The sequence below is a fragment of the Astyanax mexicanus genome, chromosome 14 (genome assembly GCF_023375975.1).
Source record: "Astyanax mexicanus isolate ESR-SI-001 chromosome 14, AstMex3_surface, whole genome shotgun sequence".
Taxonomy (NCBI): domain Eukaryota; kingdom Metazoa; phylum Chordata; class Actinopteri; order Characiformes; family Acestrorhamphidae; genus Astyanax; species Astyanax mexicanus.
Window position 1 is genome coordinate 16,029,679 of NC_064421.1, and position 72,089 is coordinate 16,101,767.

Below are 72,089 nucleotides of genomic sequence, written 5' to 3' on the forward strand. Positions count from 1 at the left end.
GATGTAAGCAATTAACCAAAGGTTTTTAGATTTCAGCGTTTAACCAAATGTTTTTAGGTTTAAGCGTTTAACCAAACGTTTTTAGATTACAGCGTTTTTGGTATTTAGCTTTTAGCCAAAAGTTAACAGCATAGCAACGACTCTTCACACTCTTCAGACAGAAACAGCTTTTTAAGTTTCTGTCAACCATTTTAACTTTTCAACGTTATTAGCGCTCTTTTCCAAGCCAACTTAAAGTTCGTTCACGAACTTTGCCTTTTCTAGTTTTATGTTTAATGTTTTGCCTGACTCTCTGTCATGTGATCGCATTTCTGTAAAGCTGATTTGTGACAACATCAGTTGTAAAAAACGCTATAAAAAATAAATTTGATTTGATTTGATTTGATATTGTTCCTGGTAATCTTTATCTTTCTTCGAAATAGCACAACAATCTGACACTAATTTCTGGGAGTATGAATTTTATTACAGTTTACTTTCTTGATATGAGACTGCCTTTTTTAAATTGGTCGTGCTTAAAAACTAAATTGGAACAAGTGCAACACATATATGAAGATATATAGCCTGACCAGTGTGCTTTAGAGCCTCTTTGGGAGATGAATTAGAAGTATGTGATTGTAATCTGATATAACACTCAACACTGTGTCCTTCAAATTGCCTCCGTCTGAGATGTACTTACAGTAACAAAATGCTCTTAGGCCATTATTGCCATTATTGACCACAGAAATCTTCTGCGACCTTTTAGCTGTGTTTGTACTGTGTGCTTGTGTGCTGTATGTTGGGAAAGTGCACTACCATCTAATGTTTCCCAGAATTCATAGAATTCTGATTAAATGGGTTTTTGCCCCCTTTTCTCAGTTTGCTTTGAAGCGCACTCAGCAGTTACCGTATATATGTAGCTTTATTTTGAGAAACCCTCTGACCCACAATGGAATTGCTGTGACTTCCACATTTCACTCATACAGAGCAGAAACCCATGCTGTGGAATAGTGAGGATCTGTAGTATCAGCATGTTTCAGTTCTATTCAGATCTTTTTATTGCACATTTTGCTGAATGCTTGCCTGAATGCTTCTGGTTATGGAAGGCTGCCAATAAACATTTTCAGAATTTTCTTCATGCTTCATGTGGGTCACTGAGATTAAAATACTCTCAAAGCCTGATATAAAGCCTGAGATACACTAGCTAGTGGATCTGCTTGAATGAAAATTGTATTTGTCAGTGAAATGGATTCATTTACACTGTTATAACATGTGGCTTAAATGAATTCTGACTACCTCCTGAAGTTGTAAATATGTTTTGGGTTCATTTATAACTTATACTCTTAATATAGAATGTAAGAATATGTATACAGGGTTCATGTGGTCAGGAAAAACCTGGGAAGGTCATGGAATTTGAAAATAGCAATTTCCAGGCCTGGATGAGTTTTAGAAAAATAAAAATACCCAGAACGTTTTGGAAAAGTCATGGAAAATTGATGTACAAAACTTTGTGTTTCCATTTACTGATGGAGAAAAATCTATTTTGAGCTAACAAATACTTTAGCTCAGAGTTAGTTCGGAAATATAGCTTTACACAATGGAGCTCTCAATATGTGACACACATTTTATTAATACAAATTGTGTGTCAGATTAATTTTAGACCTACTATTATTAATTTCAATTTTTAAGTTTCAGTTGGTTTTTGGTTTAATTGTCCATGTCTGCACTGATGTTTTAAAGATTGTATGGTCATGAAAATTTTACTTGAAAATCCATGAAAAAAATCATGAAAATGTATTGGTTCAAATTTATGAACCCTGTGTATAATATGTGTGACAGACCGTGGCCAACATTCATATGATTTCACAGCATATTAAAAAGTTACCAATGCATTGAAAGGAGGGGTTTACAGTGGCCCAGTACCAATGAATGAGATTATTATGTGTTTTGGGCACGGTGAACTGGCTTCAGTTCAGAACGCTTACAGGAAAGCAGAGGAATGCGCACACATTAGTACACAAAAACCACAAGTGTGTGAATAAGTCACAAGGATTGTTGGCCTGTGTATCAGCTTTTACTCATACCTCAGTCATAAACTGACCACTTACTGTCCATTTGATTGATTTTAAAGACTGTGTTAAACTTAAAACATATATAGGAATACATGGTGAGTCAACAGTCGCAGGACACCCATTTATTTTAGAAACGAAAGGGAAAATTACATATCTGAATACTCCAAGTAGTCATTTTGACTGTGTAGAGCTACAAGCCATAACATTACAACTACCTGCCTGATGTTGTGTAGGTGCCCCCTGTACCACCACAACTGCTCTGATATTTCAAAGCACGGACTCCACAAGACCTCTGAAGATGCTCTGTGGTATCTGGCACTGAGTTGTCAGCAGCAAATTCCATAGTTTTGTAAGTTGAGAGGTGGGGCCTCCCTGGATCAGACTGTTTGTCTTTTTGTACAAAACCTCCCACATGCCGCAGATTCTTGATGATAATTGAAATTTGGGAAAGTCCAAGTCAAGGTCAAGTCTACAATTTGGCCTTGACAGTACAATTAGATGAATTGTCATGTTCCTCAACCTATTTTGCAGTGCGGTATCATTGGTACAGCATATCAGCCAGCTGAATAAGGTCTGCAACAATGTTTAGGTAGGTGGTACATGTTAAAGTAACATCCACATGAATGCCAGAACCCAAAGTTTCCCAGCACAACATTCCCCAATGCATCACAGTGCCTCTGCCAGCCTGTCTTTTTCCTATATTGCATCCTGGTGCCATCTCTTTGGTCAGCAGTTGGCACTCTGAGAGGTCTGACGCTTTGCAGTCCTTTTCACAGCAAGCACTGATGCTATTTGTGCTAATGTAGCTATTTTATGGAACCAGGCCACCAGGGCATCAATGACCCCCAAGGAGAATGTGCCAAAGTTTTACACACTGCTCTCAAGTTTTGAAGTTTGGGGGGGGGGTTTGGGGGCTTTGCCGACGTTCTCCTTCAGCTGTTTCAGAACTTTCAAACTGGACAGTTCTTCGCGCCTGACACTCTGGCTGAAACTCCACCCTCTTTGACTAGATCTGCCTAACAACAGAGCGATCTATATTCTGATTGGCTCAACGAGAGTACATTATAATATACAGCCGATGGATTGGCAAGCGTGAGAAAAACCATTTGTGGCGTGTGAGCGTGTGAACTCGCTGAGGTGCGTGTGTCACACGCTCAAAGCATGAGACTTGAGAACACTGCTGTTACACCTTAGCCTGCGTTCCCTTGTTTTGGTCCTCTCTGCCTCACCCTGCCCCACCCTGTCATCTGTAATCCCTCCTGTCTCGTTTTTAACCCCGCCCTCTTTATTCCTTCCCCAGGTATTCCTCACCCTCTTCGTGTGTATAAGCCCCTTTGTTTGAGTGTTTCTGGTCGAGTTTTTGTTTGCTTTGTTTGCCTGTGTGCGCCATGTCTGGTTAGTGTATGTTTATCTTTAAAACCTTAGTATATTCTTGTATCTTTGTGTGCTTTGTTTTATTTGTTTACTCCTAGTCAGGTTAGTGTTTTCTTGCACCTAGTCTGGCCTCTTAGTCTAGTTTTCTTTTGCCTTCTTATTTGGTTTTGCGTTTTTGTATTTATTGAGTTTTTTTTTTTTATTAATATTTATCTGCATTTACGTCCATCCTCTCATCCTTCTGTCTGCCTCAGTCTGTGACAGATACTGCCCACTTTCACACAGAGAACACTTGACAAGACCTGCCACTTTAGAGATGCTTGGATCAGATCATCTATCCATCACAATCTGCCTACTTATCTTATTACACATCATTTGCCTGCTTTAACCCATAAACTTCAAGAAATGACTGTTCACTTGTTGCCAAATATTCCACCTCTTGGTAGACACTTCTGTAATAAAATCAATCAATGTTATTCACTTTACCAGTCATAGTTTTTTTTTATGTTGATCAGCATCATATTTTATTATCCTTGGTGTCCGTGGTGGATCAGGCACTGCAGCAGTGCTGCTGGAGTTTTCAAACACTGTGTCCTCTCATTATCCACTCTATTAGAGACTCTAATCTGTAATCTGTTGTTACACAGCTTGTGTTGGTAGTCCTCTTGTCCTTCATCAGTGCTCACAGGATACTGTGCACACTATGCAGAGAATTCTGCTAACAGGACGCTGTCCACAGAATGTTGTTTACTGGATGTGTCTGGTTGGGGGACTATTCTCAGTCTACCAGTGACAGTGTTTGAGATGTTTAAAAACTCCAGCAGCACTGCTGTGTCTGATAATACCTCCTCTATGGTGGTCCTTTGGGGTCCTGACCATTAAAGAACAGGGTTAAAGGAGGATAATAAAGTATAAAAAGATACAAAGGGTATACAGTATGTAATTATAGAATGAAAATGTGCTCTTATACGCTTAGTGAAGCTGAGAAAACGGACAGTGAGTGCAGAAACAAGGTGCTGGACATAATAATAATAAATTGGACTGTGTATATTAAGTATATTTTTTTGTTGTCCCTATATGTACGCTTTGCTTTGTAGTATACTTTCCATTTTCCATTTTCCATTACATATGATACAATATAAAGCTAATGGTGCAAAAAGCATGAGTAAGGTAAACAGGATATAGAAGTGTTTGCACTCTGTTTGCCACCATATGGTGCTTTAGTTTGGAGTAGAGTGATCGCTAAACAAGTACCTGCGGTATGTGATGTAGCAATCATTAACAGGCTGCTGGTGAGTTTTGTTCTAGTGTGGTGACATATGCTCACAGTTTTTTATTTTAGCATCAAGTGGGAAGCAAACACTTGACACGGTGACTCTTAGTCATGCGACCAGAGCAAACAGAGAGAAATAATAACTCTCAAACAATGGAAACAGTCTGTTCCTCTTCAGTTTTGTTGCATTTTCTTTAGTGTTTGCCCTTTATTTCTGATAAATCTGGATATTTGCTATGGAGCTTACCAAGTCATGAATAAATTTCCACAGTTCTCAGGTTTTCCTGTTTTAAAAGTGTCTGTTCTGAGCAGACTAACAGCCTATTTTTCATCACGAATGTGTATTTTTAAAATCTGGGTCTGAAAGTATCTAGCGTATATTTGGTGTTTAGCTGTGGCAGACTTTATGGTACACCCGTACTTTCCAGTCCAAACAGTGAGCCATTCCCCATGTTTATACATGAAACCTCAGACAGCCACATTTGAAAAAAAATAAAATAAAAAGAAAATCTCCATGGTTAGGCCTACATTACTCACAGTGGTACACAAAGCTCTCATATTGCCATCTATATTGGAATATCAATTCTATTCCATTCATATTACTTATAAAAGGAAAACATATTGCAGTCCATGTATTTAAATTTGCTATTGAAATACACATTTCTGTTGTTTTAATGCATATCGCTAAAAGCAGAGAGTGTGTTTCGTGGTTAGGCTGGCTGGCAGTAACTAGTCTATATTATTGTCTTTCTTGCCCCAATGGTAAGAAGACAAAAATATGTTTTTTATATTTCCACAGTTTATGCACAGTTATTTCTGTATTAGGGATCTCTGTAATTATGCTCTGTGTTATTGTGTTTAGACTTAAATTACCCTACATTATACCCCCACTAATAAGCCTTTCAACTCTCTGCCCCACCACTGTGCTGAGTTATGATACTCTGGTGCCCACGACCACCACAGACACAGAAAGAAATTCAGCAAAATACTGATTTGCCCTGTAAAAAAGACATGAAAAAAGTACAATTGCTCTGGAAAACTCTTTTCAGCACTTAAGGGACATGCAATATGTTATCCCAAGTTTATCCACTCGCCCCCAGCCAGCACTAAAACAGGAGCACACCATCAAACTTCCCACTGCAGAGTTTCTCCACGGCAATAAATGGTCAATTTAGTGTTATTCTATTGAAGTTCTATTGTTTCATAAGAACTACTGCATATGCTTAACAATTTAATACAATTATTCTGACTTTTTCCCCTAACAATTTAACAATTGGTAGATGCAAATAGATTGTTCAACAGTTACATAAAAATATAAAACACCTAAACAGAAAATTTATTTCATTGCAGAAAATATTTCATGTTTTGTCTGATTAGATTAATTTCATTTGTTAATATTCATCGATTCCTGCAACACATTCCAAAAAAAGGTAACATTGCAAAGCTCATGCCTTCTAACAACAACTAAAAGATGTTTGGCACAGATGATACCAAGCGATAAAGTGTTTCAGGTGTTATTTTGTCCCAATCTTGCATCTAACACTTGTAACGTGTGCAGCATGTGTTTTTATATTGTCTTGCATGGATGCTCCTGGATCTTAGTGTAATTTTTTGTATCAATGCTGCCATCACAGAAGTGAATTATTGTTTCCTCATACATTTGTTCATCCAGAGATTTTCCCATTTCACTTCCTCAAAGACTTACTCTTCTTGACTCATATTGATTTTGAACCAAAACATGATTACAATCACCTGTTGAGATCACCAAAAAATCATATTACATTATTAATAGTAGTATTGTACCCCGTTATTATCCCTAGCCCTAAAAAGTCCAATCCCAACTTTATTTGAAATGTGTTGCAGGCCTGAAATGCCGAAATGTATTTTTATTAATAAATTAAATTAAGTTGATGAGATTAAACATAAAATATATTGGGTTCATACTGTTTGCAATAAAATAAAACTTTAATTACATGTTAAAAACAATGTGTTTGTTGTTTATTTGTATACTGTAAATATTTCTAATTTGAGGTTTAATTCACTACATCCTTCCTCCCAAATATTTGATCACTTGATGCTGTATACAAGATATTGATTTACCCACTCACACCTCTGGCAACATGAAAACAAAAACATATCCTCAAACTTTCCACTGACCAGTTTCTCCAAGGCGATATATGGTCAGTTCAGGAAGTTCTCTGGATGATGCAAGGGCGTAAGGTCAGCTGAGTTTATGAAGAAGCTGTCCTAATAGCTCAAACTGGACACTTAGAACTGTGTAAATAAGTGGATATAAACAAACAGCTGAGCCAGAATTCTTGTGGTGTGTTGTTTTGATAAAGCTGGGGGAGTTTTACACTGCTTGTGCACTGTTTCGTTTTCTATAGCAACTTGATTTGGGATGGAATTTGGGATGAGTTGGAGAGCAAGGCATGCGAGCACACCCTTGCTTTTGATTTATAGCCTCAGGTTTATCAGGAGTGCACTGTGTCACATTCTTTTGATTTCAGTGCCCTCTGCTGGCATTGAAGGGACTAAACAGTGGCATAACTGAAGTGAAAATGTCTAAAACTCTAAAACTAAAACAGTTTGTCCAAATAGTTTATGTTACATCTTTGTACATATTAATGTACATATGGTTTGTGTTCCACTTAGAGGGGTGCATTTAAGACCTTAAGGGTACTCACCTATTGAAAGAACTCTTTCAGTAGTTTTGGTTAATAATGTCTCTTAGCCATGTCTCAAGTGTTTTTCCATCCTTTTCTTGTACATTTTAGTGCTTTCCCTACGACCAACGATCCTGATTCACCTAATCGATTCATTAACTTCCCTAAGAAACACTGCTCTAGAGTTCACTGAGAGATACTAACAAGGGCAATTAACAAAATAACCTTAATAAGCAGTTAATAGCAGTCTAGAAAGTAGTTTCCTAATAATAACATTTAAAAAGCAATATAACATCATTTTTTCTTAGTTATTTAGTGTAACTTGTACATTCAGCATTGAAATGTTGTATAACCATAGTGTAAGTTAAGTGTATATTTTCTTTATCTATATTTTATTATTTTTATGTTGTATATATTTGTGTTTTTTTTACATACTAAGTAGGATCATTCACCTGTAGACCTATACTTGTGAGATGTGCCAATACACCTGATTTGATTTTGATTTAATAATGTTGCATGCAAAGCGGAGGAAGATGGATGGATGAATGTTGCATGCATCATTTATTATTTGAACACATGCTGCTGCATGTTTAGAATAAAAACCTGCAGCCACACTGGCTGTGTTTATATGATGCCATGTGTTAAAGTGTTTTCACACCAGCTCTTTTGGTCCGGGTAAAAATTACTCTGGTTTGTTTGAACCCTTGATATGGTTCGTTTTAGCAGGTGTGAAAGCAATATTCATATCTGAGAGAGCAAAGTTGACCTTGCTCTCTCTGGGTGGGTAGATGGCGCTCTCTCCCCACATCACTCCAAAGGGTGATGTCGATCATCACAAGGCGTCTGTGAGCTGATTTATCAGAACCGAGTCACTGCGCTTTCCTTCAAGCGCACTGTGATGCTACTCGGCAATGTTGCATCAACAGCAATTCAAAAAGAGGCAGTGGCTGACTTTACATATATCAGAGGAGGCATGTGTTAGTCTTCACCCTCCTGGTATTGGGGCATCACTAGTGATAGGGGGAGCCCTAATGAGTGGGTTTGGGTAATTGGCTTTGGAAATTAGGGAGAAAAATTGGATAAAAATGTGAAATTAAACGTATAACTGATTTCTAACATACAAAAAGATACATACAAAATAAATCAAACACTTTGAAAACACCTGCTGCTTGCTGTTAGATAAAAATGTCTATGTGGATTCAAATTAATTGACTTACATATCAAAAGCAAAGCAGATGTGAATAATGAAACAAGCTGTTCTCATATAGCATTTATGGCTCATGCCATTTGATGATGATTCCACATGATGGTAATTGATCAGTTTTTAGATTGAGAGGTGAAATAGGCAGAGGGTCATAAAAAGATTTCCAAACTCTTCACTCTTACTCACTCCCTCTTTTAGAAGTTTTTCAACGGGTAATTAGACCCGCAGGGTACTGACCGAAGTGAACTATTTCCTGCTCTGTCTTACTTAATGGATATGTTGAGTAAGCAACTCAAATCAAAGGGGATAAAAATCAGCATGGAGGGGATTTTAGTACTGCAGTGAAAGTCTTTCCACAGCGTATAAAGTTTAGATCAGGTAGTCAGTTCAAAAGTTCACTAGTTGAATTAGGGTGAGGTAATTACTTCTTTCTATTTTTGTGTGCCTTGCTGTCTCTTCTCTGCTGTAACAATGTGAAGTTCCCCATTGTATGCCTAATAAGAATTTGCTCATCTTATCTCTTGCCTAGATTATATGAAGGTTTAAAAAAGGAGACGCTAGGGACGCATGGATTAGTGTAGGATGTTGTATCGGGGCTTGAAGTAGGCCTAAGATGTAGGGCTGTGGCATCTCTGAAATCACGCAACTGTGTTAATGGACATTAGTAAACAGACATTTACTCATTTACTAAGAATAAATATAAAACATTAATAAATACATAAATAAACACAGTCAGGTGAGGTCAATTTACATAATTTCTGCAAAATTATTCAACATAATAAAATCATATATAAAGTCAGTTTGGTCATTTAATATGTTAGTATAGACCACATTTTGATTTTGTATACATAATTCATCTGGGTGGGTAATTAAATAAATAAAGTTATTAACAGATGTTAATGCTGACTGATGAAGATAAAGTAAGATATGCCTCCAGAAAGTTGTAGTTTTTTTGTATTGCTTGTGTTGACTGTTAACTAGGATAATATACTGTAAAATGTTATTGACCTTTAAACACAAATAACAGGTTGGTAGCCTATACACAGCAAATGTGCCAAAGTTAAAGCAACACTGTGAATATTAGATTAACACAGTTAACGCTCACAGTATTGATTGAACACTGGCAGTGTTGATTTAATGCTGTGTGTACTGTAAAACACAACAAGCTAAGGGCCTATTTGTTTGCAGATGAAGCACACCGAACGCTGATGAATTGATTTTTCAGTATTTCAGCCCTGTCTGTGTTCTGACATGTCGAGACAGAGTGGGTGATCTGTCAGTGGAGAGCAGCGAGGCGGAGGCAGCGTTTTGAGGAGGCAGCTAATGTGGAAGGACAGAATATTGTAAACAGACTGTCATTCGGTTTATGCTTGACTACATTAAACATGCAGATGCCATTAGAGGTGATTATAATAATCAACTCTGCATTAAGTAGAGAACTGTTTTTAGAGACCTGTCTCTAATAATTTCTGTGTTTTTCAACTTGAATTCAAGCCTGAGGTGTTTCAGGTAACCTGGCATGGATTACATCATAATACAGTAAAAAAAACAGTTGTTGGATATTGCTGTGGCCAGAGAAAAACAAAAAGAAACAAAGGGGGGAAAAAAAACATCTTTGGTATGACTGCTGGTCTCTGAGCTGACAGATTCTGACAAGATGTGTCCGAAGAGCCCGGCACACATTAGCATATTTAAACTGTCTCGGCAGAGCTGTCAGCCGCCTTGGGCTGAGGGGAGAGTGCAGTGTGGAGGTGCGTCCCAGGAGACTCCTGCTTTTCAGTGCACATCAGATCTCCAGGCTCATCAATATGTACACGTAACCTAAGGCTTGCATTAACCCAAACAGTGTATTATTCATGGCAACCATGTGAAGAAACAGTGGAGCACCTGACTACAGGCTGAAGAATTTCCCCACAATGACCATATATTAAAGTGAATGAAGGGGTAGATCTGTTTTCGCTGTCACTGTTGTTTATTATATCTGAACAATGAAAAGATCCTGATAAATGGAGGTTGAACCTCAATTTGAGTGTGTTTAGAATAGACACTGTAGCAATAGCAAATTCACTACTTACTGTAGTATGCTGTTTTCCTGGATAAATTGTCATGGTGAATGCATACATATGATAAAATGGAATAAAGTCTTTGATTGTCTTACATATAGAGACAAAATTAACATGTTTAGAGACACACAGTTGTGTTACAGTCTCCATACGATTTTTACAGAAGAGCACAAACAAATTTCATCCGCAAATACAATACAATACACACAATACAATAACATCCGTTTCATGCATCTCCAAGTCTTCCTCTGTCTCTTAACTGTTGGGTCTCTGTCTCTCTCTGTCCCTCATCAATGTTCCCTGTCTCCCTGTGTCCCCCATCATATTTATATCTACATATGTCCCTTTATCATGTAAATTCTTTTCTCATCTAAGATTTCTGTCTTTGACTGTTTTTCACCATCAATGTCCTTTATCTCTGTCCCATATCAACTATATCAACCATATCAACCATAGGACTATCTTCCACTGTCCCTCATCTCAACCTCACTTTATTCATTATCATTATCATTAATTCATCAATTCTCAAACTCTTCAGTCTCCTTATGTCTTCCTCTCTTCCTCATTATCTGGGTTCTCTGTCTTCCTCTGTCTCTCTTCATCTGAGCTCTTTGTCTTCCTCTGTCCTTTATATTTTAAATCTCAGTCCCACTTTTTCCATAATCATCTTCATTTTCAGACACTTCAGTCTCATGTCCCACATTATCATAGCTCTCTGTCTTCTACTGTTCCTCATTGCCTAAGCTCTCTGTCTTCCTCTGTCCCTAATTATTTTAGCTCTCTGTCTTCTACTGTCCCTGATTATCTTAGCTCTCGGTCTTCCTATGTCCCATGTCATCTGGGTTATCTGTCCTCTTCTCTCCACCATCATATGGTTCTATGTCCTGCTCTGTCACTCATTGTCTTAGTTCTGTCTTGTTCTGTCCCTGATTATCTGTTTTCTCTGTGTTTCACTATGTCACTATCATCATTGTCCAATCTCTCTTTTCCCTTATCATCTATTCTCTGTATATCTATGACTTTCATCATCTGTGTTTTCTGTCTCACTGTGTCCCTCATTATCTGTGCTCTTTTTCTTCTTTTTCTGTCCCTCATCATATGGGTTCTGTACCTCTCTCTGTCCCTTATTATCAGAGTCCTCTGTCTCTCTGTGCCCCTCATCATCTTGTGGTCTCTGGATCCCTGTGTCGCTAATTATCTGGGTTCTCTGTCGCACTTCATCACTCAGGTTCCCGTTGCCAATACGTCTAGCACTATAACAATGATTATCATGCTGTAGTGCACTTTATTGTACATTTGTTGACTCCACTTTTTCTTAAATAAACTTTCAACACATTTTCAAGACTTTTAATGTTTAAATGTTTAATGTTTAAAGTCTGCTGTATTTTAAATTAATATTTGCTATCCATTGTCTTACTAACCAAAAAAAAACAGCATGGCATATTACAGATTCAGAAAATTTTCAGACTGTTTTACCTGTTGTACACTTTATTGTATGAATTTGATTTTGGATGGATACATTTGCCATTTTTGACATCAGTCACCCATAATGATGAAGTGAAACAAGTTTTCAGGAAGTTTTGATAATAAGTAGTCAAAAACTGTAATTCCTTATTCATAAAAGTATTCAGAATATTTTATTTAGTACTTTGTAGAAGCCTCTTATGAAGCAGTATCAGTTAAAGCTGTAAATCTTCTTGCAAATATGCAAATATGTCTCTACAAGCATTGCACACCTGGATTTGGGCAGTCCATCAAATTCTTCATGGCAGATGCTCTGAAGCTCTGTCAGTTTGGATGGTGAGCATCTGTGAATTGGCATTTTTTGGGTCCCTTCACAGATGGTCAATGGGGTTTAAGTCTGGATGTTGACTGGGGAACTCAAGGACATTCATTCAGAGACTTGGCTCAAAGTAGGCCACTCCAGTGTTGTTTTAGGCTGTATGATTCTTCAGACCATTGTCTTGTTGAAAGATTAAGTGTCAACCTAATGAAGCAAGTCTCTTAATCAATCAGAACTGAATTCAGTCATGTACAAAATTAATGTGAGTTTAATATTCCAAATATTGTTTGTTTAATTTATTGGACATTAAAAACATTGTACATTTCTGTTAAGAGATGACCAAAACTTCCAATATATTCATACACATTGTTTTTGTGGAGCCCTGGCCATCGATTTGACTCCAAAGCAAAGCTCTAGTGATTTCCCTCCAAGAACCCACTAGAGGTCTGGCACTGTGCAGGACCATTACTACAAATCTCAATGTGTCCCTTCTGGCCTTCTCCATGGCAACCCAGTCTTAAGTACATCTGTAAGAGGACACAATGTGTGCTTATGGCTTCTCCAGTGTATACCCCCCCACCACACACACAGTCCTCTTCCAGTATAAGGGGAACAGCTGGCTGAAAAAATAAGATATCTAAGAGCCAGGATGTCTCCATCAGTAGATTTCTTTCCTCTGGCTGGGGAAGAGTCGTTTAAAGTCTGTAATTAGGGAGGATTAATTGCCTTGGTAACAACTGGACCTACACTGATCGAAGTCAATTCTCCGAATGCGTAAGCCATCAAGATTTCTCGGTGAACAACACAGACAGAAATGAGCTTCAGCTCTGAATTTGAAGAGAGGGTGGGAGAAAGTGCCTGGTGCAAGATAGTGCTTTGCTTATGCAATCTGTTCCGAAAAGTTTTGGCAGTCGTTCACAAAACTGTGGCTTTTGATTCAAAATCCTCCTTGTTTTTTGCTCAGCTCGGTCTCAAAGAGGAATTAGTACATATGCAACTAAAAGATGATATCAGGATTTGTACAATGTGTACTAAATATAGGTCAATCCTCAAGGGCTATCAAATTTCAGGAAAACTCTTATAGTGTAAAAAACATACTATCATCTTTATAAAATCTAAGTTAAAGATCAGTTTACTTTCTTTTTCAATCAGAACAGTGGTATCTGAAGAAATGGAAGAGTACAACACTGCAATCACAAAATGAAACATATCTGACACCAATCTTTACAACTAAACTAATTAAACTTAAAATCTGATACTGTGTTTTTGTAAATTGCTACAGTATTGCAAAATGAAATATCACAATACTTCAATATATTGATGTTTTCTGACACCGTTTTCTGACGCAACCTTGGAAAGCTGAAAACAAATGATTTGAACAGAGAATGTTACAAAGCATCCACACCTCAAACCTAAATCTAAACCTAAAATTAAATGTCCCCTCACCCAAACAATAATCTAAACATAGCAGTAGTAGAATGTGAAGGTTGTATTGTTTCTCTATGAGTTTTCATTACATTAAGTTCTGCTTTAAAAGCTCCATAACAGAGAAAAGCAGCACTCTTTTCACAATTCATCTTTGCTGGGTTGTGTATTTGCAAAACAGCACCACCAGTGAACGGGAGCTCCTTGTCAATCATTATATACGAACAAAATGCAGCAAATATGTTTGTATAAATTGCACAATTTTTTTGTGTACACTTTATATACATTTATGTCTGTATTTTAAGACATTTTGTTGTTTCTTTAAGACTTTAAGACCTTTTTTTTTACAGTACCTGTATTGCAATAGGACACATTCTCTTACTATTTTACCATGATAACGAAACTAAGCTGTCAGTTCATCTACAAACTACTACTATATATCAAGCAAAACACCCTCTGAAATCCTTTGCCAGCAAAACAAGTACGTTCATGACTTAAAATAATGCCACAGCAGTGACCTGATTCGCTTTAATGTTTAAAGATTTGCGGCCCCTTCATCCAAATAATTGAGCAGCACTTCTCTTAATTGCTTCTCATACCTCCGGGGAACATTTAAGTAGGTCCAATCCGTAAAGCCCATTTAATTCCTTTGAACATCCTCTATACACAAGGACACTGCTCATTAATGCATGAGGTTTGGAGGCTTCCAGATAGAGGTGTCGGTGGGAAGGTTTCATCTGCGGGGATTGGTTTAGCTAAGAACCGAATAAACAATATCTCTGCCAGTAGACAGTATATGTATAATTCAGCACAGCCTCAGCCTCTAGAGCTGGGCTGCAGTGAAGCCTCTGTGAATGGAGGGATCAGAAAGTGAATGCGTAAACCACTCCCACAACCACAATATTCCCAATGGTGGCAACAATGGCGATCCACAGCCAGATAGCATCGCTGGACATGTGCTGCTGCTCGTCGTGCTGCGTCTGCACTGGGACTATGGGGGCTGCGTTCACGCTGGCAGACGAGTTGAAGAGGGAGTGCTCGGCGCTGTAGTCATCGTTGGGCGAAGAGTCCATAAACGCTCCAGTCATAACCGGGATCTGCAACACAGAAAGTTCATTACTATGTATAATCTTAAAATGCAAAAAAATATGATTAAAGCTTTAGTTTAAATTCTTATTTTTATTTTCAAGTGTTTAATATCCTGTTTTTAGGAAAATGGGCTGTTCAAAGGTTCCAATTATAAGCTTCGATATAGAACTTTCGTAATTCAAATAAATGCTTATATTGTTTTGTGTAGTTCTGCAGAAAATAAAAAACAAATCAAGAGCCACTTTGAAATGTTATCTACCCAATATCAGTTCATATTCCATCAGTGAACATGAATATGTAATGTGTGATTATGAGAGCTTTTAAAGTTTAACAAGCCTTAAAAATAATATACAGGTAATACACTGTATAAAAGTTATTAAAACATAGATCTTCACAACAAGAGGTTCTTCTCAGGCAGAGAATCAAATATCACTCCTAGTAGAACTTTATCTGTATAGTTATGTTGTTATGTAATTAAATATAAGACATTATTGGTCTTACGTCTTTATTATATGAACCTTCATGATGATCTCTCACACAAATAAATTCTTTAGACAGCTTTAAAAACTAGGAGCAGGCGCCGAGTGGTCCAGCGGTGTAATGCGCTGCCGCTATGAGCGGGATGTCGCAGGTTCGAACCCCCGCTCATGCAGCTTTGCCATCAGCTGCTGGTGTTCAGAGGGAGCACAATTGGCCCTGCTCCCTCCGGGTGGGTAGATGGCACTCTCTCCCCATCACGCTTAAAGGTGGCGCCGGGCGGCACGAGGCGTCTGTGAGTGGATGTATGGGAACCTTGCCGCTATGCTTTTCTCCGAGTGCGATGGCTGCTCAGGCAATGATTTATCAGCAGCAGCTCGAAAAAAGGGGTGACTGACAAGGGGTGGGACAATTGGATAACCAAATTGGGAGAAAATGAGGGAAAAATCAGAAATAAAATAAATAAATAAATAAATAAAAGCTAGGAGCAGATTTGCAAAAGTGACTTAAGAAAAAAAAACTTTATGCCTAAAAAAAACAGTTACAGGATTTTTAGCAGTGAAAAGTTTATTTAAGGCCTACACTTGCCTTTAGTTAGAAGTTAGCCTCCAAAATTATCAGTTTAAACTAAGGTCTTATTTCACCTGAACCTTTGATTGTGCTTTTCCAAAATTGTGCTCTTTACTCCACAGATGTAACAAAATATTGGAAATTACATAATTTTGTTAGTTCTCAAGGCTTAAAGTAAGCTGTGAAGTACAGCATAAAAGGAAAACACAGAGTTGTTATAGATTTACATTTTTTTTTATAAACTTCTTAGAACATTTCTTCAACATCCTTTGTAATAATTGTCTCGGGAAAGCGTTTGAGAATCTGGCCCCTGATACTGTAAAGCACCAGAAAGAGTACAAATAAAACTCTAATGGAACATATTTTGGAAAAAAATAGGGTGTCAATTGGTAGAACCTTTCTTGCTAAAAATGTTTTTAGGATTATATTCCCTCTTGCTTATTTTACTTGTACCCTAAGGCATTGAGTAATATGACCAAAACATGTCTAAAGTATTGGGTGTTCACAATACATCCACAATACATCCTCTGAAGCACATCATTATTACAAGCATTTTCATATGAATATTAAATTGAATATTTAAGCAATATTGTATCTGTCATGACATCCTTTGCAAATAGGAACAAATGTTTCATACCCCTGGAGTATACCACACATCCGAGGCTGCTGGTAGGAAGTAGGGCTTAATTAATGTGTGATAAATGTTTAAAGTGATGCAAGTTAAAGTGATTTATTGGTTAAGACAATCAGAGCTCTAAGAAGAGCAGGAGAGCAGGCTGGAGGAGCTCATGCATCCTCTCATATCCACTGTACATGCTGTATGAGACGGCCTAGTGCCTGAGAACACCACGGCCTCTCAAAATAGCAACTCTGACAGACGGCCCTTGTCAAAAGGGAAGCTCCAAACAATGCTAAAAATACCTCCCAGGCATGACAGGATACATTCAGCTACACGAGAACCTTCACCCAACCTGCAGCTTCATGCATGATGGGAAGAGACGTGAACAAATATTCTTGGACCATAACCTTGGAGAAACTGGAAGGCCCACGCTTTCAGGAATGAGAGATATGGAACGTTTTCTGGCACTGTAAAGCATGACTCATCGCTCGGTTATAACATATTGCATCAAAGGGACGATGGCTATTATTATTTCTGACATGGGTTTAGAATTTTATCACTTGTGTAAAGTAAATTATTTATTTATAGGAAAGTAAACCGAAACAGAGTAGCATTAGCTTATAATATACACTGTGTGGACAAAATTGTTTTGGATTATTTTTTTTTATTCATTTTTTCTTATAAAATTAAAAGGCATTTAAAAGAGTTGATTCTGTTTTTGCGGGAGTAACTGTCTCAACAGGATTTCTTTCTACAGGATTTTATAGCTTAGACTTATAACTTAGAGACTTAGAGCCCTAACTTACACCCTGCACAAGGTGCGTTGTGATGCTTATTGATATGTTATACTCCGGTTACAGTCTATTTTCACATATTGTGCCTGCATTGTTTAAATAGCAAAGGAGTTAGTGAATATACTCCGATGGCCGTGGTCTCGAAGTGAGGTGTGTTCAGGTGAATATCTGCCTGAAGTGAACCTAGACAGATATTTAGTGCTATCTTGGCAGCAATTTGTCACAGGCACATACCCAACACACTAATTGGTTTATTGCATGTTGTGTCCAAAACACACAGAATTCATACATTTCTTTTGTGCATTTAGAGTCATGCAAGGCATACTTTTCCTGTTGTTGTGATAGCAAAGGCCTATAGCTCTCTTATAGATTTCTAAAATAGGGCCCTTAGAGTTAATGAAGTTAAGATATTGGATGATCACCAGGCCACCCCACGCCTAGAATTTGTCATACTGACAGTAGGTTAATGTGTTTATAAAGATCTTCAACAGAAAGTCTTTTCTTTTCTACTCAGACTGAGTGTGCATTTGCACATCAGTGTCAGCAACTAAAAGTTGCTGAATGCATTTATTAGAAGGATTGTCCCCAAAAACGTGGACATATTGTGTATAGTATCACCGTTTAAACAAAAACATGTACTGTATCTTCAAATCAGCATCTTTAAAGAAAGAGGAACAAATATTCTTATCTTTCAGTGGAGTGTTTCCATTGTAGTCCATTCATCATGAACAATCAACACAATGTGAAAGACAGCTGCTGTGTTTAAATGATAACTTTAACAGAAATGAGGATGCACTACAAGTTTCTCTTTGGACAGTGAGGTTTGATATTGCACTTTTGATATTAATGAGGCCATGTTTTTTTTCACGTGCTTATAAAGAAACAGTGGGCATAAAATATTCACACTATTACAGTTGTTGTTTGTGTAATTGTAACAGCATTGCGGAGCAAAGTCAAATGAAACAGTGCTTGCAGATCTATTTTGCGGATCCCTCTCTGTGATTAACTCAAACCGATGGCTGTTATTGGCTATAAGGGACTTGTTTAGCACACAGTCATTACAGACGTGTCTAATAATTGCAGTGTTATTTTTTAGTTTGTTTGTTTAAATGCTACTTCTTTATTTATATATGTGTTTAAACTATTTATTGATACAGTAATAAAGGGCAGCTAGACTTAAACTAACATTAATCATTTGATCAGCACATTCTTTTTTTCATTCTTTTTTTGCACACTCTTTTAACACTATGTGGCACTAATGACCCTAAACACTAATTTTCACCATCCATTAAAGTCACCCCTGGAGTCAAAGGTGCTCCCTTTCCTCCTGTATCTGTGTCTACCAGTGATCTCCCAGCTCAGTACTCCATTGTCCAGAATGCACCACAAAAATACATCACTCATTCACTCCCTCACATGACTGATCACATGACACCTCCCAGACCACAATCCCCTGAGTATTGATTTCATCTGTTCCCCTTACTATATAGACAACTGCATTTCATTTACTACCAGCCGAGTATTAGATTTGGTTCTATCTGTCTATAAAAGTGTTTATTCTGTGTAAGAAATTAAACTAACTTTGCATATTATTAATGTTGACCTGCTCTTGATGTTAACTGTGGCCTGCTCTTGGCTTTATTTGCCAGCCTATATGACTTTTATGTTAACTCACCTGAAATCATTTGACCCCAACTCAACTCAACCCAGTTCAATAAAACTGTATGCAGTTCATCTGGGCCCAACTTAACAAATTAAAAGTCTGTACAGTTCCACTCATTTCAGCTAACTAACTGAATCAACTTAACTTATGAACTTAATGCAACCCACCTCGTCCCTCAGTCTCATCTAAGATCGTCAAATCAAAAGCAGTTGATGGATCTATTTTAGAACTCAGTGTTGGGGGGTTGAATACCCAACTCAGTTCAGTCTAAATGAATTCCATTCAAAATTCATCTAAGCTTGTTTTATAGCATTTTCCACGTTGACATTCAGGTAATTACTTGTTTACTCCTATCATGACATGAACATGACAATACATAAACATATTAACAAGAGTCACTAGAATATATATGCAAACATGTTCTTTGTGATTCACATTTGCCCAAAAATATTAATCCAGAAAAACAAAACCTCAGTTAGCCTTATCTAGCCTTTTCTCGACCTGTCTTCACATCATCCCCAGAGCAGGGCTCAGTAAGCGAATGAGTGGCCAAACTTTAATGTAGAGAAATGGCAGGTCTGCACAGGGCATCCCAAAGCACCTGGGCATTTAAGCCAGGGACCAGACGAGGTCACAGCCATTTCCAATGCTTTTAGGGTAGTGGTGCGTCAGAATGTGTTTGGGAGATTGGTTCACTAATAGACACATTAAAGCTGCCACAGTACATTAAAAGGGTACTCTACTGTGTTTTTTCAGCTTGAGCCCAAGATATATGAGAAAACACATATTCATCAATTTAATTTTAGCAGAGGAACAAATGAATGAATAAACTGGCATGTATATATTTTTTTTATGTAATGAACATCAGTCATTAACAGATGATGTTAATACTGTATATCTCTTATAACTCTTAAGCAATTTATTATAGCTGCAGATTTAAATTGCCAGATGGTCACAAATAACCAGAGGTTATTTTCCAGGAGATTCTAGGCTACTCAAATATATCTTAAAGAGTAACTACACTATTTAACTAATACAGTTTTACATTAATAGCTGAAATATGGTGCTCTAAAATAAAAAAAGTAAAAAAAAAAAGTATATATATATACTTTTTTTTATTAATATGATCTGGCCTTGAGGTCTTTTGTAATGAAGCCCAAAAGATTGGATTAACCGTTATGGCTAAGGGCTAAGGGCTAACATGCTCAATGCTAGAAAACAACTGCATTTAACAGTAAGGAGCCCCTAAGATATAGGTTACCTGAAGTAAATTAGTCATTGCATTTTGACATGACATTGATAATTGTTGTATTGGTTAGAATAAGTTCTGCTGTTTTATATGATGTGTGTATTATGTATGTATGTTACTTTGGTCTTCAGTTATGAGACATTTTGTTCGCCGTTTAAAAACGGAAAGCTGATTAATCAACTTCCTTGGTGCCCTTTTATCATTTATTTTATTTGTTATTACTGTTGAAGTGCACAACAGTAAAAACAGTAAAAAAAAAGTTGCAACAAGCCCAACTATTATTGGAAAATGCCCCAAATTCCACGTCACAGAGAAATACCTGACTTGTTTCATGTTCATCTTCAGGAAATTGAATGTCAGGTTTAATCAAGCATTTTTTAAGTGTAAACTGTACCCTATATCTGTGTCTTACAGTAACAATAACTTCAGAAAAAATTCACCTTTATTGTTTCTCAGCTTTGCCGTAGAGAGAACACAACACCAAAAGGCTAAACACCGACATAATAATGAAAAAGCAATGCAGTAAATTTGAACTCTTAAGGTTAGGTTAGAGGTTAGTACACTAATGCAAGACTTGAAAAGCTGTCTAGATTTATATTCTCAGGCTTATTGATTTTTTTTCTTGCAATGCCCACAAACTTTTAGAATCAACCCTAAAACCATTAATAAAAGGACTGAATCCCAGTACTGCTGGCCACTTGCATCAGACTCCAACTGTGACTGTAACTGAATAAGCTTTCCAGGCTACAGAAAAGGCATGTTCCATGCGGTGCATGGCTTGCAAATCAATTCTTTTCCTGTGGTGCATAGTAAGTCCACTGCCTTTGAGAACCAAGTGAAGCACCTTTTCTGAATTCTTCATGCACACACTGCTTGTAGTGAAAAAAAATCACCCTTAGGAAAGTTATGCTTTTCAAAATACTTCACCAAGCTGTAGTCGTTTCTGTGGATGTCAGGATTTATTAGAGTTTAAGGACAAGAAACTTTTCTCAAACAAACAACTCATAACTCAGGATTCTGTAATGTCTGGGTTTAAACGTGTGCAGGCAACTATATGACAAAGTCAATCCAGGACTTCATAAAATACATCCACATACTGGAAGCATGCTGTTTTTCTTTGCTGTTTCACTTGGTACAATCATCCTCAAAAAAATAGAATAGATATGACCAAAGGACTGAGAAGTGTCAGATTACAATGCTATTTTGCCTTTTCATGACACTCTGGCACAACTACCCCTTGAGTTGTATTCATGTCTATTGATTTCTTCTTTGTTTTAATGATGAGTGTATTTAGACCAAATGTACATTACTCTTCAGTTTGGGCCTTTATTATTTTGAGTGTGTACTGGTATTTCTTTTGGCACAGCAGCATCTTCTTTTGCAGTTTCTTTCTATGAGTACCGTGCTGTTCATGAACACTTGTTTTTTGCAGCTTGTATGGTCCTCTGTATTTTCTTTTGCTTCACCCACTTGCAATGCTCATACAGTTTCAGAAACAACCTTATCAATCAAACTAATAATTGGCCAATTAAACTACGTGAAATATGCAATATAATGTTATCCTAGTTGTGGGTTACATGTTTTTTCCTATTGTACTTGGGATGCCCTGGGAAGGTATATTTCCTTGGGACACCATCATCCTCTTTGAGTCAGTATTTCATTTCACAGGCAATTCTGAGATAGGACACAATGTTCTCTTTCTTTTCTTTCTTTGAGAAGTCCATTATCTCCTTTAATGTTTAGGCATTTTTCCTGCAACCCTTGATTTTTCTCACCATATTCAGGATTATTCGTAGTTCTCTTGGTTTATTCTTAATAGTCGATGTCGAGTCCTAGGCAGAGTACAACAGTCTAACCACATATTGATGCACACCCAGACCTTTAGCAATGCTTTTGGGGCCTGTTCTAGTTTTGTGCGCCTATTCAAGGCATGTTTTCCACTAACCAGTCTTTCTAGGGAAGAACATATTTATTGGTAACCTACTACAGTTTGGTATGTCATTTTTTTAATGGGAGAAGCACTCACAGTTCTAATTGTAATTTCACCTCTTTAATTAACATACTGTACTTACTACTTTATTTAGCTGTTGGAAAAGGCATTAACACAGAGAGGGACGTGCTAACTGTCGGTGTGTTATTTATTAGATAAATCATGCTTGTCTATAATTGTGATTTAGATAAAGACACGAACACATTTTATAAGGAAATAGAGCATCCATGCCATTTTAAAAACTTAACTTGCAACTGTACAAGTTTTTTGATTATACATGACACAGATTGAGCCAAATCTATTCCTTAAATTATTGAACTGTTGGAAAATACAGTAAATGTGAGTAGGCAAATAAATACTGCATGTCACAGAAGAAAACAACCAACAGGAATGAAACCTGTCTTACTCAGGAATTACTCAGAATGGCTGAGGATCATCTTTAATGTTGATTCTACATCATATTTCCATATTTCTGTAGCGTACCGCACACTGTGATGTCCAGTATTCCAAGATGCCAAAGGTGTAGTTTGGTGTCCTTAAAAACTATTTTGATATGAAATGGTTAATAAATTAATAATTATTATGAGATTTTACAATTTAGTCCAAGATCATCCATGTACAAGAAATAGACCTCTTATAATCTTTCCATGTAGGTTGGTTTAATCGCATTATGTCAAAAATAGAGAAAGCAAGTTTCTTGACTTTGTGAGCTGAATTTTATCCAATGGGATTTCTCCACAGGGTGAAATGCTTCCAGCAGACTTCATGCCTCAGGGTAGAGCATGAAACTGACAAAATAAAAGTAGCTCAGGTGCAGGAGTAGTACACAGTAATCTTACCTCACAGATACAAAAATACAAACTAAGTTTAACTCATGATATTTTTCAGTAGTTATATGGATTTGTTTGCTGGCTATTTTGTTTAATATTAAACTGTGTCACTGCTTGCCTAGTTATAACCTTTTTTTAAGTAAACCTATTTAAAACCTGAGCATTAAAATATTACATTGAATTATTTCAACGCCGGTTTTGACACAATGAAAAGGAGTCTGTGTGCAGCTTATTTAACAGTGTAAATTTATTCTTCCCTCAAAATAACTAGATATACAGCCAGTAATGTCTAAACCACCGGCAACAAAAGTGTGTACACCCCTAACAGACAAAACTCCTAAATGTCCAAACTGAGCACTGCTTGCCATTTTCCCTCCAAAATGTCATGTGACTCGTTAGTGTAACTAGGTCTCAGGTGTGCATAGGGAGCAGGTGTGTTCAATTTTACACTGTACCTCTATTTTATTTATTTTCATTTTTTAAATAAAACCAGAAGTGATCTTTCTATGGCATCCCTTTAAGGACCATTAAAATACCCTTCATTTTTTAAGGAGGTAATGTACAGTAGCTTTATTAGCTATTTCATGGTTTTTACAGTATCTATGAGTGCATGTTCTGGTTCTCTTTCACGTGTATAACCTTGTGCCAGTTTGTGTATCCCATGTGTCTCTGCCCCTTTAAGACTGCTCTCCATGTAGTCTGTGGGCTCTTCTGTTGCTGGGTTGATGGCCGTAGCAACGGATAAAATAATGGATTTTCCTAACAACGGAGGGATCCTGACAAAACAAGGCTGAGCTGATGTTGTTATTTTGGATGCAGTGGGCCACAGCCAGAGCCTCCCTTCATCCGTTTGTTTTTACCACAATAAAATGAGTCCCAGTGAAATCCCGTTCTAGATACACTACCTGTTATTATATATTTGGCATGTGCTGTTTATCATCATGTGTTTTGCAGGGGACGTTTTGCAAGATAAGGAAGAGATGCTCATTACCGGCAGCCATACACAACGTTAATAAATAAAAAAATATATATGATCTTCATTACACCTTGAAGTAAATGATGCTGGAAAGCCCAAAGTAGCCCATTTGTCTGCTGCCAATCTTTGCTCCACTGGATCTTCCTGTCTGCTCCAGCTGCATGAAATATTGAGCAACTTTAGGGTGGGGGTAGAGGAGATTATATTGGATCTCGGCTCAAGTGTGGCTCCGTGCTGTTTTGAAGCTCATTCGTGAAATGAAAAGCTCTTAGGAGAAAAAACTGCCCGTCTTTCATCCATATTAGGGCAGCATTAAAACTCCACAATCTCCACAGATGGATCATTGTAGCTGCTGATTCCTGGTGAGAAATGGTTTGTTTGTGATATAAAGACATTCACTGTGTTTTAGAAGCTTTTCCTTTCATTACAAATGACATAGACCTATATATATTACATATCTTTACCTGCAGAAACATAATCTAAACCGATTGAGGCCTTTGAGTTGCACAGATGAGTAATGCTCCTTCTTTCTACGAATGCTGAATGCATTACACTGGCTTTCTGGACAAAGGCCAGCTTATTCTGGACTGTTATTGGGTCTGTGCAGATGGAATAATGTTCCTGAACGTGTTCAGAGAGCATGATATTAGCACTGTCAGGCAGAGCCTTAGCCGAGTTTTACCCAGGGCAAGTATGGAAATTCTTCATACAAGATTAACAAACGCAGGGGTGATCTCTATCTAAATCACCAGGCACAGCTGAAGTTACTGTATTTTTCACACTATAAGGTGCACTTAAAATCCTTTCATTTTCCCAAAAATGGTCAGTGCGCCTTTAAATCCTCATGTATAAATTTTACCAGTCAGGTTTTAAGGAGCAGTAAAGCCACTCTGTGGAAGTACAGCGTAACCCCTGCTAGTACTGCTGGAGCAGTATTAGCAATAGCTGCTAACCATGCTAGCTCTTTCGCTGTTTAGAGGGAAGTATATCAGACTGTAGCCTGCCCATTTATCGCGTTAAAACAAGCTATGGGGGGCGAACCGCTAGCTAATATCGCCCAGGCTTACTGAAGCACTCAGGGTTCCTCAGTGTAGCACTGTTGAGCAGCATTAGCAGTTAGCCACAATATGGAATATAGAAATTAACACGGGGTCAAGAATTATACATACAGGGTAGAAAATATAGACAAAATACAGACAAAAATAATGCCCCCTGTAAAAATAAATAAAAAGCAGTTGTAAATGATTACTGGTGCGGCCACTCTCAGAGCAGAAGATTTTTGGTCAGGGTTGCCAGGTCCAACAAAAATATCCAGCCCAAAGTCAGTCTAAAACCCGCCCTTTAGCTTTAGCTATGTTAAGCTTTAGCTTAACTAGCCCAAAATATATGTCTGTCAGACGTTTGAAGCAAATGGCAAAAAAACTATGAGTGTATGACTTAGTATTTTGTTTATAAGGGATTTATTATCAGTATTGATATTTGTCTTTTATTAATAATTTTGTAACATTAGTGTTTTGTTTTATTATTTATTTTATAACAGTTTATATCCCAGTCAAGAACATTTAATAGTAACATAATTTGTTAAAAAATGATTGATTATATATATATAATCCAGATGTCTGTAATTAAAACTACTATCTATTCCATTGTATCAATAGATGAGAAAAATGGGTTAAGTTGCTCAGAAACCACTCACACTGCAGACAAATTATATATTAGCAAGATAAATGTAGTTTAAATATCTAATATTTCATATTTTTAGATTATTAAAGATTATTTTTTGCAAATTATTTTTTGTCGTCTTTTTCTTTTTACGAAAGCACATGTACAAAAAGCACAAGGAATTTTTATCATAGAAATCACCCCAAAATGAAACAAAAACAAAAAATAAGCAAGTGAAATGTAGCTAAAACTAAACAAAATTAAAAAAAGGGAGAAGAAAAAAGTCAAGCAGCTATTGAGAAAACAAGGCTCATCCTGTTCTGTCACATAGTCAAAGATTATTAACGTATTTTTATAGAAATTCATAACTTATTCCAAACTTCCTTGTACTTGTTTTAAGTGACTTTATCTACTAAAAGTGTTTAATTTTATTGGAAGATACTTATACTACATTCAGAAATTAGCTTAATAACTTATCAAGAAATAATGCTTAAACAAGCTAAAATATCAGCTAATGGAATAATAACCTTTTAGTAAATTAAATGGCTTAAAAGATAGAAATATAACTCAGATAATTTGAATATTTTTCCTGACAACAAATGCGAAAATGATCCATTTCTGATATTTAAACTAGATTTAAGAGGATTTAACTTACTAAGATTATACATTTTGTAGTACAAGCACAGCCAGCATCACAAAAGTTGGTATTTTTTCCACTGTACTATTAAAGATAAAATATCCTCCTGTGCTACAGTGCAAATATGTTCAGGTGAAAGAGTCCACAGTCAGGCTGCTGCTGTAGAGAAGCACAAAAAGTGTGCTGAAAGTGTGGAGCGCTGTGGGCCTGTGGGAGACCTGCTCACAGCTGAAGAAGCGTGCCTTTGTAGAATGACATATGTTCTGCTGTGGCATGCTAAGCATACACCATGCTGCTGAGCTTCAGGGACGGGTGAGTCCTGCTTTCACAGTCTCTTTCCTTTCCTTTTGAAAATTCCCCACAGCCCGCACCTGTCGGAGCCACACACAGCATATATTCCGTCTGTTCCTGCGGTTCTGACCCTGTGTCTGTCTTTGTTCCTCTCTCAGCAGAGGCCAGGATCATGTGGGTGGGGGTTTTGGGGGTAGAAGAAATTATTGAGACCGAGCGAAAGAGAGCAAGAGCGAGAACGAAGCCAGAAGCTAAAGTGAATCAAATGTTTTCCCGTCTCACATCTCGAACCGCTCATGTTTTAGTCTTCTCTACAGGCTCTATGAACTAGGCGAGAACGTCTCGTCTCCGGCACGGCGTCCTCTGTGAAAGCTTTCTGGTGTTTCTTACTACTACGCTCCTGTATTACTCTGTAATGAGGCCAGGATAAAAAAAAATCCTTTAAGAGTTCATTCAGACACAAAGAACTGTGTTCTTTTTTCAGTCTGACAAAAGGCAACTCAAGGCTGTTGCTGCCTCATAACCACATAAATAGTACATCAATCAGTACTTCTGCAGCCAACCTAGCTGCCTCTTTAATGAAGTATGTTGAGCTTTGGGTTATTTTGGGTTGTCTGAAATCAACACAGGGTGAATCATCAATATTTAAATATATATATAAAAATATACATAAACCCACTTAAATTATTAATTCAGTGTTGCTCACAGTTCTAAAATGTCTAAAGTGCACCTAGACACACTATACAAAAAAAATTCATGGGCAAAAAAATGACAAAATATATGTAAATTAAGACGTATGTGGTTATATTATGCTAAACATACTGTATCTGCCAATGTGTTAAGCAAATGTATTAAAATAAGTACGATTTATTGAAATAAGCAATCACAATAAGTCAAAATGAGGGAAGTAAGGCTAAAATCAAGGAAAAATCACAGATTTTATATCCTAAATTAATATCCTAAAGACACAAGAATCAGCATAACGTGACCAGTGAAATTTTTGTGACGGATTAAGATTATTGTTTCTAAAATAAGTAAACTAAAAATATATTTAAAAAAAAGATAAACAATAAGGCAATTTTTTGCTTTGAAATTAGATGACAATTAGATAACAAATTTTAACTGGAATATTCCTACAGGTTGGATTTTCATGTGTATAAATTTGGGGGACTACAAGACCAAGTCCTGATGACTGCACTGCACATCAACAGTAGTAAAAGCAGCAGTATTATACAGTTTATCATTATTTATAACTATTTGTGTCTCATTAAATCAGCCAGTACATATAGTACTATTCAACTCCTATCTGTTCAACTCCTATCTCCTATTCTTATTGTGTTTTGGATGTGCAAAACAGTTGTTATCTAGTCAACTGGTACTGTATAACAATGCTAACCTGGCACTATTTTGACTGGATTCACTATAAACCAATGGTAATAACTGTAAAACCAGTCTGGGTCAACTTTATGCAGTTTGGAAATAGTGTGCAGCTGTCTGAATGTTTAACTGGAACCACATCAATTCAGGTGTGACACAATTCCCATGTCTAAAGTTTGGGGTAAATGGAATGCAGCATCAGTTAATTACTTTCTTTATACAGTGAGTGTAATAAGGAAATCACTAAAACCACTGCCTTCAGGACCAGGTCTGACAAACCCTGATGATGCTTTCCAATTGTGTACTACACGTTAAAATTACATACTATAAACTAATTTGAATAGTGTGTGTTTAGTTCACACAAAGTATCAATGTACAAACCCACCAGCATACATCAATACAGGTTCTCTTGCTGCCATTACTGCAGCATTTGCATCATCCACATGTTTTTTTTAATATTGTTCCCGACATGTGTATATCTTCCCTTTCTGTTTCACACTGCATTGTAGGTTATAGTCTCCACTGTAACTATACTTAAAAAGACCTGTGAGTATGAGTATGTATTGTGGATATGTGAGTATACTTAACTATAACACTTTTATTTATACTACATATGTGAAATACATACTAAAATGAGTCAGAAACTACGTCGGAACTGCCAAGGTACAGGCCTGCCATGAACTAGAAGCTGCTAAAAACACTAATATATTACAATCTACAGCCAAGTTTTATATCACAATAGACTATCACCAAAAGGCAGCTTTCTGGATGTTCTGTATTTCAATGAGTGAGGTAATCAGCATAGGCCAGCATAGCTATACCTGCAGTACTATTGCTTCAATTTTCAGTTAACCAGGCCGTATGATCTAGGTGAAAGCTATTTATTCCTCGCCCTCCATAGACAGTGTTCACACAGACGTGCTTTTCCGTGATGCATATTCCTTGTTACACACTCATATGATGATTAAGATGATTGTAGAATACATAAACCCTTAAACTTATATTGAGCTTTTTTAAATGTGTGATGGCATGGACCTTTATTTTGCTTTTTGCTGTGTTCCACTTCCTGGAGCGGCCATTTTGTCTCTTCCTGGTTAGGCTTATTGTTGCTGTTTTCCCCCTTCATGTAGTGGCTAATTAGCAAAATGGTTTCTTCCATGCTCTGATTGGTTTAGGCCCTGTTAATTAGCCCCTTTGGCCTCCTTAAAGCAGACAACACATGCACCCTTGCTCTCCATTCTGATTTGCCCCTCTAGCTGCTGCTGGAAGCTCCTGTTTGAAGCCAATGCTGTTCATGCTTTTAAGGTAATGATTACTGTTTTTAAGTACTGGATTAAAAGCTAATGTGTTAGTATTTCTTATCTTTTGTGTTTAATGGCTGTTTGTTTTATTAGGATCAGTTCCTGACTATTGCCTTGATTTTATGTACGGTAGGCCCAGCCATTCGGGTTTTAAGGTAAAAACTAGTTCTTGTTTTTGTTCAAGATATTGTAAGTGATATTGTAAGTCTCAGTTTTCAATTTCATTTTTTTGTAGGACTGACCTCTAGCTAGCTGCTGTTTTGTAATTATTCTGTTTTATTTTGATTTGTTTGGAGATCGTTTTGGTTTATTTTGAGTATATTGGTTTGTTTGTTTGTTTTATTTGTTTCTTTTGATTAATATTATTTTGTATAATGTTCCGCTCAGTAGACTAAACTAGAGACTTTATGGGCTGTATTAAGTCACTGCCATCATAACACTTTTGCTAGTGGTTCTTGGAAGCCTGGTTGGACCTAAGAGTAACAATTAGGGAAATACTTTTGTCACTTTTTAAAGTGTGAGGTTTTAAGCTGTGAGATCTTTTGTTGGTATTTATAAACACGTGTGACTAATCAGATTTTTGGGTGTTAAATTTCCCTTTCTCTCTTGTCTACCTGTTTATCTCCAGGCCCCTTGGATGTGTGGATTTAAGCAGTGGTGTTCAGTTGCATAAAGAGCCCTGTGTTTTAATTGAATAACTATATTCTTGATTTGGTACCAGTGTTTTAATGAAAGTAAAAATAAATGTGAATGAGATTTCTATTTTGTGTGGAAAATAAATTAATTGTTTTGGAAACTTGTCTCTTTGCTCAGAAGTGAATCATTTTACTGTAGCAGTGTACTTTACTGGGTTATTTCTATAGCCAAGGCCAAGTGATATACATACTGTTACAAATGGCCTTTCCAAAGAAGTTCTGAACTTATCAAAAACCTTGTAAGAGTTAATTCATAACATATACAGTCTGATGACAAAGACAGATCAGGGTTGCTGGAATGATTACTCAAAATATGAGCTAAAGACTATAGAAAAATATGAATCATAATATATATTTTTTGCAGTGCTGTCAACAGTCTTTTAAATGGTATGACTATGCGGCTAATCCACTGCTTCTTTCTCAAGTCTCTAGGAGCTAATCTGACAGTGGACAGTTAGAGAGCTACACAGGCATAGCTAAACGCCATGCTAATCATTGCAGAGGATTTCCCTTTTTAAAATGCACGTCTTAGAAATACAGCAAGCCTCTGGAGTCAGAGTTACAGTATAATCCTCTTTACTTAAACATGTCTGTTAAAGAGAGAGAGGTTGAGAGAGAGAGAGAGGGGGAGAGAGAGGGAGAGACTGATGAAAAAGCAGAAAAAATGGCAATAAAATGAGGATGTCGGAAACTCTGACATTCAGTCAGACCGGCTTGAACTTTTTTTGTGTTTAATCCATTTTGTGTAAATTCTACCATTACTGCCTCTCTGTATGATTTACAGAAATAGTTTTATAAAATGAAAAGTTGTCTCTGCTCTTTGTACAATGCCAGCTTATGCACTTTTGCATGATTATAGAAAAATCATAAACCCATTAAATGGAAATTTTAACCAATTACACCTTTTTAAATGCTCATTCCCTGCATTGCCATTTGGTGCAAAATGAAAATGCATATTAAACTTGACACCACTTTCTAGTACTTTAATATGTAATTGAGATAATATGACAATTTTTTGATGTGACATCCTACATTTTTTACCAAAGTATTGGAACACCTGCTCATTCACTTCACCTGAAATCAAAAGTATAAAAAGTCTGTATTCTGCTTTTGTTAGAGTAACTGTCTCTACTGTCCAGCGATGCCTTTAAACAATATTTTGGAACATTGCTGTTAGGACTGGACTGCATTGTGACAAGATCGTGAATGAGGTCATCCTCAACTCCCCAATCTCAACAGTGGTCCACAGCTCATAGCTCGGGGCTTTATACCCCTGTAGTCCACATCTGGCATTAGACATTGTGTCATGTTCATGTTTATCTGTTCTAGAGACTATTTTGTCTTCTTTTGCCAGTACTTCTCTACAGGGACTAGACAAGCTGTGTTTGAGTAAAATGAACGTTGTTGTTTTATTTTATAAACTACGGACAACATTTCTCCCCAATTCCAAACAAAAAAATTGTAATTTAGAGCATTTATTTGCCGAAAAAAAGAAATGGCTGAAATAACAAAAAGATGCAAAGAAAACAGGTTCATATTCATGATGTTTTAAGAGTTCAGAAATCAACATGTGGTGGAATAACTCTGGTTTTTAATCACAGTTTTCATGCATCTTGGCATGTTCTCCTCCACCAGTCTTACACACTGCTTTTGAATAACATTTTGCCACTCCTGATGCAAAGATTCAAGCAGTTGAGCTTGGTTTGATGGCTTGTGATCATCCATCTTCCTCTTGATTATATTCCAGAGGTTTTCATTTTGGTAAAATCAAAGAAACTTTTTTAAGTGGTCTCTTATTTTTTCTAGAGCTGTATATGGCGTATTCCTGGTATACACGTCTATGTCCAAGCCTTTCTTTAAGATAACACTTCATGATCAATTTACATAGTGATATCATACTGCATGACATTTGGTTTGCTAGTGAAACTGCACCATATTCTTTATGCATAATCAATTGTACCTTTAAGAATAGTGATGTATTTTTAACACATCACTCACACTTACTATACGCATGACTGAATTCAGTGCTCCACCTGGGAATGGTATTACAAATGTAGAACCTTTTAAATAGTGAATAATAATAGTGAATAATGCTTTCCACCATTATTAATGTTTACAGTTTACAGCAAGAGAGACTCCATTACCATTACCACAAGTCTTTAAAACAGATGTGCGTATATAAACAGCTTTAAAATTCCTTAAGAAAAAGAAATGAACACAATAATGTTCTAGCCTAATGCAACATGTCTGCAGATTGTTTGTGGAGGAGAGAAGTGCAACAGAGACGCACAGGCGTAATGAGCTGCGAGACGATCCGACCTTAAGCAACAAGATGACCGAGATCTACTAATAGCATCACTGAATGGGTTTCAGGGGAGAAGAGGGAAAGAGAATGGAGTCATCAATAGAGCCAAGAAACCAGCCAGTAACTAATCCACGCTCCACATTGTTTACAGCTACAGTTACAGAATGTTTTCCATTAAAAACTCTATTAAACCTGATGAACATTTAGATTTAGATTGTATGAATGACATTAATTTTTTATATGAAATACCTGGCAGTTCAGAAACAGCAATGAATTTTCCGTGATATGTGACCCTAGCATAACTATACAACAACTAGGCCAGTATAACTTAATATTATTACAATAAGGGTCATAAATAACTACTTACAACAGTAATAAACATGTTTAACTTGCTAAATAATGTCTCAACCTGTTATTCATTGTCATTATTTAGGACATTATTATACATTACTCATTTTAAATGTGTAAAAGTGCTATGAATAACAGTGTATTGAAAATATAGTTTAAAAATGTGTAATGATTAATAATGTATTAATTATTATCAATTAATAATTAGTTGATTAGTCAACATTCTGTTGGATGTACTAATAACTTAATAATAATTTTATCCTTATTGTAAAGTGTTACCACTATACCTGTTATTTGAATGATTATGTAGAAGCATTACACTATTATTTTATCATTAAATCAGTGGCACACTGTAAATGACTCTAAAATGATGATAATATTGTTTAGAACATATTGATTTTTGCTTGATAATTCATAAAAAAAATGGTTAAAGCGACAGGCCTAACAACAGCAAATTATAGTTAATCCAGACACACTACACTGTAAACTCTGAAAAATGCATACACAATGCACACCTCCTTTGGTTTACTCCAGTCACAAGATGTAAATCACAACTAAAACGCAATATATTATAAATGTTTAGTCACAAAGTGAATTCTTAGTTAAAACTATGTAATAATAGAATAATAGAATAGCCACACTGTAACACAGTTTGAGTTTGCTTAAGCAAAGTTTGGAAATCAGTTGCCTCACTTTAACTATTTACTGAAAATATGCAGACATTAATTGCTATAGTCTGAGTAATTATGCTGATTTTACACTACACATCTGATTCAAAGTTAATTAAGTTCATATAATGATTCATTTTAGTGTTGACTAAGCCTATATTTATTTATTTATGTTTTTTCAAATTTCTCTGTTAGTGTGCTGTTGAGTGTTTTTGTGCAAAAGTCAGCATTCTGTTTGTGACTTTTACCACTGGTTTCAGTAATAATAAAAAAGACTGGTTTCCTGGACAAGGATAAACTGAATAAAGTGTTTCCCCACTGAAAGAGAAAAAAATGTGTACAAATAACCTCTTGTTTGGGAAATCAACCCTTAGGCTATGTTCAGACTGTAGGTAAACTGGGTTTATTTCTCAGGTCAGATCTGTTGAATCTGTTGTATTTGTGAGTTGTATCTGTACATGTTTTTGTAGTAACGTAGTTGGCATAAACTAGCAGCATTAACTTAACTTATCTTTTGCACACTGTTTGGATCCCTGCACCTTTATTCTTGATTTGATGAGGTTATAGTGGATTGCATTCAATAATGCAAAATACCAAATGCAAAAATCAACTTTGAGCATCCATAGCATCCAGACACCATGTGATTTCTGGCTGTTCAAATTATCAAAAATCAATCGACACACAATCTACAAATTTATGCCAAAATAGGTTCGGGCTGGCAGTGTGAACATAGCTGGTGAGTATTAAAGTGCTGAAAATGGTTATTTAAAGGGAAAGAATAATAACTTTTTGATCTCTAAAGACCTCTTTAGCATTCAGAAGATTCATGGCAGTTATTAGGGGATTTGAATGGGTTTTTTTTAACAGCTGAGCAGTTGCAGTTTTGTTTCTGCAGACCTCATTTTGACCTCCACAGTTCCCTTGAACTGCCATTTTTTTAAATATTTAATTTCACACTGAAGAAACCACAACCTTGGCTATTAATTACTGAATTTTTAACGTGGTATGCTAAGTTAGCATGGTATGCTGAGGCCCTCTACTCGAGAGTCACCATGGAATGGTTGAACTTAGCTTTCATGTATTTTGCGCTGTTCATTTTTTGTTTTTTTCTCAATCCATACTGCCAGCCACAAATATTGCTTAGTTTCCTAATTTTTATTTTTTTATTATCATTGAACATTGCAAAGTAATGCACAACTATATTGTTATTTTTGCCGCATATCTGGCAGTTTTTACGATATCAGTACTTAATCTGACTGTATAAATTGGGCCTGAATACAGCTTTCTCATCAGGCTTACAGTTTCTATAAAGCAACAGATTTTTCCAGACCTTTTCCTATAGGAATAAATGGATGAAAAGTTTGTGCACCCTTGTATTTGTACCATGATTATACAAATACAGCTCCAGCACCCAACCTGAAATACTGTAGCAATCATCCTGTAACACTAAAGCACCCATGTAGCCACACCATAACAACCACCTGGAATACCACAGCATCTGCATAACAGCAACAAAGTAATAACAGCATAGAAGCCCTGGAAACCACTTAGCAATTACATAGCACTTATTACATTGCACAATCATTCACACTGTTTTTTCCTTCAGTATAAATTGCTGCTATTCGACCAGGACTGTTTCTTTTTTATCGTTTCATCTGAAGATGAAGAATGTCATCATATTCACCTCCTATTATATCTTCAATATTAATATAAGCACATTCTTATGGCAATATGATCCCTTGGCCCTTTAGGTGACTTTTCTATTATATCTCTTTATGAGAAATCTTCACTGACTGGTTAGAGACACTGCCTCTTTAAGAAATTCCTGTGATTTATAGAGCCAGCAAAATTCAAATGCAGAGCCAAATGGGCTCCTAAATACAGTTCAGTCGAGGTGTGTATTAAGTTGCTGCTTGGCTGCCAGGTTGAAATAGCCTGTTAGGTTAATGTTTCTGCACCTTAAGCAATGAACTTGAATGTGCCTTTGAGGCTTCAAAGCTATTAGGTGTGTGATTTGAAAGTCATCGGTTGTTGAGTGTGTGCTGTTTATAGGCACTTTGTGGGCATGATGGGGAGAGTGGGGCCACAAATGAAAATGTAAATGGAGTGGCGTGAGTGGAAATCACACACCTTACCCCACAGGCTGGGTAGATTCTAGTCAGCTGAGGCGATAGTTACAACACCTGCTAATTTAAAGCTGTTTAATCAAAATTAACCTTCCGACTGAAATGCATTAACATGTCATTAGATACAGTAATGTACTGTACAATCAGTGATATGACAATGAACAAAGACACTGATGTACCTATTAGAGGAAAGCAGGCAACACAAACAGGTTTAAAATGAACTTTTAGTGTAGTAAAGTGTGATAAAAAGGACTTACCGTTGATGAATAGCACACCTTTGCTCTCCCACAGAGTTCCGAGATCCAGAAATTTTAACAGTTTGTCCAAGCACCCTTCTGACTGGGTGACACGGGGCAAAATCTGCCCGGATAAATATCTTTTTTCACCATTATTCAGGCTTAAAGTAGCTCCACACCTCTTTGCTAGAATCCCTGACATTTAAAATGAGGCATTAATTACTTAAAAAGTTAATAAAAATTACTGGTTACATCCTACAAAGCGAGATTCAGCTCCTAGCTCCGCCATTACTGAACTGAAAATAATTTATATATATATATACAGTACATACTAGCATTATGGGATGCAAACAGTGGTTTTAATAAGCTTCTTTTGCACTTTTTAAATTATTAAAGCCTCGTTTCAAACGAGGAATTCTCCGGATTCTAGCTAGGACCTACTTTGAGACTGGACAACAGTGGAAAAAGTGATTTATCGGGGCAAATTATGCCTCGTGTCACCCAGACTGAAGGGTGTTTGGGCAAAATTTCTGGATCTCGGACAGCTGTGGGAGAGCAGAGGTGTGCTATTTATCAAAGGTAAGTACTTTTTATCATGTTTTACTAAACCAAAAAACCAATTTTACACTGGAGTTCTCCTTTAAAAAGATAAATAATATATTTAAAATATATATATTACTTACATTAATTTCATCAGTGTTTAAAGGATGAACCCAATGCTTGTGTGTGTAAAACTTTAAAGGGAAAAGCTGTGCTGTTAGATGTAAACCAGATCAGAAATACTACACAGATTAAACCAGTCATGAGCAAAACTAGAGGGTAGTGAGTAAACCGGTCAAAAACAAAGAACCAAACAACCAGGCAAAGGCACACAAAGGGACAAACCAAGAGATGAAACCAATAGACCAAGTATGCATTGGACCAGGTTGGCAATACTTTGCAGTTGGTTAAACTAACAAAACAATTTTTGACCTTGATATTGTACCAAACTAACTTCAAATCAACCAGATGTTAGGTTTACATAAAGGAATATTTTATCTTTGCATTTTTTTAATAGATATAGTGTATGCCTTCTTCATTTTGTAATCATTCATCTGTTAAATCAAATCAGGTATTTGAAAAGAGCATTAAGCATTAATCACCATACTAGTGCAGGATTTGTTTGCAATATGCCAGAGGCGAAAGCAAACATACGTGAATAAATCTTCTTATGATAAGACATGACACGCTTGTATCACCTAAGCTGACTCAACAAATAAGAACTGTGAATGCATTGCAGTTTATTGCGTCAATAAAGTTATGTTTGTATTAAGTTATGTTTGGAATAAAAAAGGCTCATAATTGCAGCAATAAAGATAGAAAATGTGTTCACACTGATGGAAAAACTGCCACATTTTGTTCTGTGACTAATAAGAATATAAAGTCATTTTTTATTAGACAGAAATTGATTATAGAGGGTTTCTATGGTAATAGTTCACATTCACTGACTCACTCAAGTTGGAAGAAAAGCCACCACTGTTAAAATACACCATGTGGACAAAAATAATAGGGCACCTGCTTTAGTTGCTTCTTAGAGTTTCAAGAGTTTTTCCTGCTTTTGTTGAAGTACCAGTCTCTATAAGAATTAGATTGAATTCAGCATATAGCAACAAGAGTGTTAGGGAGCTCAGAATATTGGATGGAGCACCATCATTCCAAAAAACACAGTTCCACCGATTTATATCTTTATATATCACTAACCTATGACGGGCATTAGGCATGGAGTCAAAAGGTTTGTGTTTATCTGTTCCAGAGAGGCCCATTCTACTGCAATCCTTCATTATTTTTAGGGACTAGAGGAGCTGTATGTGTGCATTTGTACATTTGTATCAGCAATGGGTGCAACATATAGTTAAGTAGCTGAATGTATCAATTAAAAAGGGTGTCCACAAACATTTGTATATATAGGGCCAAATCTTACACCCTGTGCAAGGTGCATTGTGATGTTTATTACTATCTTACACCCTGCCAACAATCGTGTTTTTTAAAATAGCCAAGATGCTTGTGAAAATATCTATGCAGGTGGGCAGGTCCCAAAATAAGGTGTGTTCAGGTAAATGTCTGCTGTTCTGCTTTCATGGCAGTGCATTGTCAACACAGGTGCATGTCCAAGATGCAAACATCTCTGCTTGTTGCGCACACGTGGACACACAGCTGTGCACAAACCTGTTGACTTTTACATCAGCAATAAACAGAAACAGAAGTAGTGTTCAGTAGGTGCGTCCAGGTAGCTGCGGCATTGAAATATCAACGCCCAACAGTCATAGTGCACCTGGCTCTTAAAAGGGAATGGCAACACACCTGTGATTAATTTAGAGAATTAGTATCTGTCTTTTTTCTTCAAATCGTGCAAGGCATACTTTTTCTGTCGTTACGACAGCAAAGACACACTAATAAGCCCTAACTCAAGATGCGCAGTGCATGGTTGATGGCTAACCTATAGATTGCTAAAATAGGGCCCATACTATTTTAAATGTTAGTTAAGACAGATCTGAAAAACTGAATTTAAATGACATAAAAGATGGTTGGTTCTTAGATGCTCAAGCTAGTATTACTAGTATTATTAGAAAGTCCTTACTTTGGGCTTACATTCTCCAGATTACTGAGTTTTCATTATCGTGACTCAAGGCAATGTGCTTTGATGCAGACAAAGACACAAATTGTGCCCAAATGAACTCTAAAACACCTTTCACTATTAACCTTTTCTCTGGCATTTACTGGTAATTAAGCAAGAGGGAGTTAAAGGTGAATGCATGCCAAAGTTAATGAGCAGTTTATCTGCATGAGACCTGTTACAACAATGGTTCTCCAACCAGCCCTTAGGGACCCTTAAAGAGTTCAGGCTTCTGTTACAACCCAACGCATTAAAACACATAAAGATCATCTAGGGAAACACAATGGATAATCTAGGGGTCTCTGGTGTGAGCGACTGCAGTGCAATACCTGAGTAACTACAGAAAGTGCTCGAGTGTAAACAATATGCTGTAAGTTAGCAGCCTTTACTGTTGTAAGTTATATTATTTCAATTGCTTTCTTGAATAAAAAAGTAATTTTTTATGTAAAATTGTTAAAATAAGAAAAGAAAGAAATGTTGACATAAGTTTTTTTGTACCATTATACCTTTAAACAGCTACATGTGTAAATAATGTTGTAAATAATGTGAATAATATCATAAAATGGTTTGGCTCTGGTTTGTGTGAATAGGGTTTTCAATGGAGCAGTTATAAAGGCAATATCAGCAATGTAATAATCAATAATCTCAACAATACATTACATAATTACAATAACAGGTAGAATCATGCCATGAACAACTTTACCAGCTAGACATCTGAATGAGTGTATAAAGAATGCAGTAAACCAGTAGTAGCATCCTGTGCCCTATAGAAGTGAGAGTTCCCTCGCTCCTGACACACCTGCTCTACCTAATGAAGGAATTAACGAGCTCCTTCTGAGGTGAACTGGGACACTATAACTCCAGGACCAGGGTGAAGAACGACTGCTGTAGACTGTAGGAAGGAGTGGAAGGAAGCTGGAAATAGAGCACAGCCTGGTCCTCACTTCTTGCTCATATAAAACTTATCAACCAGTTTCCTCAGTGATCTGAAGAGTTCTGTAGAAGAATTATATATTGATATAAAAAAAATGCAGTTTCTTCTTACCTGTGCTGCCATAAATGAAAGATCCATCTTGTTGAATTGTGACTAATCTCATCCAGCGAGGAGGTAAAAGCTGTGCTTGTATCAGGCTGTATTCCCAGAGCAGCTCATTGGGCTGCGTGAGGTTTGAGAGGAGTTCAGGATGCTACTGATCCATCACTAAACCAGCTGAAAGCTACTGAGAGGACCGCACGAGAGAGAAGCGGCACAGAGTGTGGAGAGACTGAGAGTAACATACACTCGCTCGCTCACTCACCCACTCACCCACTCACTCACTCTCTCTCTCTCTCTCTCATGCTCTCTCTCTTCATCTTTCTTTCTCTCTCTCTCTTATTCCAAAAGAAGCCCATTCCCACTACATAAATATATAAATCCTCTCCATTCCAGAAACATGAATCTCAAATCAGAAATGTTCTCAAAATAACAAGGAATCAGGAATTTGGTTGGTCCATTAAAGATGCCTCATAGATGCTCAAATCTAACATTTAACTCCATGTCTATTAAATGTTACTAAACTCTAAAGTAAAATTAAATTATCCTCCATTAAATGTTACCCTATCCATCTCTAACCTGAACGCTAATTATTTTAAGGTTTAATATTAGGTTTAGGGTTAGCTTTAAGTTTTACATTAAGGTTAGTGTCAAGGTTAGGGTTAGGTTCTACTGTGAATCATTTACATTCAATTTAGGTTAGGTTAAGTTTAATAGACATTCTATAGAATGTTTAGTTATATATATATTTAGTAGAATGTCAGTAAAGTGTTACCAGAAATCATTCCAAAAATTTGTGAAACTCTAATTATTTTTTGTGATCAAGTATTTTTTTATATTAAAATTATTTATTTATTTAAAGGAGGATTATAAATACCAGAACATTATACGCAAATTCTTTATGCCTCCACAAACTGACCCAATTGGCACCCACCCAATGCTTAACCACCAACCCACCTATATAACGCCCATCCACCCACATAATACTCTTTTGTGCCTTTTTCTTTTTAGTGTTGCAACCCCCCAACCCCCACCCACACACAGTCGTTATCAAGCTTTGTAATGTGAGGCTGTCTATAATAGAATAGGAAAGCAATAATTAATGTTGCACTAAGTTTGTTGAGACATACTATGCACTATCCTGAATTATGAACTGATCTGACCATAAGTGGCCCACGGAGTCTTGCTTCACTTCTTCTTAACAACTTCCTGTTTTTTTTCTAAAACTCAAAAACAACTTCCTCAACTTCATTTGAACTCTGGTGACAAGTGTCTGTAAACATTTGAGAAATTTCAGTCTCATTTAATAAATGCTTCATTTCCTAACTCGTTTTAATTTTAGTCAATCCACCAAATCCAGTTGGTAGGTTTGGGGTAAAATATCGTGGCATTGCAGAGCATGGGAGCGGGAGCTCCCAGGATGCTCAGCAGCAACCTTATTCTTGGTCGTTATTATTAGGGGGATTTCATGTTTATTTGTGGGTGGTAGTGTGATTTGTGTGTGGGTTTAAATGTATGTGGTATCCCCCCCCCCCAAGTTTGGGGTGGAGGGAGAACTAAAGAATTTATTTAATCATAAAAGTCAACACTGATGCAAATGATCAATCAGATATCAGATTTGGTCGATGCCAGTAATGAAGGTGTCAGCATTTGATTTTCAGGTTTTTACATTTCTTTGGTTCTGCATTCCCGAACTTTGGAACCCACTTTTTCATATTGCAGTGTAAATCTTAGATAGATAGATTTGGTAGGTCTCTTTCAGTTTTGCTTATAAGGAAGCCTCCCCCAAAAAGTGCAAATCAGCCCATGGACTGTTGTTACCTTTCATATGCAATACATGTACAATTATCCAAAAAATGCAGGAACTTTTATTGCTGTTTTTGGGATCAGCTCACCTCCATAACTCTCCTTAAAAAATATTTGACATGATTGTTGTTTAGTGTGTTTTGATTGATGCAAATGATATTTGAAATCTGATTTGCTGCCTGAACAGCCAGACTAAGACACATCACAATAAATCCGACTGCACCTCCAAATGTAGTTTGGATTTAATTTGCATAAATTTGGTTTTGTGTGTTTTGTTTTGCTGTTTAAACTATTGAAAATCAATCTGTCTGTTATGCCAAACTAAGGATTTGCATGAGCAATCTGAACAAGGCCTAAATGTCTATATTATTAACTTTTATGGCAAACGTACCTCGAGAAATAATAATAAAGAAAAAAGTATGTACTACTTTAATTCTTAGTTAATGGTTTATTTCACATAAAGTATATTTATCAGTTTATTTATTTGCTTAGAACTTTTCCAAGTGTCCCAGCTTCCTTAAAAAAAAAGAATTCAGTGTACAAACTTTACTGCGCATTTAATGAAAAATTAAGTCATGTGTGTTTGTGTGAAACTATATCTATAAAAGCAGACAAAGCAACAAAAGTGTACATAATTACATGAGTACGTGGTTGCACACAAATACAATATTTTAGCCCTGTAGCTCCAGTAGATTTAATGAAGCAAAAGAAAGTCCTGCAGTTTGCTTTGACTGCTAGCAGAGCACAGCTGGGCCGACAAAATGAACTCTTTACCCCCATATTAGTTTTGTGATTGCAACAGCAACTGCTGGACTGAGTTTCAAACACAAACAGTCATAGCTGTTATTGGCCAGTCTGATGCAATAAGGCTCAAGCCCACCAGGCTCTGTGTGACCACTGTATGCCAGCCCCTTAGGTCAGCCGTGGCATAAAGAGAATTGGTCTTATAAGCCGATCCGCAGTGAGTGGCTGGGGTGGAGGGCCAATTGTCAGTTCCTCATGAGGACCTTGCTGTGCCCCTCCATCATATCTCATTATGGGGGATATCTATCTAATATAAAAAGGCATCACTGTGTACCAGTTGTGAATGCAGTACGTGTTCAACAAAAGTAACAGAAAAACAAGGTTTGTCGTTTAATGGATGCTTTTATGATTTAAAAGAACCATGTTTTGTGATCACAACATTAGAGCAACATTATTAGGGCAAAAATGAGGATCTAGTTCCATGATGGGCTGCCTATAACCTGAATACAGGATGAGATACGGTTGGGGATGGAGACAAGAGGAAGAACAGGCAAAGAAAGTAATGCAGTCTGGCAAAAGCCCTTGAAAGTCCCTAATGCGGACGAGCATTATTCTGCTGAAAATGCCAGTCAACTAATGATGTGCCCCCTCTCAAAGTCCGTTGAACAAAATGTCTTTGAGTGCATCGCAGAGGCAAATACAGCACATTTAAGACATAACACATGCACATCCAAATCCAACCCACTGACTGTTATTATTACTAGTGTATATGTGAGTACAGCCCATGCATGTGCTCAAGGTCTGGATGAGGGAGAGCCTGTCCTTCTCTGGATCCCCTCCAGGCGTAAAAGCAGCGAGCACAGCAGGTTGAGTGCCTTGTCCGTCGACCATGAAAGCCATTTGTCATCATACAAGAACAGCGTATTGCTGGCTGAAAAATGGGGTAAGACACAGTGCACTGTCCCATCTGTCTCCTACATTACGTTGCAGGACCTCTGCGATTTTCCTGAAACTTAAACCATGCACTTAATACTGTGAAACTGCATTAAAACTGCAAGCCCTCCATCTAAAACATAACATTACAACTAAATTGCAATGTTGCATTTTTGGGTGTGTTCCCAGAAGCTGAAAGCTTTCTCTTTGTAAAGTACTTTGAATGTTTAAGTGTGTTTTAGAGTATCAAGGGAATACTAGTCAACTTTTGGACATTCAAATAGCCATCAGATGTGTCTCAGCATATAGCCATTTCGTTTTTAAGGCAGGTGTAATCCATATGCAGGGCACCAGAGATTTAAATCTTCCAACAAGACTGTCAGTTTCTTGCCCTTCCAAAGCCCAAACAATGCCCTAGAGCTAGCCACATACATTCTAACTAGTGCAGGCAATTATTTTAAACAGCTTCAAAATCACTGTGTTGATTATCTGACCTGTAATATGGGGAGTAGCACAGGATATGTGTTGGTACTCCAGCGCTCAGCATGCTGCTAACTGCAGTATATAAGCAGACAGGATACAAAAACTGCTTAATGCTGCGAAGTTAGAGGTCTGGTAATATCACTCTGTCACATAAGTTCATATGCTTTATTTACTTTTAGTGATTGTTCTATATCTCTCAGCTTGTCCAGAACAAATGTCTGAAACCACAATTTCTGACTGTAGTTGGAAATTGAGTTGCTTTAAAGGATATTTATCATATCAAGGTTATTTAATCAAATCCAAAGTATTTATTAGTTTGAAACGAAATGTCATACATGATGTAATACAATTCATTTATCTAATAAACAATTTCTAAAGGTGATAGAAGGATCAGTTGGAGTTCTTTGTTTGGAACCTGGGAGATAGATCTCTGCTCTAGAGGAAGCACATATAGCTCCAAAAATCTTAATATGTTTGTAAGTTCGGAAGTTTGGGATAGGAGTTCAAATTCTTACGAAAGAAAATCAAGTAAAAAGAAATTATTCTTTGGGCAGAGGAGTTATGTCATCAAAATCAGGATAAACTATTTTTAAATACCAAATATACACTGTAAAAAGTGTAGCCCTGCTCAAATTAAAAAAATTGATGTCCATTTGTTGCATCTAAACTATTTGACTTCACTCAATCTAAATAAAGTCAATTGTTACAACCTGATTATTTTATTTTGACATAAACCATATTACTTCACTCGACCCAATATTAATTATTCACCTTGATCCAAGTTAAATTCTTTACATTTCAGTTTCGGAACCAAACTAATACATTTAAATTGAACCGAACTTAAAAAAAAAAAAAACATGGCAGCATATTCAGAAGTTCCAGAAGTTACTGTGGCGTGGAAGAGGACGGATTACCAGCGAGATTCGTTTCAGTGCTCTCTTGCTCTTTTTATTTTGCTCTGAGGAGAACACTAAGAGCTGGATTTACATGGGATTCCACTTTTGAAAGTAAAACTAACTACAGCTCCAGCGCAGCTAACCCCACTCCCACACACAGAAAACACACAAAGGGTGAGGCACAAAACAACCACATAACTGATAACTACATGAATAATACTAGAACAGTGATAATAAAACATGACATGAAACTCTGGGATAAACAGTAACATAAACACGCAGAAAAACACCCACTTCCCCCAACAGGGTGAGCTCCCATAATTCCTTCCGCCCCCCCTCCAGTCCCGACGCCACAATACCATAAGCATGCGTTGCTATCTCGCGAGCGCGTTCAGGCACTTTCTCCCTCTCTCATTCTCTCTCTCGCGAGCGCGTTCAGGCACTTTCTCCCTCTCTCATTCTCTCTCTCGCGAGCGCGTTCAGGCACTTTCTCCCTCTCTCCCTCAGTGCTCTGAAGCACTTCTCTACAACTTCTCCCGTGCTCCACAGTGCGCATGCGCAATTCATGTTTGATTCAAATTAAAAATATTACATCCTTATCTCTTTTCTTCGAGTATGATTTCAGTAGAACCAAAACATTTGGTTTATTTCCTTCAGAATTGTAATTAATTTAGTCTGAATCAAAATTGACACATCAAAATTCAAAAAGGTTGAGTTTCACAATAAAGTCAATAATTGTACTATGTGTTCAATCATATTTATTAGCTTGAATGAACAGCTCCATGCTTCACTTTTTACAGTGTAAATAAGGGAAACAATAAATGTGAGGGTGCCCCAGATAATACAGTGTCCATCTCAGTAGGTTTGACATCATATTGTTTGACAGCCTTTTCTCCCTCTAGCCAGGCTTCCTAATATCTTGATATCAATATTCTGACCAATTTTATCTTTTCATCCGATATTCATATCATATAAAATATCAGCAGAGGAAAATGTGACCCCTGAGAAAAGCACTGTGAGCAATTTGTGAATCAGATTAGCTGCTGCTCTGAACGCAGTTATTATCAGGCATGTGCTGAGATTTTTATCAGAGGAAATGAAGGAGTTAGTGGAATGATAGGCATACAATTAAGCTCATGCTGTTGTCTAAAAGTATTAGTCTGCTGCCATTTTCTACTTCAGTGAATCAGCGCTGAACTAGCTGACTTTAGGCCGTCATCATCGACGTCAATCAGGAATGTTACAGCACTGCTCATTATGTTTCTTGATGGTGCTAGATAAATGCTGCTGATGAGTTGGGTTCTGCTTAATTTGAACTTAATCTGAATATAAAAATGCCAGGATGAAATGCTGTCAAAAAGAGTCTGGGATGAATATTGAATGTAGACTACAAATGAGCTTCAGAACGATGTATGCTCTAAAGTAATGCATCCATGTGCCATCTAGTCTTACTCTGTCTAAGACTCATCTGAATAATTCATTTAGGGCAACCCTACAATACGGATTTGTAGCCTTCCTCTGAATTTGGGCTCCCTTGACATTCAGCTCAGTTATCACACTCTCACAGGAAACCACTTTACGGAGCTGTAGAGAGCAGAGCACACACACTCCATACACCTCCTATTTTTTTTTTTTTTTTTTTTTAGGAGAAAATGGGTGCTTTAGTGTCAAGACATCTTTAAAGCACTTCATAATCTCTTAATACCTTTCAGTGTTGTAAAAAAGTGTAGTTATTTTGCACTCTGAATTCGTTCCGCAAAGTGTGTCACCTTGAAAAGCAGTTTAACTTCTCTGTGTACTCATAAAAACGTGCAGTTAGGATGGCAAATCATAACTCCTCTAGTATATCGAGCTCCATTCTAAAAGCATACTGAATATAGTTTTGATACCATTTTCTGTACTTGAAGAAAAAAAGGTTCATATCAGGTATAAGGTTCACATCACCTTATATTTGTTTTACATTTCAAGAACAAAAGAATGTTACTAAATACAAATTAAAAAACAGTTAGCTGTGACGCCACAATGTGATTGGTTGATACATTTTCTATGACTGCTAATACTGCGTGATAACAACATTCTAAACAAAGCTCTTCTGGTAAAATGCTCAGAATTTTCAAGAAATTTTCAAGTAGGAAATTTCTGCTGGACCGTCCCAACCACCCAGCACCCAGGTTAGTACAAGGTTTTCTAAATGAAACAAATAATGCTCTTTTTGTGTTCAATCTGTCAAGTTTTCTGGATGATTGTTTTTATTCAATGTTTTTAAATGTCATGGTAACATTGCTGCAACTTCACTTGTGTTAATTGTTACTGTAACATTTTAAACAATTAACGTTTTTCTGTAATTTTCAACAAATTAATTATATAATGAAACAAACAATAAGACTTAAGACCAAATAAGACCAAAAAACAAACTAACAAGGTCTAACAAAGCAATACAATCAAAATAATACATAACCATAATGCCATCTCTGCTATACTGATCTTTGGCACAAGGCAATCTGCAATAAACCGTCATCAGTATTACATTTGCAATTGCAAGATGCTTTATTATAATATGAATGCATAATATTTTGTTGTTGCATTATCTTGTTTGCTTTTTTGGTCTACTTTTGACATTGAAACACACACATGTAGACTTAACAGATTTTAATTATGTAACTGCAGTTCATCATGGACTCTTTTCACAGTTTTATATTTCTCATCAGCCAGAATTCCAGCCTGCAGACCAGGTCAGATACTATGTGCTATTATGTCATGTTCCTGTACAGCTATAAGCGTTTCCACAGCCACAGGCTTCATCTGAAATGACAGCAGATCAGTCTGTTGAACATGGCAGAGCATGGTCCTAGGCAGGTGGTTATACTAAAGTGATATATAATTCAAGCTCCTGTACTTTACACATTTTGGTTTTTATTTAAAAAAAACTTTTTTATTATTATTTTGCTGACAAATCATTAAACAGGCCATCATGTCAACCTCTTAAAAGCTATCCCTTTCCAGCAAGCCCCCCTGTAACTTGTAATAGATGGAGTGATTTATGATATCTGTCTGCAGCTGCCCATTGGACCATCAAACATGTCTGAGGTCTGAGAAATCTGATAATGACATGTCTGCTCCTGGAGCAGCCAGATAATATGCCTCAGGCAGATACACATCACCACCAGGTGAATCCTGTTCTGGGTGGAAAATTAAGCGCTGAGGTGAATATTTCAATTTGTTCATTATCCGTTAAATAAATTGAATTTCAAGATTGCCTTTTATTCTAAGCAGACTGGCTGAACCTCTCACGTTGACACACTTAGGTATAGGTGTCACAATATTTTGTAGAATGATAAAATTGAACAAATGGTTATCGAAGCGGGGGTTTATGATGTATCGCCAGAGGGTTTGAGCCCATGCGAGCAGTTTGTATTGTATTTGAGTCTGTTACAGTGGGGCTGATAGTTGATTACTTGGGTTTTCAGGTGGTTGCTTGGGTTTCTGTAATATTGGATCACAACACTGCACAGATTGCACAAATCATTTCTGGCACCTTTAAAGCCATTGATCTCCAAATCATTTCTATAGGTCAATACAAGTTTTAATATGAGCCAGGTGATTATTTGAGTTTTTTCAGTGCACAGTTTGATAAACTCTGATGTAAAGAACCTTCAATTGATAAGGGTTTGTTTTTTGTTTGAGTTTGTGATTTATAGCTGGTCTACAAACATGATCAACCTGATCAAGTTAAATAACCAGCATGCCTAGGCGTGACCATGCTGACTGACCAGCATTATCAAGCATATCAAAATCAAATTCCTAATACATTATGCTGGTTAACCATCTAACTTACTACTATAAGGTATGTTTATATCTAGATGTTTTTATCTGCCTTTTTTTTAACCACCTTGACTATAAAGGACCAACCTAGACCATCTGAAACCAGCTACCAGCAAAAGCTGACCTTGTGCTGAATCTTTAGCAGAGGAGTCTAAAAATCATTTTGAAGCAATCCAATTTTTTTTTATGTAGAAATACATATTTGTTTTCAGAACATATTGAACCAGCCACAAAATATTTATGGCCCCTTGTTTAAAATGTATTGTTTATTGCTCTTTATGACCCCTAGTGCAAAGTTTTCAAAGTTGTTTAACATAGAAGACAGAGACAGATAGAAAGAACGAGAGAGAGAGAGAGAACAATTGGGAAAGCTGTTTGTAAACGCACAGTGTAAGGAAAGCCTAAGTAATTTCTTCATATTTAATGTGCTAAGCATGGTGTAGTTAGGCTGATGGAGGAAGTGATAGCGTGCCTTTTGCTAGTGCAGCTGCTTTTAGCCGCACTGCTAAGTTCCGGTATGCACTTCTTATGTTTGCTGCACTGGTGCATAAAAAACGTGTCACCAAATGAATGTGCTCAGGCACTCTCGAGAAGAAGTACATGCACTAACACAGCACTTCCACAGCAAGCCGTGTCGTTTTTACTGTCACTGGTAGGAGGAAGAGCCGACAAGTGAACTGCGTACAGCCTAATGTTCTTCCTGTGCTTATAGTGATCCTGACCGCTTAACCTAAAGCCTATGACTAATTCTGCTGCTCTGTGTGGACGCTGAATTAATGTTTAGTAGTATTAGTTAATGTTATTTCCTTTCCCTTTTTTAACATCAGGTTTGTGTTTGTTTCAATTCAGTAGCCAAGGTTGTATAAAATATGAATTCATGAGAGTAAAATATTGATTTTGTGCTTTCTTATCAAATGCACAAAGCTGGCACTCTGATTTAATCATAGCTTGATTTAGTAGGAGAAAGCAATTTACTTGGCAAAGAGCAACGGTAAATGCTCCCTATAAGGCTGTCAGTGTTTGTTTGCAGAGGTCACTCTGATAAGGTCGGCCACACCCATCCTTTACTCAAGTCTGCCCAAGTAGCCACTCAGCTGGGATACAGACTCTTAGCCGGACTGAATAAATGCTCATCATTAAAAACACTAGATGTACAACAGCCTGATTTACGTTGAGCAACACTCTGATCATAAAACATAAGCATTAGAATATGACTTGTGCCAAGAGCTGAAACAAGAAACGGCAGATATAAAGGCTATGCAATTATATGATTAAATTCATTAATAGCATAAATTATTCATGAAGACAAGAAAGGAAAAAAAATCATCAGCACATAATTCCCACAGGTAACAGAGATTACTTGTAGATAGTGGGTTCAGCTGTCCCAGCTTGTTTTTCTTTGGGTTTAGTAACGGGCCATGTGTAGTCATAACAGCACCCTCTGGACACGAATGAGCGTTGACATCACATAAACCAGCAATATACAGTACCAGTCAAAAGAATGGACATCTCTTTTGGGATTTTTTACACTGTAAATTTAACATTAAAGTAATGATATAAAAAACAGAATATGTTTTATACTTTAAATTCTTCTTTAAATACCACATATATCTTTAAGGACAGATCTGCACACTCTTGGTATTTTAATCTCAGTGTCTTCATGAGGTAGAGTCACCTGGAATAGTTTTCTCAGCATCTTGAAGGAGTTCCTGGAGGTGCTGAATAATAGTTGCTGCTTTTCTCTCACGTGAAGCTCCAGCTCATCCCAAATCACCATCTTAAATGATCAGGTTTAGATCAGGGGATTGTGGAGGGCAAACACCTTTTTTTTTTTTTTACAGTTTACTACGTAATTCTATATCTGTCCTTTTATTCTTTTGATGTCTTTCATATCAATCTACAATATAAAAACCACTTTAAATAAATAAATAAATAAATAAAACATTAAATGAGAAGGTGTGTCCAAACATGCTAAAATCACATTATTAGACTATATCCTACAGTCACAATAGTTGAGGGAAAGCAAATGTAAAAAAAATAGGTGATATTACTGCTTATATTAATTCCATCACTCACACACTGCCAAAGCCTTTAAATATTAAGAACTTAATTTTATGTGAAGCTGAACTTTGCTTCATATTCAAATTATCAGTTCTACATTTAATGGCACAGCCAACTAATTTCTGACCCACACATTTGGAGTGCACAGCTTAGGTAAGAGCACTTTACATTAAGTTCTCCAGATAATGGCATACATTTTTTAACAATTCTGACATTGTTAATTAGGTCTGTTTCGTTAATTAAGTTAATAATTAATTTAAAAATAGTTAGCACTAGCTAAGAAGCTCTAGTTCTATAGCTTGAGTAATGTTTGTTAGCACTAGCTAGCTAACCTAACCTAGCTAACTAGGTACATAACTGAGCAAGAAAGTAGCAAAGTTTTATGTTGTTACTTTTGTAAAAAAGTTCAATTGGAGGTAAATTTGCATGGTAAGAATTGTATTGTACAGTGTAGCTACTTGTTTTCTGTGCATGTGACAAAACAGTTCTTAATTCTGGGAACTTTATTTTCTCATTTTACCTGTGTTTAAGATGTGTTTACTGTGAAATGTTAGCATATTAGCACACCCGTTTTCCAGCCATTCTAGAAAACAGCTAGCTAGCTAGCTAACTTAGCTAATTACAGCACATTATAAAGTAGCAGTGTAGAAATAAAAATGTGTAAAAACAGTGTAAAAAAAACAGTAGGTTTTAATAAAATGTTGGTTTGTACTCTAAAAGTACAATTCAATTATATTACCAACATACCAACAATTATTCTAGTGTCACATTGTAATTCAATATATATAATACAGCAAACAAACAGAACAAAATTCTCCCAGTAGCACCATTTAGTATAAAGCCTTGCCAGAAGTTTACCTGCTATTGTTGCAGACAATTATGTCAAAGTTTATGAACACAATGTGGAATTTGAATGGATACCTGGATACCACCATACTTTCCTTTACTAAATGGAAGTATGATTAATTTGCAAAAAAAACATTTGCACTACTAAAATAAATTAAACTAGATGCACAGAAAAATAACTGTAAAAATTATGATATTTTATAATAAAGAATTTTACAGTGATTACATTCTTCCTTTTGAATTAGTCAAGCTAATTAACATACTCTCACGTAGGATAGTAAATGAACAGTTAATTTGGTCTTGTTAAGACCAGACTTTATCATTAACTTTTATTCATTTGTTAAAAAAGTGTTAATTGTTTACTTCTATAAATTTACTTTATAATAATATCATCATTACAACCTTTTGTAATGTTACTCTATTAGAACTGAAGGATGGTAGGAGTGATATGATAAGCTCATTTGTTAAAAAGAGCTTATCTTTGTTGTTAGCTCTGTGTTGTTCAGCTAAATGTTCTGGATAAATTGTTGAAAAGTAGAAAATATTCTGAAAAAACAGACAATTCAAACAGTATAACGTATAAGGGTTCAGAATTGACTTCACTGACTGTTTATCTGTTTCAGGAGATCTATATAAGGCACTATATCTGCATATATTCACATCATGATGGTAAGTGCTCAAAGCCCCAAAACACCAAACCAACCACACTAAAATATATCTTTAAAAACATGCTGATACCACAACACTGCTTAACAAACCTCCAACTAAAACTTCTTTCTTATTAGGTGTGGTTTCGGAATGGTTCACAAATGAACACTGTTCACTATATAGCATTTGCTAAAAAGTGAATTGACTATGGAACAACTAAATCTTTAATTTGTGACACTCTGATGTCTGACACAACACCACAGCATTGCATTGCATTTGTACACTACATTGTGCAATGGATTATGGGTGTCTAATAGTGAACTATATATAGCTAATAAAATGTACTCTTGAGATTTCGAACAGCACTACAAAAGGGATGACACACTTTATAGAGCACTATTTATGCAATAGGGAGCTATTACAAACACAGCCCTTTTCATTGTGTGGGTCAGTGTTTGTGTTTTGTGTTCATCCATTGAGATACATGAAATACAAAACCAGTCTGCAGAGATTACAACACCAAACAACTAAATTAGTTCTGAATCTTAGTGGGCACTGTTGGTTGAGAGCCAAGTTAATAAAAACCTAACAAAAAGCTACCACTAACAGCAGCCACACGCATTTTTACATTACATTAAATTACATTACATTTGGCAGACGCTTTTGTCCAAAGCAACTGCATTTGGGAGTTTGAGTGTCAAGTTAAAAACAACCCTACCTCCCCAATTGATTTACTGAGATCTTCTATTTGCTGACTAGAACCTGCCACTAGCAGTAGCCACTTAGTGACTAACTAAGGGCTGTTCAGAAAGATACACTAGAAAATCTAAAATATATCCCATGCAGTTACCCACTAGAGACCAACCTGGGCTTGCCCAAATGAAATCCTACAATATTAATGTAAAGCCAATGTGGTGCGGAAACACAGCCCAAACATTTACTCACCTTGAGCCCGATTTTAGCTTATATCCCATGTGGGGCCTACTTGGACATGTTAACTAGGAGAAGTGTCCCTGACATGTTTGTCTCAGTATGGAATAACCCTATTGCTTCTGCTTCTCTCCAGTTGTGTTGCTTTTAATTTCACATAATATTGCAAAAGTATTGTAAGGGTTGATTAGTGCACTTATCTATTCAGAAAGGCTGTAACCAACAATGTTTGGTGCAGACAGGCTGCAACTTACTGAATGGAATGACCTTGAGTCATTGAGTCAGAATGACGTTTCAATATCACCACATTTAGTTTAAATTCTGTTTACTTTGTCCTATTTACATTGTAATGTTTAATTGAAATAAAGCAGCAATTACATTTTCCACCACAAGAGGTCAGCAGTAGGTTGTTTTCCAAACAGTACTGTATATAGTATAGTATGTTTTGGGCTGATTTAAACCACATTCATTTTTAACCTGTATCTGTTGTAGACAAATCTACCAAAAACCCTGCTGTTTATTGGTCATCAGTTTGTTTGTTTAATTAGAAATCAATTATCATGCATTTAAGTAGGCTGTGCAGTACTATGTGGTTTACCTGCTTATGTGTGGAGATCGTTGTCCTCTTTCTGTTGCCTGCAATTTATTTACATGTTATCAGCTTCAAAAATGAAATGCATGTTAAACATGATGCATACTGTACATGTCATTTGGTGATTAATTGTCTTGTTTCTCCGAGCCAATCAGAATATATTTAACATGGAGGATGTCCTTCCTCCACTGATTGCATATGGCGCTGGCTCAGATTCACTTATTCATCATCTGCTGAGTGAAGAATGAAATATTGATTACCACATCATAAACAGCCAGTCATATCAGACACAAGCAACAGTGTTTAATGGTCCAGTAGAGGGCAGCATATTACAAAATAATCTTTTCCTCTTTTACAGGATCTGTTTTTCACCCTTTTTCGACTGTTTACTGTCTGTGCCAGCAATGCCTGGGAAAACCGGAGTCATCCCGAAGGCTGTGAAATCGCTTTGACAGATCAAAGTAAGACATTCTCTGCCTCCCTCGCCTCTGTCTCTCAGTGTTCCCGTACCTCCAAATCTGACGCATGAAAAAAACAAGATTTTCTATAGAGCCGAGGGATTTTCAATACAGAAGGGAACAATCTTCTTTGCTCTCACATTGAAAAACACTCTTTCAATACTCACTGACCTCATTGCGGGATGGCATGTGGCCAAAAAAAAAAATGCGCATGGACACCCATTTTCATTGGTGTTTTGGAATGAAAAGTTTGATATAGACTGTTTAAAAAAAAAAATCACATTTTCTACCCACCTCCATATTCGAAATATAGACAATAAGCTGCAAACTTTGTCATTAATTGCTTTTGTAATGTCAAAAAACAACATATTTACATGTATTTGTCTATTCAACCCTCAACAGAGTTGCTTTACTCACAGTGTTGCAATGAAAACATAAAGACAAAGACAAAAAAATTGTTTCTTAAAAAAAGAGTAACAAAAAACTATAGACAAACATTATCAATAGAAGTGGACACTGTAGAACAAATGAACATGCATTAAATTGCACCTAATTTCAGGCATGGGGCATAGGTAGAATTGAGAAATATATATCGCTATTTTATTGGATCGTGTTATATTATATTTCATGGTACATTTTCTTATCGTATCAACACTATGCTTTGGCAAACATATGTAGGATATCACCAAGGCTTAAAGAACAACAACCCAAATTGATATTTTATTCCAGAGAGCGTAACAAATCATGTTTAACTGGATGATTAATAATATAGTCCTTTAACACTGACCACATTATTTAATTGCTTTGATAATTAATACTATTCATTTGAGCAGTGTGAATGAAATTGTACAACCACCAACAGAGATGTTTGCATAACATCATGTGGATGAAGCAAAGTCTGTTCCTTCTGAAAAGCAAAGATGCTCTCAAAATGTTGGTTGGGCAACATGAAAAAAACTTATCTCATCTTGATATATTTCAAAGAAATTATAAAATATATATCTAAAAGAGCAAACAACCAACTACAAACCAAAGTATTTTCCTGACTCAGGACAGGGTATGAAACTTTTTAGCAGCAAAGGCCTGGACTTGACTGCAGTTAAAGCCTTCCCTGCTTTCCTCCTCTTTCCTCCTTAGCTTTGTAATTGTTTAAGTGAGGTATTCTGCCAGTAATGTAATTGTGCTTGCTGTGCTTCTGGGTGTAGATTAGACTGTGATTGAGTCGTAAGGCAGAAATGCAGTGGTGTTCCTGCAAGCAGACACTTAACCCACCATCGATTGGTCTCGTAGAGAAACTCTAACTCAGGGCATCACATGCTCCTGCAAGCACATTTCTTACGCATTGTGATTCTGTATTCAGGGTAAAGTCTCGACCGAATCCTGCTTTGCTTAAGTCATCTCCTCCTGCCTGTAATCAGCTCCTGTGTTCAATGTGACCCCACATAAAGGATTGATGAATTTCCTGTGTTCTGTTCGGGCTCATTTGATGTTGGTGGAATAGGCGTTGCATAGTAGTGCTGTAGGGTGTAAGGCCTTGCTGTAAGTTTGGATGAGCTTCTGCTTGCTTCCTAAAACTTCCTGTATTGTGTATACATCACTAGTGAAAAGTCTCGTTTAAAATACTGTAGTACTGAACTGAATTATGTTGTTGGAGCTGTTAGGCTACAAAGTATTAGACAAAACTGGCATTTCAGGCCATATTGCAGTGGATTATGAGGGGATCAGAAACAGCAGTACTGCTGGCGTTTTTAAACACTGTGTCAAGTACAAAATTGAGAATGATTACCTGTCACATCCTGGCCCTGTCTCATGTCTCTGTGTGTTATCCCCACGAGACCTGTGCTCCTCTGTGTCTCCTGTCTCAGTAGTTTTCCACCATGTGTGTCTTATTTGTAACTCCGCCCCTTGTTACCTGTCTCCCCAGGTGTTCATTGTTTCCTGTTCTTATAAATAGTCTTCCTGTGGCCCTTTGTCTTCGTCGGTCTTTGCACCTTCACCTGTCGTTCGTCTCTCTCTGTGTTTCATAGTTTATCTCAGGGTTTCATAGCCTTTGTTCTTCGCGCCCTAGTTTCTGTGTCTTTCGCTTGTTTATGTTTCTAGTTTCTTGTTTATTTCCGTGTTCCCTAGCTCCCTGTATATACCCCTGCTTTGTGTTTATTAGTTTATTCCCTTGTATATATTTTCCTGCCCTGTTTGGTTTGTTTATGATTATCATCGCTCGTTTGTTTTGGTTATTGGTTATTTGTATATCTTTGTTTCATGTTACTCGTTCCTTGTTTCTTTGTTTATTTGTTATTTATTTATTAAATTATTTCTTACCTGCATTTACGTCTGCCTCCACGTCTGCACCTCATCCTGACATTACCCACTTTTAAATTTTTTTAGATGCACTACTCTATAATACACTATATGAATATGTATTGGGACACTTGCTCAGTGATTATTTTTGGAAATTTCTCCTTTATATTTTGTAGTCTTGCTGTGAGGATTTGATTGCATTCTATATCAAGACCTTTAGCACATCACGGAATCTTCAACTTCCTATCTCATTCCCAAAATATTGTATTGAGCACCATCATTTCAGAGAACCAGTGTTTCACAGTTTAGTGCTGGAGGGCTCTACAGCCCTGTAGTTTAGGCCTGGCATTACACGTTGCCAATAGTTTCATGCATATCTGCTTCAGATAGTCAATCTATTGCAATATCTGCAGGGACTTTGTGTGTGTATGTGCATTTGCACATTCAGTGTCAGCAATGGGTGCCTAAAGTAACTGGATGCATTACAAGGGTTGTCCACCAACATTTGGATACACAGTGTATCTTATATTATTCTGGAAAACTGAGTTAGCTATTTGTTTTTGCAGTCGTGCAGATTTCTTAAATATAAATTGTATTTCTCTATTTTGTCTAGTAGAAATTAATAGAACTAATATTCAGAGATCTTACAGGCAGTAAATATTGGCCAAAAGGCTTCATAAATTATTAATATTATTAAACCTAGACAAAAGATCTTAATCATTCTCTTCTGCACAACAACAGTGGGCAAATATTAACATAATTAATCACTGTCTAAATTTGTTTCACATTAAAGGAGCCTCCCTGAGATTATGTGAGTAGTTTTCATAACAGATTTCAAAAGCCTCCTCCTGTGCTCACAGTGGAGAGTGTAATTTAGTCAAGGTCACTTGGCTCAATTTTAATGGATATGTCTCAGAGCGAGGCAGATGCATGTGATGAGGCTGCCATATCTGCTTTCCCTGCTCTAGCTGTCATCATCACTCAAAGCTTTTCTAATTCCTCCTCTTGTAAGATAGCCTCTTGTGAGAATGCTGTTTTTCAGAAGCTTCATCTCAACATGAAGGGACACACTGTGTTCCCACTGTGTTGTATGTGTCTCTAAAATCTAATTTTCACCACATTACAGAAAACACACCATTATTTACATGACAATGAAATGATCTTGGCCAAGATACCTGGCTAAAACTGCAACAGATGCTTTTACTAAAACTTTTGTGAATAATGTTCACAAAAAAATGTTAACTTATAATAATACATTAGTGCCACACTCTTAAACCCTATTTGGACAGAATTGATTTTACATGGGGTGGTGGAGTATTTATGATCAAGAAATCTCTGCATAAATGTGTGGCATTATGTATGTGGCACATGGATTCTCAATGTATTCCTACATTGGATGTCCCTCCATCTACATATCACAGATCCCACCATCTCAGGAAATTTTTAGACACAGTATCTTTGCTTCTGAGAGACGCAGCTGTTTTTTTTGGTATCAGTTACATTTCCAGTCTTGTGTTGCCCCATCCAAACTTTTTTTGGAATGTGTTTCAGATCTGAAATGCAGGAATTAATGTTTATAGTGAATTAAACAAAGTTATATAGACAAAACATAAAATATCTCAGGTCTACACTGAACACTAGAAACACAGCATTTTTATCTTATCTTTATCTTATATTTTGTCTTATCTCATTTTCCATACCTTCCAAGCTTTTTCTGATTTTTACATCACTCCACCTTCACATTCAACATAATCCTGTATGAAGAAAGCTTTAGGATAACAAGTTTTACCCTTTTGGTGTGGGGTCTCTGTCAAGCATCTTTTAAATGGGGCAATTGGAGCTTCACTTGGTGTGAAGGTTCTAATCTCATGCATCCTGAGACCTGGAGTTGTGAGTTTAATGCTTGCTCTGATCAATATTTTGTGGTAGGCTCTGGTCCCATCATCAAGAATCAAAAAAGGAGATGGATGGATGAATGGATGTAAGTTTCTTTTCTATTCATACTTGCAGACGACATCAATCAGCACTCAACAGCTGTGATGGATTTAATTCTAATTTCATAAATATATGGATAAAAAAGAAATAACATTGAAAGCTTATTAAGTTTGCATGGAATAATGATGCAGTGAAGCACTAATCCATGTCTGCTGTGACTTGACAACCATATGCCTCTCTCAGTTACAGAAGTTACTGCTAATTTAGTTTCTGGCGTAATGGCAAGTAAGATTCAACACTTATCTGATAACTTCTTCAATTACATTTCACAACTTTTAATCTTTGTGAATATGACCTATTTCCTCCCAAGTCGTGCCATCCAAAAGTCTAAAACAAGAAGTTCAAGAAGCAGCCAAACTTGTTAGTCAGATTTTCTTGATCCTCTTCCTGTCTTATTCTTTTTTTGGCTGTGGTATATGTTAGAGTCAGGATTTGTCATGGGTGTCAGCATTGCTCTAGTTTAGATCACAGGATTTATTTCAACGCTTGAATAGATGTTGAGGGCAGTAGAAATGTGTGCACCCCCTGTGAAATTTATGTGAGTTGCACGGCTCTCCGAGAAACCATTTCACTCTGTTAACTCTGCCAGACAAAGTCATCGCCTGACCTGTAATATGCTTCTGATGAAACTGGCTATACCGGCCCCTCAGGTAGAGAGAACACTGTAGAAAACCTGTTCCATTGGTTATACCTCGTAGTTGATAGAACCTCCGTTCACTTTGATTTGAAAACGGTCTGAAAGTCTGAAACTCTAATCTATAAAGTGGTTTGAAACTCTAATTACTTGTCAGATGGAATAAAACCATCTCATATCATAAAACATTACAATATATAGAGTATCAGTCAAAGGTTTGAACATATTTAATGTGTTTTCTTTCTTTTTATATTTGTTTACACTGTAAATTTTCCATTAAAGATATTATAGCTATACAGGAACACATATGGAATTATTGTGTAAACAAAACATGATAAACAAACCACAATATGTTTTATACTTCAGATTCTTCTAATGACCATATTTAGCTTTCCTGACAAATTTGCAAACTCTTGGTATGTTCTCATTGGCTTCATGAGGTAGAGTTACCTGGAATAGTTTTCCTGTAGGTGCTAAAGAATAGTTCTCAGTTGGGTTTAGGTCAGAGGATTGTGGATGCCAAACATTTTTGGTTGCCATGTAATTCCATGTCTGCCCCTTAATTGTTTGCACGTCTTTAATATAAATCTATAATGTATAAAGTATTGATTGAGAAGCTGTGTCCAAACTTCTTACTGGTACTGTATGCAGCTGCTTAGAAATTATGTAGTAAATATATCCAGATCAAATCATCCAGAACATCAGTTGTACAGTATATAGCAGGCCAAATAATTTTACAACACACTTGCTGTATGCTGAAGCGCTTTAGTAAAGGAGGATTTAAGAAGAGAAGTGAAGAAGAGTGCATACCAATCCACTTGCATTTGGATATTTGAGAGGCTAATTACCAGAGACAGCAGACTACAGAGATGAGCTGTGAACAAAATCTGGATTATAGAAATTACATAGAATCAAATAGATTTCAACAGTTTGTTGTGCATTTTCAGATAACAATTATTATTGTATTGTTTTACAAACAACTTTAATAATGTTGTTAGTCTGACCTCTTAAACTCCTCCCAATCACCACTGGTTCCTGGCTTTTTTCTACTGATATAACCTAGGGCTATTACTTAAGGTTTTGCTTTTTATATATATATGACTTTGTAGATATTGTATTTTATTGATTATTAGTTAAAAACAGGGTGTCTATACTAATTGTTAAGAACCTATCACAATAGTCACAATATTATGACTACCTCCTTGTATATGCACAATATCCATCTAATCAGCTCCACTAAGCATAGCGTAGGACTTTGCAGTTCTATAATTATAGACTGCATTCCTGTTTCTCTGCATACTTTGTTCTTTAGTGGCCTGAACCCCATAAAACCACCCTAGAGCAGGTATTGTTTGGATGATGGATTCAAAGTCAAATGTATCAAGTGTAGATATGCTCTTCTTATAGCACACGAGTCAGCTTTCAAAACTAAGAACACTTAAGAACACTATAATTTGCGGTTATGTTTGGCCTTTCTAAATATATTGGTGAGCTTTTCATGCATGAACTGACAGCATTTCTTCTTGCTGTACATATTACAGTCTGAAACGTGTTAAATATTAATTTAGCAGATCTGTGCCAACATGTTATTCAGAAATTAGTTTTCAGCTCATTTTAGACTGTTGAGCAAGTGTAATGACAACACTACAGACCAACGCAGGAGCAATTTTGCTAATCTTGTCCTGTTCATAGTCTCATTGATTAAGTTTACCTCGGACCAAATTGCAAATTGACAGAGTCTGTGCAAATACCTGGATAACCCAAAGTTAATTAACTTCTGCAAATGAGACAGAAATAATTAACACTACCAGTGCCAAGCTGGATGAATGTATTTATAAACCGATATTTTACCTACATCGTCCTTAATCATTTTCATATCAGAGTATTCATTATAGTAATGCTCTTATTTTAGAATATAATTGCACATTTACTAAGAGAGTAAAAAATATTTTATATATACAGTGTATGTCTATCAGTATTCATTTTAATATATTTAATTATATTTTTATGACTTTTATTTACTTATTTATTACTTGTTTATTCTATTTATGATGATTTTGCTATGTATTTTTTTAATATAGCATAAGGTCACTCTCCAGTGAAAACTAAGTATCTACATTTTTGTCGTTTTTTGGTTTACTGCATTATTACATTTGAACACACAAACTGTCCCTCACACTGTGTCAAAGTTTTTGATGAAAGGACCAATAGAAAGTCTCCAAAATGGCCTGAAACACATTTTACAAATTTGACTCCCATTGAAAGGGATGAAGGTTTTATCTCTCACTTGTAAAGTTGTAGTTTTGGAAACACGTTTTTTACTGGACAGTCACGATACGTATTCCTTGTCTCTAGTAAATGTTCTATTAAATTAATAATATATATTTTTTTAATGAATAAACAAAAATACACAATAAGTACTTGCTGTTTTCTTAATCGTAATAAAGTATTCATTTTCCTTCTTTCCATACTAACAATTTTAATTTATTTCATAAAACAATAATGTTACAAAATAATTTGATGGATTGATTAATTAATTTGATCCTGATTAGCAATTTTGTGCTAAACAGGCTATAAATGATCTGCAATTGGAATTATGCATATACAGATTTTCTTTTAATGGATGCATGTGAGGAGGCCTAGGTTCTTCAAAAACACGGATCTGAGAATCTCTGTTAAGCCTGTCACAATACAATATTATTTAACAACACTGTTATATTGTTAATATTAAAGCATGATAATGCAATTGCACCTTTATATGGAGGCAGCATTTTTGATGGATTAGTCAAGCTAGTGCTAGTGGCTAAAATATCGGTGTACAAAGTTAATTTGTATGCAAACAAAGACGCAAGGAGACACAATAAACAATATTAAGGTCAGTAAAAATGTTGAATGTCACGTTTATATATTGCATGGTGAGTCGATAATGTAATTATTGTGACAGACCTAATTTCTGCGCTGTTAATTTTCTTCAGATCAGTGGATATCTGCATGTTTACTAATGTTCTTCATATTAATTGTATGAGTATGAGAACTCTGCTGTCGCATGGCGTAGGTGTAGCCATTCAGCGGCTGTGTTCTATTTCTGCGCTTAAACAATGCTACACAGCTGCACACTCTGTACTGAGGTAAAACAAAGAGTGAGAAGTAGCTCCTGGGCTTGAATTTAGGCAGCTGTGTATCTTCAAACATAACAGCTTTTACTTGGTTCACTGCCTAATCCCACATATTTAAAAAGCTGTTCTGAGCATCTCTCTCTCTTTCTCTCTTTCTGTCTTTCTTTTTCTCTTTTTCTTTCTCTATCTGTAACCTTTTGTCCAAACAGGATTATTCCACTCTGCTACAGATACTGGGGCTGTCTAATGATGCTGAGAATTATTTTGACACATATATGACATAAATCATGCCACAAATTGTTGAGAATCAACTGCAGTGCACTGTTTTTGCTACTTTATTTTAAATGCATTCTCTATTCTCTACTCAAAGCTCACTACTAAACAGTGTCGACAATTCTGCTCACTTTCAAAAAGTAAATGGTGTAAACATCTTTTGATGTTTACTTTTTAATAAATGTCAGAGGTGTTTGGGTTATGCGGTGGTCATCATAATCCATTCATAATACATTTTAATCAAGGAAAGAAACAAGAAAGACCAATCACAGTTAGAGCCCAGCTGTATTTTACGCAAATGTTATTTTTACTAAATCTATTTAGTCATTTTTACTAAATCTGCAGAAAAGTGAAGTTGTTACATGAACAGGTACAGAGCACAAAATATATCTACCAGAGAGCATCATCGCTATGCAAAAAAAAACATGAGCAAATGTTCCAGTAACATCCTGTAGACCAGCATTCTGAAATATTACATACTGAGAGAAGATAACTGAAAATCTGAATAAAACAGAAATGACAGCTGCACCAGAATGAATTATGATTACAATTGAAGCATTGTGTGAAATTAGTTTCCATTCATCCTTTTGAACAGAATTTTTCACCTTTATAGACAATATCAAATGATCTACACTGAGATTCTGTTTTAAAATGGCTGTGTACGCCTTATAATGAATTTATAATATAATGGAAATTATATAAGACTGCAAAATTTGCATGTAGAAAAATGATCAGAACGAGCTGTATTAGCAGAGATACAAATGAACTTATTATCAGATTTGAAGATGATGAAACACTTTTAGGTAGAACTTCTACCATTTAAACAAAATGAAAAAATGAAACATTTCTTACTGAAACACAGGCACTTAATGAAATGACAAATAGGTTTCATATGGGTTTCTCATATTAGAAGAAATATACTCCACATGCATACATACTGTATATACATTCATCCTGTAAATATGACCTCCCCTGTTGTGCTTTTTATTGTCAGTGCAGGTTTCATACTGATGCTGTAATGTAAAAGCTGTAATCACGTGCGGGTAACATGATGACATTCATTTAAATGTTCCATTTGTTCTACAGTTCTGCTGAATGCTGTTATATATGTTATATATATATACTGTTTTCCCTTATTGCCCAATTCAGATATGGACTTCTTCAAAACAGCTTCTTGCCGAGGAAAACAGAAGTATGTAAATGACCATAATGCCGACATGAATATGATTATTCTATCTATTTTAAGGCAATATATATATATTGTACATCATACAGTATATATACCATGAATGATACTGAAGTTGTGCCTGTCACAATCCCAAAAAAAAAACATTTCAATGAAATATATTGTCCCAGAATTGTTGTCATTTTAAGATACAAGGATAATACAATAGTTTAATGCTTTAGTAATGCAAAGTAATTACACATTACTTTTAAAGAGCTATGAACTTTTAGTGTTTAAGAATATTCAGACATTAGAATTGGTATATAAAAATGCTTAAATGTCCCAATTAAATAAAACATTTAAAAATAAAACAAGTCTTTTTTAAACAGAGTCTCTTCTTGCTAAGTAAACAAAATGTGCAAAATTGAAGTTACCAAAAAAAGCTTAGGATCATATATTTTATGATAATTTGATAATGTAATTATTGTGACAGGCCTAATCTTAAGAGTCTTAACACAGAACTGTCTACTTTTTTCAAAGCCTACATTGTCATACCTCTAAGAACTAAGTCATACAATATCATACACAGGTTTAGACACTGAAGAAACTGTCAAAGTCAATGCCAAGAATGCCAACCACACCCCCTGCCCCGCCCCACATGAATATAGTTTTTAACAGTATAGTAACAGAGATATTCTGACTAATAACACAGGACTTTACACATTTGACCAAATAAATGTATTGAAATGTAAGAGGATGAAGTTTCAAAGTCATCTTGGTTGTGTATCTAAATTGAAGCTGCTTTACAGAAAGATCTTACCGTCATATAAAAGATTATTACAAATATGCAGATTATATTGAGAAGTATATCAAATATTCCAAACCTTTTTTTTAACTGTTCTCAACACTGTTTGGAACAATGTTCTTAAATTTTTCCATAAAAAAACAAGTCTCTTTTAAACAAAGCCTTGTAAACAAAATCGCCAGAGTAGTAGAATAAAGAGTAGAGAATTCCTGAAAAGGAGTGCAAGAGATCTAGCAGTGACCTGCTGTTCATCAACACTCATCCAACCATAATGTCAGCAATAATGCAATAATGCAGAACCACTGTGAGGGCCACACGATGTACAGTCAGAAAGCTTTGGCACCTCATCTATCAACATGTTGTGTACTGTACCATGCACAGCAGTTTCATCATTCCATTCTGATTCTCAGGCTTGTAAGAGCCGAGCTCCTATTGGAGGAAAAAGTCGTGCTTATTAACAGTTACGGAGAGTTCCTATCCATACCCTCGGCTACAGACAGTAATAGACTCGATATCCCACAGTCTCAACATTCTTCTCCTCAGCTGCCGTGGCATATCAGTGGGGTATTGTCGTCTGTGCAATTGAAGATGTCTGTAATGATCCTTCAGGCAGTCAGTAATATGGGCTGCCAGCCTGAACGTTGTGGCACAGTTCATAATGACGATGATGAAGTTCACAGAAAGAGCGTTACAGTGTTGTGTAGATGTACACGAAGATAATAACGACCAGGTTGAGGATCGTCCCGATAATGCCTAGCATGGCCAGAATGGACTCCTCCTTACTTTCCTTATCTTGAATTCCTTTTTCCTCATCACTGAGAGAAGTGTTGACCATTTTCTCTGAAGTCGTCTGCAGCTTCTCTCTCAGACCAGTCTGTTAAAGAAGAAACACACAAACTAACCGTCAGTCGATCTTTAGAGAATGGATAGTGAACAAACAATGGAGGCCTGCTGACATATACAATATCAACTCAGGATAAGTCAATAAAAAGTAGTTAATACATTCATACGTTCATACAATTGCCAGTTTTTTTATTGCAAAAACACGTGAACACACAAATGCAAAGATCTACTGTATGATCTCCCTGTATGATCTACTGTATGATCTCCCTGTATCTCCCTGATCTACATTTAACAGTGGCTGTTACTACTATCTACTGATAGTAGAACATGATAGCATTAACGGATGTGGTTAATATATGAATTGAAAGGCTGTGTTCTTTGGCATTCTTTGTAACAGATTTAAGTATCCGTAGCCATTGAACAATGGTGAGAAAACAGAGGTCTGAAATGGCAAACATGTATACAGCAATGGACAAAAGTTTTTTTTCCCCCCTTACATTGTAAATTATTACTAAAGTCATTCAGACTATGAAGGAACACATAGTGAATCAAGATACTAAACTTAGAAGTGTTAAACATTTTACTCTGTGAAGCATTTAGATGCTCTTATCTGGGGAGCTGTTAACTTGCTGATGATCTTATCCTGTGTTTCATTATAACGTTTTTAACTGCAATTGAGGAATTTTCAAAGTGCTTGTTTTTTTTCTGATTGACTTACCTTTTTTCTTAAAGTATTTTTCATTTTATTTTTCTTTTATATGTTTTTAGTTGAGTCGCTATACTATGAATTAGAACATTACTCAAATCAGGCTACTCGCTGTACACCAACTCTCTTCCTCTCTACCTCTTCCAACTTTACAACTGATGCATTAAGAGGACAATAAATTCAAGTAATTAACTCTTGAGAAGTTCAGAATGAAGCCTGCAATGTAAGGCTCATAATTCTGTAAATGACCTTGATTAACATGGTATGTCACCTTACTGACCATGTCTATTTAAGTGGTTATAAAGGAAACTTGTAATTACAGTAGTTGGGCACCCCTGGTCAAATTGACGTTTTTTTTTAAAAAGGCCTCTCATGGATGACAGAATTTTCCTCATTCTTCTCACAATAAACTCATTTGCATATCTCAACCTATTCAGCCTACAACAGTTTAGCCTTCCCCATTATTACAGCATAACAAAAAGCTGACTGTTGTAAGTGACAGTGTTGAAGGAGATCAATTACAAGATAACTACTGTTGATTTGTTGAATTATTATATAATATAATATAATGTATAATAATCTAAAATTAATGGCACAGAAATTAAAATGTTGTATTTTTGTGTTACATTAAGCAAATAAACAGATATAAAATGTTAACTCCAAATCTGTGCTGTTTCCTAGAAATGATGTAGAGATTTAACTAAAACAGAAACCTAAAATAAATAAATACAAATGACCTATTTGACTAAAGATATCATATAATCACAGTAAAATATAAATATTAATGTTTGTGGTATAGTTTGAACACAGCTGAAGAGATGTTTCAGGAGAGATGTTGTGGGAGTTCTATACACATTTGGAAATCATGAAAATATGGCTGTGTACACACAGGCAACTGTTTATTTATTTCTACAAATGAAACTTGTAGCTAACTCCATTGCTGCTGCCTGGTTGTTTGGTGCATGTTGCTCTGGTTTTCTCCAAGCTTCTACAGATGAATGATTTATTCAAGCCATGAAAAGATTTTTCATCAAAAATATATTAATTTCCATCGTCCAATGAATAATATATGTTCAATGACTGAAGATGTGTTCCAACAGATGAAGATATGCTGAAATATGTTAAACATGTGGTAGTTTATCATACTTGTGAATATATGGATGGATATGATGACTGCCTGAGAACTGGCAGCGTTAACACTTCAGTCCTGCTGGCATTTAATTATAACAGCAGATCATTGGCAGATCTTTATGTTTGTGGGTGGCAGAGTAGTACTGTGGAAAAGTGCTTTTATTGCCTGCTCAGTGTAGGGCACAGTGTCTTCTCAGGGCATACTAAGCCTCCAGAGTCTGTGTCTGAGACAGTGATGAGCATTTGCTTGTTGTCAATGTGTGGCAATGTGTAAATGTAAAAGCAAAAAGACATTTGAGCTAAGAAAATACTTTTTTTTTTAAAAAAGGATCAAGAGTGTAACATAATGTAGTACAGCTTATCACCCTGTAACAAGAACACCATCATCACTTTTTGTAATTATTCCTAAGTATTACAGATTACTGCTGCTATCCTCCCTCATTGTGTGCAGTACACAAGCTAAATAGCTTGCAATGCTAATATGTTTGGATTAGCTTTTAACCTAGCTTGGATTCCCACTCAGTTGCTTCATTGCACTAAAATTCTGTCTCCTGACTCCTGCAGACATGAGCACAGACAGTAGAGTTTAACTAGCCTTGTGGATATGTGCTCCTCTCCAGTGCTTAGAAAACTAACCTTAAATAAAACTATCCATCTATCCCCATTGCATCTTTGGACATTTCCTAGCAAATTTTGGGGACATGAATAAACTGATTCAAACTGTTAGGATGCCCCCTTTGCAACAAGTGCAGTTGTGAAATTCCTTCCCTATTAAATATTCCACAGTTGAATCGACAGAGAATAACAGCAACAATGTAAAATGACAGATGTGGCAAATGCATCTATATTTGTCTACCAGGCTGTTTTTTTATGTAAAATACTAATTAGGTACTGCAGATTAATATTATGGAGTTTTATAATTTTTAAAGTAAGTAACCTGCATGTTTTAATGTTTAAAATTGTTTTAAAATACATATATATATTTTTAAATGATTAAATCAAATAAAATAGTGCTTATTGTTTAAATTGTAATCGTATTGTAGTCATCGTAGTTCTGTGAGCTCAGTCAGTCTGTCAAATTTAGCATGTTTGAGAAAGAAAAACAGGACCATATTTAGCTTTTAGGCCTACTCTGTGTTTTATCTTTCTGCATCAGAAATTGTATTTGTTCTTGACTGCAGTGTTTTTATTGTTATTTACTAAAATCTATTTTGCAGTGTATAGATGTCCGATTCTCTTTAGTAATTGCACTTAAAGTTTATTACAGGGGACCAATTTTTCCTTTCTGTCAGAAAATGACTGCAAAAATATGGGGTTCTATTAACATCCTGCATGGCACCTGTGTATTTGTCTTACAGTAAATCTGTTTTTGATTATGACAGCATTGTTAGGCAAGAAAAATGACAGAATTTCTTTTTTCCTTGTTTAATTCATTTCATTATCACCTGGTCCACACTTTGTGTTGATGAGAAAAATACACAATGGTTTGTACCATCATTCATTTTGTTCTATTGTTCGTGGCTTTTGTTCTGTGAGTCAGGAGCCTTTCTGCCTGTCATCCATGGCATTGCTGTGTGGTTCAGCTCCTGTAGGGCTGTTAAACAAGGTACCCTTTACACTGAATGGCCCACTTTATGTTCAGACGTGAATTACTGTCATGCATGAGGACAACTGTCCTGTGCTGATAAAAAGTATTTGTGGTTGCGCTACAGTATGTCAGGCTAGCCAAAATGTGAGCAGGAAAACAGCTTCATTAGAGAGAGCAGCTGCTCATCTATCACAGGGATATGGAGACTTTCCAAAGCTCCTCCACTGACCATCCATTTGGTACAACATGGGCCTCTGGCTGCCAAGTTGTGTTACATCAGTCCCAGTGTTTCTAAAGTGATTGATGGGTCTTCCTTAAAAACTTAATAATGTCTCCTTCAGTTCAGTTTGACATAAATATTACTGTAAACTCGCTCTGGGCAAGAAAAAGAAACTGCATGAAAAAATAAACTGCATGGAGAAAAACATATTCTTTTTTCATGTGGGTCAGAAGAAGTGCAGACAGAAGTCTAGACATCCACACAGCTCCAGTGTTAAACCAATACAGATCTCTTGTGTTTTTCTTTTGTGCAACAAGGCACAACTCACAGGCTTAACCTCAGCTAAAATTAAATTTGCATTTGGCTAACAAAGCTCATCTACTCCCAAGGAGAAACGCAAGACTTAAACTCCATCTGTTCCTAAAGCTTCAGCCTGGTGCATATTGGGCCAAGTTTCCACAGAGATAACCATGTCACACTATATGATGAGCTTATGATGAAGCCATACAGTGCATTAAGCTCTTTAATTTCATCCCACACAATGGATTGCACCATCAAACACAGGGAGGGACATGGTTCGGCACAGTTGGTCCTACTAATTCCTAGTAAACATGACAGTTTACAGATTTAAACCAGAGACTGAAGGAAGAGAAATATGTAAACTGTGCTAAACTGTGGGCCCCAGGGCTGAGTTTGAATACCACTGATAAATAGATGTATTGTTTAGTAAAGAAGGCATGCTCTTTATTATGTTCTAGACTTCTAGGAGGTATTACAGTCATTGACAAATGTATTTCACCATTTATAGCTACCAAACTTTGCCTATAGTAATGTCTCAGACAGATATGTAAATTATTAAAGGTGTGGCACTGTATCTTGCCAAGAGAGAGCATAAAAATGCTTGATATATTGCCCATAAAAAGGTTCTTAGAGGCTAATTTTGGGTAGTGTACCTATTTGTGAGAAGTCGTAACATATTCAAAGACATTTTGCCCATTTTACAGACTTTGAGAGGGGCAACAAATCCAGGTGCTGTTTGGAAACAGACTACAGTCAGGTTCTGTGATGAGAAATTCAATCCTGTCTTTGCTGTGGAAGAGCACACTGTGTCAACTGCTGGTGGGATTATCTAGGAAGCATATACCGCTTGGTCACCCCTAGTAGAGATATGACAGACCCTAACAGCTCATGAAGAAATACAAGACATCCTGTAAAGACATTTGGAATGTAAGAATTATCCAAAAATGTAACTGCCAGATTTCAACGATCCGTTATTCTAAAGGCCTCAAATGTGCCTCAATATGACATATTCAACTTGTACGATTCCATGTTCAACATATCACATCTTGTATCCAGGCTAGAGGTGCCCAACCAGGTAGCAGTGCCTCTTTTCAGTTGTACAGTTCTCCTTTCACTTTAATATTGTAATCCTGTATAGACATCAAAATTATTTTGGAGTCAATCTGTTTATTTACACATTACATGGGAAATGTTGCAACATCTTTTAGTTATTTCAAAGTTATGTGGAGGAGGATTGGAAATTTGGAATCACTTGATTCCATGAGGCATCAGATTATGCAGTATCGCTTCATGCAATCCTTACATCATCCCAAAACGTTCTTGTTTAGATCAGTGGATGTTTTCGGACTGTTTTGAACCGTGTTAAAAGTGGTTTTGAGGGCCGGAATCACCTTACAAATGCACTAATACTGAAACATACATGATAAAACAAGTATCTAAAACAAGAGCTTCAGGAAATTCAGGAAGTAATAGTAAACTATTTTATTAGTGAATGATAGGTTGGTTGACAATGTATTTCTTTTTACCTATCATTGCTGTACAATTAAAAAACATGTATCTTGAAAACAGCAACTTTACAGGAGGGAGATAAAATCTTCTTAAACTTAAATAGATGGCAATATAAATAGTTTATTTTAGGTCATTTTGGAGAATTTATGTTGGTCAATTCATCTTTGTGATGAGCACCAATATTAAATAGAATTATAAAGATGAAAAGAAAAGTACTAACTTGATGCAAGTTGGAATCCTGGGATTCTGTACATTTAAATTGAAAGTAATAAAACCAACTAGAATATGACAGTACCACCTTAAAACTCTCATTTGTTTTCTGGCAGTTGTTCTTTACATTCTGTAAAAATGTTATAATAAATTGGACCAGTAGAAATGTGCTAAATCTGTTTCCATTGACTTCTACGAAAAGTTTAGAAGGTTTTGTCATTCTCATGTAAAATTATCATTTGGAAATACAAGGTTTTAGCACGGACATCAAGAGTCAAGAGTCAAGAGGCTTTTATTGTCATTACATCTGAGTACAGGTACACAGTGTGATGAAATTACGTTCCTCCGGAACCATGGTGCAACATAGAACAACAAGCAATAGACAACATAAAGTGCAGGAGTGACGACAGTGCAACATAAAATTATAAAATTATAACACTAAATAACAAGAGAGACTCCGATGATTTTCTCAGCTGTCCGCACTATCCGCTGTAGGGTCTTGCGGTCTGAGGTGTTGCAATTCCCAAACCAGACGGTAATGCAGGTGCTCAGGATGCTTTCTACAGTCCCTCTGTAGAATATGGTGAGGATGGGGGGTGGTAGATGTGCTTTCCTCAGTCTCCGCAGGAAGTAGAGGCGCTGCTGGGCTTTCTTGGTTATGGAGCTGGTGTTGAGGGACCAGGTGAGGTTCTCTGCAATGTGAACACCGAGAAACTTGGTGTTATCCACAATTTCCACAGCAGAGCCGTTGATGTTCAGCGGGTGGTGGACACCTGGAGCTCTCCTGAAGTCAACAACCATCTCCTTGGTTTTATCCACGTTAAGAGATAGGTTGTTGGTTCTGCACCAGTCCGTCAGCCACTGCACCTCCTCTCTGTATGCTGACTCGTCGTTCTTGCTGATGAGGCCAACTACAGTTGTGTCATCAGCGAACTTGATGATGTGGTTTGAGCTGTACTTTGCAGTACAGTCATGAGTCAGCAGAGTGAACAGCAGTGGGCTCAGCACACAGCCCTGGGGGGCACCAGTGCTCAGTATGGTGGTGCTGGAGGTGTTGTTTCCAATCCTGACTGATTGTGGTCTCTCAGTCAGGAAGTCTAAAACCCAGTTGCAGAGGGAGGAGTTCAGGCCCAGCAAGCTCAGTTTTCCGATCAGATGCTGAGGGATGATGGTGTTGAATGCTGAACTGAAGTCGATGAACAGCATTCGAACATAGCAGTCTTTGTTGTCCAGGTGGGTGAGAGCCAGGTGGAGCGTAGTAGAGATGGCATCGTCTGTTGATCTGTTTGGACGATACGCAAACTGCAGAGGGTCCAGTGAGGACGGGAGCTGGTTTTTGATGTGCCTCATGACCAGCTTCTCAAAGCACTTCATGATGATGGGAGTAAGTGCAATGGGACGGTAGTCATTAAGGCAGGACACTTGAGACTTCTTCGGCAGAGGGACGATGGTGGTCGTCTTGAAGCACGTCGGCACGATTGCAGTACTCAGAGAGATGTTGAAAATGTCCGTGAGAACATCCGTGAGTTGTTCTGCACATCCTCTGAGCACTCTGCCAGGTATGCTGTCTGGTCCTGGGGCTTTCCGTGGGTTGACTCTGAGTAGAGTTTTCCGCACATCAGCTGAGGACAGGCACAGTAACTGATCGTTTG

General features: G+C 36.6%; 1 protein-coding gene and 2 long non-coding RNA genes across 3 annotated transcripts in view; 1 reads left to right on the plus strand and 2 right to left on the minus strand.

Moving 5' to 3' along the window:
• Positions 1-12,246: 12,246 nt before the first annotated feature.
• Positions 12,247-39,682, minus strand: LOC107197842 (uncharacterized protein C14orf132). The gene is made up of 2 exons (XM_015607884.3): positions 39,438-39,682; positions 12,247-14,933 (listed from the first exon to the last, which is right to left on the minus strand). Exons 1-2 carry the CDS (start codon positions 39,462-39,464, stop codon positions 14,700-14,702), a joined length of 261 nt encoding a protein of 86 aa, XP_015463370.2. The 5' UTR covers positions 39,465-39,682; the 3' UTR covers positions 12,247-14,699.
• LOC125781122 (uncharacterized) lies at positions 29,193-30,161 on the plus strand. Its single transcript, XR_007424269.1, has 2 exons — positions 29,193-29,365; positions 29,455-30,161. It is a non-coding gene; the product is annotated as an uncharacterized LOC125781122 (long non-coding RNA).
• A 22,544-nt stretch (positions 39,683-62,226) lies between the features above and the next one.
• The window catches only part of LOC125781117 (uncharacterized), a 14,090-nt gene continuing 4,227 nt past the window's right edge, over positions 62,227-72,089 (minus strand). Inside the window, exon 2 of the long non-coding RNA XR_007424263.1 lies at positions 62,227-64,804. This is a non-coding gene — a long non-coding RNA (uncharacterized LOC125781117). The remainder of the gene's footprint in view (positions 64,805-72,089) is intronic.

Coding starts and splice junctions, on each gene's coding strand:
- LOC107197842 (XM_015607884.3), bottom strand. CDS start 39,464: ATGGATCTTTCATTTATGGCAGCACAG. Junction 14,934..39,437: donor TTTCATTTATGGCAGCACAG/GTAAGAAGAAAC, acceptor TCTGTGTTGCAG/ATCCCGGTTATGACTGGAGC.